General features: G+C 43.5%; 1 protein-coding gene across 1 annotated transcript; it reads left to right on the top strand.

Annotated features, from left to right (window-relative positions):
- The first annotated feature begins 30556 nt into the window (after positions 1–30556).
- Positions 30557–66278, top strand: LOC144492309 (immunoglobulin lambda-1 light chain-like). Its single transcript, XM_078210300.1, has 6 exons — positions 30557–30765; positions 30896–31213; positions 32931–33242; positions 49514–49624; positions 50009–50046; positions 65878–66278. The coding sequence occupies exons 1-6, from the start codon at positions 30711–30713 to the stop codon at positions 66049–66051; spliced, it is 1008 nt and encodes a 335-aa protein (XP_078066426.1). The 5' UTR covers positions 30557–30710; the 3' UTR covers positions 66052–66278.
- The last annotated feature ends 5811 nt before the right edge of the window (positions 66279–72089 follow it).

The following is a 72089-nucleotide window of genomic DNA, read 5'->3' as shown; positions in this document are numbered from 1 at the left end:
CCGATTCACAGCTCCAGGTTCCTGGGTTCGATTCCCAAATTGGGTCACTGTCTGTGTGGAGTTTGCACATTCTCCTCGTGTCTGTGTGGGTTTTCTCCGTGTGCTCCGGTTTCCTCCCACAGTCCAAAGATGTGCGGGTTAGGTTGATTGGCTGTGCTAAAATTGCCCCTTAGTGTCCTGAGAAGGTTAGAGGGATTAGCGGTTAAATATGGATGGGATAAGGGCGTAGGGCCTGGGTGGGATTGTGATTGGTGCAGACTCGAAGGGCCAAATTGCCTCTTTCTGCACCGTAGGTTTTCTATGATTCTACGGTTCTAGTAATTGGTCATTTGGATGTTAGATTAAAATTTTGACGCTTCCCAGTGCTGGAAATTTCAGTATGCCCCTGGAGAGAGGCAGGGAGGGAGAGACTGCCTGCCTCCACTAACTCCTATCTAGCAACTAAATTGAAACTAAAGCCTTTGAATTTTTTGTGGAAGAAAACGCTTCGACGCAGGACCTAATATACTAATCATTTTGCAGCGATTCCAAAAGACTCATAAAACCCCAGGACACTGCATTACGCCAGAGTAAAAGTGATCGTGATGTCCATTATGCTATTTCAATATCACTTAGAGGGCATCGGCTACAGACATTATGGCATTAATACAATAGCAGAGCCAATCTGAAAAACGTGAGACAGACATGATGAAAATATATTTCTTGAAGGCACAGTATTGTTGCATGTCGCCGCTGAGGAAAGAAATAAACCACCAATATTCAAAGGTGGCATCATATTTAAACACCTGTTAGTTTCAAACCAGTAGCACTCTACAATAGATTATGCATACATTTTATAAAATCAAAACATGCAAGCATAACAGTAACATAGGCCATTTTAGGTCTTGTCTTCCAACATGGAACACTCCTTCTTCTTCCTTTTCTCAATATGTTGCTGCTTCAAGTGCTTCTTTGTTCCTCTCCAAACATTTTCTTCAGTCCTTAATCATGCTTTGATTCCAAATTCGATCTTAATTTTGTCATTACGATGACAAATTATCTCTAGTAATTTCCTGAGAGAATAAGCATGATCAGAAGTATAACACATTATATGTGTGCAATCAGGGCTATGCGGAAATGTCAACTTATCTCTGCCCCTTTTCTTGTTAATTGGCCTTAGACCCTCCTCTGATAAGTAGTCCAAAGTCTTCGTTTGCTCTCGATTTTCACCATCACTTTCTGCACATTCTTGCAAAGGCACACATCAGATTGTCTTCCTTTGTCTCAGAACCTGTTGCAACCATGGTTTCATAGATCTCTGCGGCAGTTCCGCTGATGTGAGAACAATTATAAGTTGCTTGAACACTAGCCCGTACAGTACTGTTTCACTGGGTTTCCACAACTATTACTCCAGCAGTTCATTTCGAATGATGGTACAGTTTTAGAAAACAGCCTCATTTTACCTTTTTGCCCTTTTTGTTTTGATCGACAGTCGTGAAATACTTCTGCTCCTCGATTGCCATTTTGAGCGCACACATTACTGTTGATTCATCTGCATTTTTCTTCACATAGGTGATGAGCTCTTGTTGACAATCCTGCATTCATGTTCCGGTAATTTCATCAAATCACGAATTTGTTCCAAAACTGTTAAGTTGCCTTTTATCTGTCTCGACACCTGCTCCCTTTCCTTGTTCACAATATTGTCCTGTAACTGGTTCCCTTTCTCCGCTTTCACCAGTTTTATGTGACTTATCGTGACTTACGCCTGTTATTGAGTAAAGATCAGCTTCTCCTTCTCAACCTGTGCCAACTTGAGAAGATAATATCTGCAGGGATATTGCTCAACTGGAACAATATTTCCTAAAATTACCTCATTGATAGCAGCTTTACTACTTCCTCGTTTATTAGCTCACATCTTTCAATGTGATTTTACTACCTCGTTCAGGTCTGTTTGATTTTCCTCTGCGAGGTAACTCAATACTTCGCTCTATTTGCTGATCACTTCCTCATTATCTAATGTCAAATTAAGAACCATTTGGATTTGGTTCTTCACTCCGAGTTGCAACCAGCAACACATCTGCTTTTGCTTTCCTCCCCTATCAAAATAGAATTTGAGCATATACACATGACATACTCTGTGAATTTTCCTTCTATCTGGCGTTATTATCCAGCAATTCCCCTCACTTAATTTCCTTCCAATTTGATAAGGCCTACTAAACCTTGGTTTTAAAGGTTCACATACCACTGATAGTGGTACTAAGAATTTATCCACACGAGCGAAACCACGACTTTTTGGGTTCTTATCCATTTCGTGCTTCGTCACATGCTGTGTCACTTCTAAATGCTGTCTTGTTAATTCCCAAGCTCTATTCAATCTTTCCCTAATATTTGATGCATATTCCAATAATGTAGTCTCAAAACGCTGACTCACCAAATTCCCTTTGGATAATTTAATTGGTCCTCTTAACTCATGACCAAATACCAATTCAAATGCAATGAACTTAGATATTCGTTTGGTTCATCAATAATTGAAAAATGTACACGTGGAACTGCTGTATCTCAATCCTCCGGATAATCTTGACAATAAACCCTCAACATAGTCTTTACAGTGTGATGCCATCACTTCAACGCTCCCTGTGATTCTGGATGGTACAGAGTTGATTTACATAGTTTTGCTCCGAAGCTATCCATAACCTCCTTGAACAACTTTGATGTACTTTTTTATGCTTGATCTGATTGTATTTTTATGGATAGACAATGTCGAGTAAAAAATATTAAACAACTCCTCTACAACCCTTTTATCTCGAAGCTTGTTTAATGGAATGGCCTCTGGCAATCTAGTGAATGCATCGATTACAGTCAATATATATTGATTCCCACTTTTCTTTCATGGAGTGGTCCTACACAATCATTTTAGACACTTGTGAAACGTTCCACAAATACTGAAATGCGTATTAAGGGTGCTTATTTTATCAACACTTGAGGTTTTCGTATTACCTGACATGTGTGACATGACTGGCAAAATTCAGCCGCATCTTCATGCGTTCCAGGCCAATAAAATGTTTTTGTATTTTAACTTACTCCTAAATGACCTCCTACTGGTACCTCATGGGCTACTTGCAACAGCTCATTTATATATCCTACTGGTAATACCAGTTGATAACGTTTCTGAGGCTGTATAAGGCTCTGGTCAGACCCCATTTGGAGTACTGTGAGCAGTTTTGGGCCCCATATCAAAGGAAGGATGTGCTGGCCTTGGAATGGGTCCAAGGGAGGTTCACAAGAATGATCCCTGGAATGAGGAGCTTGTCGTATGAGGAACAGTCGAGGACTCTGGGTCTGTACTCGTTGGAATTTAGACGGATGAGGAGGGATCTTATTGAAATTTACGGGATACTGCGAGGCCTGGTTAAAGTGGATGTGGAGAGGATGTTTCCACGAGTCAGAAAAACTAGAACCAGAGGGCATAACCTCAGACTAAAGGGACAATCCTTTAAAACAGAGATGCAGAGGAATTTCTTCAGCCAGAGAGTGGTGAATCTGTTGTACTCTTTGCTGCAGAAGACTGTGGAGGCCAGGTCGTTGAGTATCTTTAAGACAGAGATGGATAGGTTCTTGATTAATAAGGGGATCTCAGGGGTTATGGAGAAAAGGCAGGAGAATGAGGATGAGGAAAATATCAGTCATGATTGAATGGCGGAGCAGACTCGATGGGCCGAGTGGCCTAATTCTCCTCCTATGTCTTATACTCTTATGGTCTAACTTCTGCCCATGTTGTATTCGCCTGTATATGTAAAGGTGCCAATTTCCTTATCAAGACGTAATTTTTAACCTTCTGGTATAAATGCAGATTCATCTTCCATGCATGATTTTTGATACAACAGTTTTATATCTGTCTCATTTTGTTGCACCTCTGCCAACTTTCCTGAAGCAAAATTATCTACTTCATCCTCCACCTGTCCTTGTTCTTTTCAAGCTACCTGATCAACAATCGTTTCTGAAAACTGCACTTCTACTTCTCTATCATTGCTCCTTGATTTTTCTTATTGTCTTAACCTGTGGCATTGTGATCTTTTTTCTACATAATCAGTAAAATTCCAGGATATGCATCCTTTAACAATTCAGTCGTTTGACTTTCCACTGGCCTTTCAACCACAATAGGCATCACTCCCACTTGTGATCCCCCGATATCTTTACCCAAGATAAGCTGTATTCCTGGACAAGATCATTTCTTTATTATTCTTATTACCCCTTCAACATTCTTCACTGGACTCTCCAACCTCACCATATATAATGGAACACTGCTCTTCTGCCTCTAATCTCTATAGATTGCCACCTTCTCTGGCACTAGTCCTTCCAAACGGCATAACTCCCCATCTTTCACCATCAAAGATTGACTTGCTGTCGTATCTCTGAAATGTTTAACTTATTTACCTACACTTCCTGTTGCACATGAGTAAACGTTACTCACATAAATATTTTTTTAAGTGATCTGACACTTTCTTATCAAGCAACACCTGACCAGGCTGTACATTATTTTGCACCTCTTTAGCTTCCACTGTTTCTGTTACCACTTTGACAAACGCCATTGGTTTATCGTATGTTAGCACGTTTGTCTTCCCAGTGCTTTTCTTAAACCACAAACTTGCGACTTTATGTGCCCTACGTTATTGCAGTGAAAATATCTGAGGTATTTCATTTAACATCCATCCTCATGCGTTTCCTCTTTAACCTGAGGTACACCATCTTTATTTTTCTAACAAAATACCCTTTACCTTTACCAATTGAGATATCTCTATTCCTAGAATCCAATGCCCCACAGGCTGAAACTTGCGTCAGAAACCAAACTTTGATTTATGAACTAATTCATAACCATCTGCCATTGCTGCTGCTAAATTCGCAGTTTAAACCCCCTGCTCTTCCTCGTGAGATCTCACGTGACCTTGCACAGGAACTTCATACATCTGGTCTATTTTCAAAAACTTTATCTTAGGTGGCATGGTTGCACAATGGTTAGCATTGCTGCTTCATAGCGATTCCTGGCTTGGGTCACTGTCTGTGTGGAGTTTGCATGTTCTCACCGTGTCTGCTTGGGTTTCTTCTGCTGTTCTGGTTTCCTCCCAAATTCTGAAAGACATGCTGGTTTGGTGCATTGACCTGAACAGGTGTCGAATTGTGGCGACCAGGGAAATTTCACAGTAACGTCATGCAGTCTTAATGTGAGCCTTACTTGTGACCAATAAATTAACTTTATCAAAATTACTTTGTATGATGCTTTCAAATTTTATGCACCTTTGACCAGCTTCTTTCTATCGATTTTTAAAAGTATTGTCTGCAGGCTTCTGGCATCAGTACATATGCACTTAAGATTTTCTTTGTCAGTTCCTCATATTCCCTAGATATCTCCTCTGATAGTGACAGAAAAACAACTCACTTGCTCGTAGCGTCTGCATGGTCTCCCCAATGTACCATGCCTCGGGAGGATACGCTGCAGGAAAGGGTGTCCCGAGGCATGGTGCATTGGGGAGACCATGCAGACGCTACTACAACGGATGAATGAACACTGCTCGACAATCACCAGGCAAGGGTGTTCTCTTCCTGTTGGGGAACACTTCAGCGTTCACGGGCATTCGGACTCTGATCTTCGGGTAAGCGTTCTCCAAGGCGGCCTTCACGACACAGGATAACGCAGAGTCGCTGAGCAGAGACAGATAGCCAAGTTCTGTAAACATGAGGACGGCCACAACCGGGATCTTGGGTTTATGTCACACTATTTGTAACCCCCACGACTTGTCTGGGCTTGCAAAATCTCACCAACTGTCCTGGCTGGAGACAATACATATCTCTTTAACCTGTGCTTAACCCTCTCTCCGCTCACATTGTCTATGCCTTTAAGACTTGATTACCTGTAAAGACTCGCATTCCAACCATTATTTTGTAAATTGAGTTTGTGTCTATATATGCCCTGTTTGTGAACAGAACTCCCACTTACCTGATGAAGGAGCAGCGCTCCGAAAGCTAGTGGCTTGTGCTACCAAATAAACCTGTTGGACTTTAACCTGGTGTTGTGAGACTTCTTACTGTGTTTACCCCAGTCCAACGCCGGAAACTCCACGACAAGATATATCACAGCAATTTCCACCTTACCGGGCATATGCCACTGTAAGACCGGTAATGAAACCGTTTGGAGAATGACAATATCTGGGACATAATCTTAAATTGCTGAAGTTTAATCAGCGTCCATTGTTCTTGCCTTATCCAGTGCCTTCTTGATATCACATACAATCAATCGAAATTACTGACGTCTTGCAGCAAATAATGCTGCCGATCTCAGGAACACTTTGACAAACTTCAGACAAAGAATTCCACAATTACTTCAATATTATCTTCTGCATTGATGCGTTGTGTTCCACAAAAAGTCAAAATGGGGAGTTTCTTTGTTCCTGCTCCTCCAGTCACCTACTTATTTGCCCACCAACATTCGGCACTCGATGTGACAGACAGACAGAGTGCAGATCAGACCCGTTGGTTGTGCAATGTTCTCAGATCTCTCTCTCTCACTTGTGCTAACCGAATAATAGCATCTTACCTCCCGAAAATGCTAAGTTTATCGCCCGCCCTCCCCCACTCCCCGTCCCGAACTCCTACTGTCTTCTTTCTATTAAGACATTCTCAATCCATGCAAATACCTTAACAGCAATTTTGTTTATTAATCTTCAGTGGTGAACCATACTGAAGGTCTTTTGAAAATGTGCATATTACACATGCACCTTTACTGTGCTACAATATCCTGAAAGGCATCTAAGAAGTTTCTCAATCATGATTTCCCTCTCATAAACTTATGTTCACTCTGTCCAAGCATATTATTACATTATGCATCCAGTTATCACATCCGTTCCAATTATTTATAACAATTTACTTACGAATGACGTCAAACAAATTGGTCTATCTTTGTTTATTTGTTTCTCTCACAACCTCCCATATTAAATAGTAGAGCTATTATTGATGCTTTCAGCTCTCTAGGGACGTTACTCAGAATCTATTGACTCTTGAAAGATGACAAGTTGTGCACCTATGGCGAGAGGCACCTCATTGAAGAGTCTGATCTGTACCTCATTTGGCAGAAGGGAATTTTCGAACATCAGTCCAATTAATTGTATATCACTATTTATTGATAATACTGCATCTCAATTCCTCAGTTAGACAAGACCCATGGTTCAGTATTGGTACGAAGAGATTTTCTGTATATTCCTCCGTGAAGACAGAGACAAAATGATTGCTTACTTCGATTTTAATCCCATGTTCTCCATTGCAAATTTCCCCATTTCCAGCTGTAATTGATTCATATTCGTCTTTGCTATTTTATCCTTCCTCATACCCAAATAGGTTTTACGGTGCACCTGTACTTTTCTCATCAGCTTGATCCACTGAGTCAAGAAATCTTTCCTCATCTCCGTCGAAAATAGAAGGCCCCACAAGTGGAAACTTCTCATATTTAATAACCTCTCAAGCAAGTATTTACTGCACCACACTTGGAATCATATATGCTTCAATATATTGACCTTGCGTTACCTTAAGCACGAGTGGGTATAGGACCATCGGATGAATCTTCCCTCAGAACACAACACCTCCCTCATAGGAATCAGCCGGGTGAACTTTCTCTGATCTACTTCCCATGAAATGATATAAGAACATAAGAACATAAGCACATAAGAACTAAGAGTAGGCCATTTCACCCCTCGAGCCTGCTCCGCCATTCAATAAGATCATGGTTGATTTTTTTATGGACTCAGCTCCACTTACCCGCCCGCTCACCATAACCCTTAATTAGAATAGAAGAGAATACCTTCTCAAGTAAGGTATCAATCATTATGTAAAAGGATGATTTTTTTGGTGAAACACATTGAGGTCTCACCCTTTTTTTGGTACATTCTAGCAATACATATCTACATTTAGGTCCGAATCCTCTTCCAATACCGGTCAGCATTGCATTTGCTTTCTTAATATGCTGCGCTATGTGAAAATACAATCACCAAGAAGAAAGGCCGAGGAACAGCTTTGAATCATTCAATCGTTGATTCACAAGCACACCGGAAAAGAATATCTCGGTCAGTCCGAGGTAGCACTCTGATATTACGCTCAGAGCAGCAAATTATATAGAAGCGAGATCACACAAAGCTTTTAGGCAATGTACAGTTTGTCGTATCGCGTTATGATGGCACAGTTCAGTTCCCCTGTATCCTTACGATTGTAAGAGTTTACTCTTACTGTGTTTACCCCAGTCCAACACCGGCATCTCCACATTATTCTTACGATTGACCAGTTCTATTCTCAATGGTTCAACACAGCACAATTAACTGATGTATTTGGGCTACGTTCCTCAACAACAGTTTCACATTTAACAGGCCACATCGCAAAGATTGTGCAGTCTCGATTCTTTATTTCAAAACCTCGGAATGATAGTTGGGGCTCATTTGCCTTGACAATTCGTCATCCTGCTATATGTCACTGCTGAATTGCTATCAAATGTTTATTACGTTCTCGCATTCAGTCGCCACTTTTGGCCCTTGGCCTAACCAAAGATGGTCAGTGATCCTCAAAGTAATGCATCCAATTTATTTTGCAGTCGGCTATTCATGAGAGTATCCTGGAATTAAGCTTAACATTGCAAGTGCCATTGCCTGCACTGTCTGTGTGGACCAATCCTTGAGTCGGCATTAGAATCTCATAGATAGTCAGCTTTGCCACATATTTCCCCAGAAGCCACTCAGGAATATCTTTTGAAAGTCTTATTGAAGCGTACTTGGGAAGACACTACCTCGGAAGGTCTGAGGTGTCATTCTGATTTTACATTCAAAAGTGCAAACTCATATATATTCAACATCACACAATGCAGTTATACAATATGAAATTCGTCATTCATAGTTATGATTTCGCATTCCAGCTTGTCCTGGAGGCTTATGATTGCACAATTCGAATATCAGTTCACGCTGAAAAACTTAACATTTGCCTTCGGCCACTGTTCCTTATAGAATCATAGCATCATAGACCTTTACAGCTTGGAAGCAGGCCCACAGGCCCAACGTGTCCATGCCGTCCAGTTTTTACCACTAAGGTAGTCCCAATTGCCTGCGTTTGGCCCACATCCACCTATACCAATCTTACCCATGTAACTGTCTAAATGCATTATAAAAGACAAAATTTTGCCCGTCTCCACTTCTACCTAGGGTAGCTCGTTCCAGACGCTCACCACCCTCTGAAAAAAATGCCCCTCTGGATCTTTTTGTATCTCTCTCCTCTCACCTTAAACCTATGATTTTACCATCCGGTTTTACATTTCCTGGAACCCATCCTGCCTATTGTATAGCCTGGGATATTTGTCTCAGCACTCACCAATAGTCTTTGTGGCTTGAATTTCTTGACCACTTTTTATCCGTTTGCATGTCACTGCTGTGCTGTATTCATTATTTATTAACCCTTCACTTGTTTGTACTTTGTTGCTCTCATTATTGTGATTCGTGGACACGAGTGTACAGGTCATCTGCATTGATGCATTATGCAATCAGAATCAATTTAAATAACATTCTGCTATGCCCAATTTTCCCAATAGAAATAGACATCCTTTTTTTCATTCTATGCTCTATTTGGTGATTACTTCCTCTGTTCCCTCAATTGGGGAATCAATGCTGCTTCAAATTCAGCTGGAGGAAGCATTCGAGTAGTAAGTGTGGCAAAAGTATTTTCTCTGAAAATCAATCATAAATCCTGGTTCAGGAGCACCTCTTCAAATCGGGCCAAGCAATTAATGATGGGTGTACCAGTCAATGTTCAGAGGGCAGGTTCGGAGAGAAGAAGAAAGGCTTCAGCAGGAGATCCAAAGAAGTATATACTCGCTCAACAGTCCAAGTGATTCCGTACTCAACAATTATCTTTTTCAGTTTCATTTGTCCATTACAAAAATATTGTGAAATACAGCTGAACAGTCTTCATGGATGTGGAGCTGAGAAGATTATTCATCATTTTATGTGTGTTAAAATCGTGTTAAATAGATTTGATCTGAAATCGGTGTAGCAGGTTCAGACTGTACATCCATGCCGACCTGTGAGGCATTAGATATAGAAGTGTCTTCATCGTTAACCTGAAAACTCATCGTTCAGCAATTCTGTCATTGTACCATAACCAGCAACACCATTCCATTGCGGACATGACCAATAATGCCAGGAGCACTGAAAAACACATCTGAAAATGTGGTACAAGCAAAACGAAGCTAACACACAAGACTTCAAGAAGACATTGTAATTTACCGCCAAAGGCATGACCAGTACAAAGGGCTATAGCAAAGTTTTGTACTACAGCCAAAGGCAATCGTGAATGGTGATGAGCTTTATGAAAAGTCTGGCAGGAATATAGGAGAATCGACGACCATTCCCAAACTGACAATGGTGGAAGCACCACATGTGTCCTGGTATTGGGGAATGAGCCGGCCAGGTGGTCAACATTTCAGTAGGGAAGCAGTTCGGAAACAGTGACTACACTTCAGTAAGCTTTAAGGTATTGATGGATAAAGATAAGTGTCGTCCTCAATTGAAGGTGCTAAACTGGGGAAAGGCTAATTACAACAGCATTGGGCAGGAACTGAAGAATGCAGATTTGGGTAGATGTCTGATGACAAGTCAGCACCTGGCTTGTGGGGGGCTTTCAAGTGTAAGCTGATAGGAATTCAGGATCAGCACACTCCTGGAAGGATGAAGGATAAGTACGGCAGGTGTTGGGAACCATGGATAACAAGAGGTATTGTGAGCCGAGTTAAAGAGAAAAAGGAAGCATGTGCTAAGGTTTGGAGGCTGGGAACACGCGAGGCAAGTGTGGAATACAAGGATAGTAGAAAGAAACTTAAGCAAGGAGTAAGGAGGGCAAAAAGGGGTCACAAAAAGTCATTGGCCAGCATGATTAAACAAAATCCCAAGACTTTTTATACATATATAAAGAGCAAGAGGATAGCCAGGGAGAGAGTTGGCCCACTCAAGGACGTGTAGGGAATCTATGCATGGAACGAGAGGAAATGGGTGAGGTATTAAATTAGTACTTTGCATCAGTATTTACCAAAGAGAAGAACTTGATGAATGATGAGTGTGGGGAAGGGTATATAGATAGTTTGAGTGATGTTGAGATCAAACAGGAGGAGGTATTGGGGGTCTTGAGAAACTTTAAGGTAGACAACTCCCCAGTGCCTGATGGGATATAACCCAAAATACTGAGAGAGACAAGGAAGGACATTGCGGAGGCCTTGAGGGAAATCTTTATATCCTCACTGGCTACAGTGGAGATCAGTAAGAAGTCTCACAACACCAGGTTAAAGTCCAACAGGTTTATTTGGTAGCAAATACCATAAGCTTTCGGAGCAATGCTCCTTCGTCAGATGGAGTGGTCTCTGTTCTCAAACAGGGCACAGACACAGAAATCAAATTACAGAATACTGATTAGAATGCAAATCTCTACAGCCAGCCAGGTCTTAAATGCACAGACAATGTGGGTGGCGGGAGCATTCAACACAGGTTAAAGAGATGTGTATTGTCTCCAGACAGTACAGCCTGTGAAATTGTGCAAGTCCAGGAGTCAAGCTGTGGGGGTTACTGATAATGTGACATAAATCCAACATCCCGGTTTAGACCGTCCTCATGTGTGCGAAACTTGGCTATCAGTTTCTGCTCAGTGACTCTGCGCTGTCGTGTGTCGTGAAGGCCGCCTTGGAGAACGCTTACCTGAAGATCCAAGGCTGAATGCCCGTGACTGCTGAAGTGCTCCCCCACAGGAAGAGAACAGTCTTGCCTGGTGTTTCATCCGTTGTCGTAGCGTCTGCATGGTTTCCGCAATGTTCCATGCCTCGGGACATCCTTTCTTGCAGCGTATCAGGTAGACAACGTTGGCCGAGTTGCAAGAGTAGGTACCATGTACCTGGTAGATGGTGTTCTCACGTGAGATGATGGCATCCGTGTTGATGATCCGGCACGTCTTGCAGAGGTTGCTGTGGCAGGGTTGTGTGGTGTCGTGGTCACTGTTCTCCTGAAGGCTGGGTAGTTTGCTGCGGAAAATGGTCTGTTTGAGGTTGCGTGGTTGTTTGAAGGCAAGAAGTGGGGGTGTGGGGATGGCCTTGGCGAGATGTTCGTCTTCATCAATGACATGTTGAAGGCTCCGGAGGAGATGCCGTAGCTTCTCCCCTCCGGGGAAGTACTGGACGACGAAGGGTACTCTGTCCACCGTGTCCCGTGTTTGTCATCTGAGGAGGTCGGTGCGGTTTTTCGCTGTGGCACGTCGGAACTGTTGCTCGATGAGTCGAGCGCCATATCTTGTTCTTATGAGGGCATCTTTCAGCGTCTGGAGGTGTCTGTTGCGATCCTCCTCATCCGAGCAGATCCTGTGTATTCGAATGGCTTGTCCGTAGGGGATGGCTTCTTTTACGTGTTTAGGGTGGAAGCTGGAGAAGTGGAGCATCATGAGGTTATCCGTGGGCTTGCGGTACATGTCATGGCTTTACGAGTCATGGTGAGCAATCACTGAAACAATTATATGCTGACATCAACAAGTTCCACCCCACCATCAGACTCACCATGGACTACTCTCCGGAATCGGTTGCATTCTTGGACACACACATCTCCATTAAGGACGGTCACCTCAGCACCTCACTGTACCGCAAGCCCACGGATAACCTCATGATGCTCCACTTCTGCAGCTTCCACCCTAAACACGTAAAAGAAGCCATCCCCTACGGACAAGCCCTCCGAATACACAGGATCTGCTCGGATGAGGAGGATCGCAACAGACACCTCCAGACGCTGAAAGATGCCCTCATAAGAACAGGATATGGCGCTCGACTCATCGATCAACAGTTCCGACGTGCCACAGCGAAAAACCGCACCGACCTCCTCAGAAGACAAACACGGGACACGGTGGACAGAGTACCCTTCGTCGTCCAGTACTTCCCCGGAGGGGAGAAGCTACGGCATCTCCTCCGGAGCCTTCAACATGTCATTGATGAAGACGAAGATCTCGTCAAGGCCATCCCCACACCCCCACTTCTTGCCTTCAAACAACCACGCAACCTCAAATAGACCATTGTCCGCAGCAAACTACCCAGCCTTCAGGAGAACAGTGACCACGACACCACACAACCCTGCCACAGCAGCCTCTGCAAGACGTGCCGGATCATCAACACGGATGCCATCATCTCACGTGAGAACACCATCTACCAGGTACATGGTACCTACTCTTGCAACTCGGCCAACGTTGTCTACCTGATACGCTGCAAGAAAGGATGTCCCGAGACATGGTACATTGGGGAAACCATGCAGACGCTACGACAACGGATGAATGAACAACGCTCGACAATCACCAGGCAAGACTGTTCTCTTCCTGTGGGGGAGCACTTCAGCAGTCACGGGCATTCAGCCTCTGATCTTCAGGTAAGCGTTCTCCAAGGCGGCCTTCACGACACACGACAGCGCAGAGTCACTGAGCAGAAACTGATAGCCAAGTTTCGCACACATGAGGACGGTCTAAACCGGGATGTTGGATTTATGTCACATTATCAGTAACCCCCACAGCTTGACTCCTGGACTTGCACAATTTCACAAGCTGTACTGTCTGGAGACAATACACATCTCTTTAACCTGTGTTGAATGCTCCCGCCACCCACATTGTCTGTGCATTTAAGACCTGGCTGGCTGTAGAGATTTGCATTCTAATCAGTATTCTGTAATTTGATTTCCGTGTCTGTGCCCTGTTTGAGAACAGAGACCACTCCATCTGACGAAGGAGCATTGCTCCGAAAGCTTATGGTATTTGCTACCAAATAAACCTGTTGGACTTTAACCTGGTGTTGTGAGACTTCTTACTGTGCTTACCCCAGTCCAACGCCGGCATCTCCACATCATGACTACAGTGGAGATCCCAGAGGACTGGAGAATGCCAAGAGGACTGGAGAAGGCCAAGACTGACAGAGTGGTTATCTCTGGACTCTTGCCTGTACCACGGGATAGTTTAGAGAGGAATAGGGAGAGGGAAGGTTTGAATTCATGGCTGAGGGGATGGTGCAGGAGGGAGGGGTTCAGGTACTTAAGCAATTGGGGCTCGTACTGGGGAAGGTGTGACCTCTATGAGAAGGATGGTCTACACCTAAATCAGAAGGGGACCAATATCCTGGGGGGTAAATTTGCTAAGACCATGCAGGGAGGTTTAAACTGATTCGGGGGGGGGGGAGGGATCCTGAGTAGTGGGGCTGAAAGTGAGGGATGCATGGATGGGGACTGCAATGCACGGCATTGCAGAGGTGGGGTGGAGCAGGGTTTGAAATGTGTATACTTCAATGCCAGGAGTATTCGCAATAAAGTGGGTGAACTTGCAGCGTGGATCAGTACCTGGGACTTCGATGTTGTGGCTATTTCAGAGACATGGATAGAGCAGGGGCAGGAATGGATGCTGCAGGTCCCGGGGTTCAAATGTTTTAGTCGAAGTAGGGAAGGAGGTAGAAGAGGGGGAGGGGTAGCATTATTGGTCAGAGATTGTATCACAGTGTCAGAGAGGAGGTTTGATGAGGACTTATCTGTTGAGGTAGTATGGGCGGAGATTAGAAATAGGAGAGGAGAGGTCACCCTGTTGGGAGTCTTTTATAGACCTCCTAAAAGTTCTAGAGAGGTTGAGGAAAGGATTGCGGAGTCAATCCTGCTTAGGAGTGAAAGTAATAGGGCAATTGTTATGGGGGATTTTAACTTGACTAATATTGACTGGAATTGTTATAGCTCTAGCTCGTTAGAGGGGTCAGTTTTTGTTCAAAGCGTGCAGGAAGGTTTTTTGACTCAGTATGTAGACAGGCCAACTAGAGGTGAGGCTATATTGGATCTGGTGCTGGGAAATGAGCCAGACCAGGTGCTAGACTTGGAAGTTGGTGTGCATTTTGGTGATAGTGACCACAATTCGGTTACGTTCACCTTAGTAATGGAAAGGGATAGGCATGAACCTCGGGCCAGTGGTTTTAGCTGGGGGAAGGGTAATTATGAGGCTATTAGGAGAGAATTAGGAAACATAGGTTGGACTAGGAGATTACAGGGACTGGGAACGTCCGACATGTGGAGTTTTTTCAAGGAGCAGCTACTGCGAGTCTGTGATAGGTATGTCCCTGTCAGGCAAGGAGGAATTGGTAGGGCTAGGGAACCGTGGTGCACCAAAAAAGTTTCTTTGTTGGTTAAAAAGAAAAAGGAGGCTTATGTTCGGATGAGACGTGAGCACTCGGGTAGTGCACTAGAAAGCTTTAGATTGGCTAAGAGGGAGTTGAAGAGCGAGCTTAGAAGGGCTAAAAGGGGACATGAGAAGACTTTGGCGGATAGGGTTAAAGAGAATCCTAAGGCGTTCTATAGGTATGTCAAGAACAGAAGGTTGGTTAGGGCAAGTTTAGGGCCAGTTATAGATGGCAGAGGGAAGTTATGTGTGGAACCGGAGGAGATTGGTGAAGCATTGAACCAATATTTCTCTTCGGTGTTCACGCAAGGGGACATGAATATAGCTGAGGAGGACACTGGGTTGCAAGGGAGTAGAATAGACAGTATTACAGTTGATAAGGAGGATGTGCAGGATATTCTGGAGGGTCTGAAAATAGATAAATCCCCTGGTCCGGATGGGATTTATCCAAGGATTCTCTGGGAGGCAAGAGAAGTGATTGCAGAGCCTCTGGCTCTGATCTTCAGGTCGTCGTTGGCCTCTGGTATAGTACCAGAAGATTGGAGGTTAGCGAATGTTGTCCCATTGTTTAAGAAGGGGAACAGAGACTTCCCCGGGAATTATAGACCGGTGAGTCTCACTTCTGTTGTCGGCAAGATGTTGGAAAAAATTATAAGGGATAGGATTTATAGTTATTTGGAGAGTAATGAATTGATAGGTGATAGTCAGCATGGTTTTGTGGCAGGTAGGTCGTGCCTTACTAACCTTATTGAGTTTTTTGAGAGAGTGACCAAGGAGGTGGATGGGGGCAAGGCAGTGGACGTGGTATATATGGATTTTAGTAAGGCGTTTGATAAGGTTCACCATGGTAGGCTTCTGCAGAAAATGCAGATGTATGGGATTGGGGGTGATCTAGGAAATTGGATCAGGAATTGGCTAGCGGATAGGAAACAGAGGGTGGTGGTTGATAGTAAATATTCATCATGGAGTGCGGTTACAAGTGGTGTACCTCAGGGATCTGTTTTGGGGCCACTGCTGTTTGTAATATTTATTAATGATCTGGATGAGGGTATAGTTGGGTGGATTAGCAAATTTGCTGATGACACCAAAGTCGGTGGTGTGGTAGACAGTGAGGAAGGGTGTCGTAGTTTGCAGGAAGACTTAGACAGGTTGCAAAGTTGGGCCGAGAGGTGGCGGATGGAGTTTAATGCGGAGAAGTGTGAGGTAATTCACTTTGGTAGGAATAACAGATGTGTTGAGTATAGGGCTAACGGGAGGACTTTGAATAGTGTGGAGGAGCAGAGGGATCTAGGTGTATGTGTGCATAGATCCCTGAAAGTTGGGAATCAAGTAGATAAGGTTGTTAAGAAGGCATATGGTGTCTTGGCGTTTATTGGTAGGGGGATTGAATTTAGGAGTCGTAGCGTTATGTTGCAACTGTACACAACTCTGGTGCGGCCGCACTTGGAGTACTGTGTGCAGTTCTGGTCCCCACATTACAGGAAGGATGTGGAGGCTTTGGAGAGGGTGCAGAGGAGGTTTACCAGGATGTTGCCTGGTATGGAGGGGAGATCCTATGAGGAGAGGCTGAGGGATTTGGGATTGTTTTCGCTGGAAAGGCGGCGGCTAAGAGGGGATCTTATTGAAACATATAAGATGATTAGAGGTTTAGATAGGGTGGATAGTGATAGCCTTTTTCCTCTGATGGAGAAATCCAGCACGAGGGGGCATGGCTTTAAATTGAGGGGGGGTAGTTATAGAACCGATGTCAGGGGTAGGTTCTTTACCCAGAGGGTGGTGAGGGATTGGAATGCCCTGCCAGCATCAGTAGTAAATGCGCCTAGTTTGGGGGCGTTTAAGAGATCCGTAGATAGGTTCATGGACGAAAAGAAATTGGTTTAGGTTGGAGGGTCACAGTTTTTTTTTTAACTGGTCGGTGCAACATCGTGGGCCGAAGGGCCTGTTCTGCGCTGTAATGTTCTATGTTCTATGTTCTATGTTCTAATATCCAATGTTATTCTTTTGTTTAAGAAGGGTAGTGATGATAATCCAGGTAATTACAGGCTGGTGAGCCTTACGTCAGTGGTAGGGGAATTATGGGAGAAGATTCTTTGGGACAGGATTTACTCACACTTGGAACTAAGTAGACGTGTTAGCAATAAGCAACATGATTTTGCGAAGGGATGGTCGTGTCCCATTAACTTGATAGAGTTTTTCGAGGTAGTGACGAAGAGGATTGATGAGGGTAGGTCAGTAGATGTTGTCTACATGGATTCAGTAAGGCCGTTAACAAGGCCCCTCATGGCAGACTGGTACAGAAGGTGAAGTCGCACGGGATCAGAGGTGAGCTGGCAAGATGGATACAGAACTGGCTCGTTCATAGAAAGAGTTTTAACAACACCAGGTTAAAGTCCAACAGGTTTATTTGGTAGAAAACACCATTAGCTTTCGGAGCGTTGCTCCTTCATCAGATGGAGTGGAAACCTGCTCTCAAACAGAGCACAGACACCCAAAATCAAGTTACAGAATACTGATTAGAATGCGAATCCCTACAGCCAACCAGTCCTTAAAGATACAGACAATGTGGGTGGAGGGATCATGAAGCACAGGTTAAAGAGATGTGTATTGTCTCCAGACTGGACAGCCTGCAAGTCCAGGAGGCAAGCTGTGGGGGTTGCTGATAATGTGACATAAATCCAACATCCCAGTTTCGGTCATTCTCATGTGTGCGGAACTTGGCTGTTAGTTTCTGCTCAGCGACTCTGCGCTGTCGTGTGTCGTGAAGGACGCCTTGGAGAATGCTTACCTGAAGATCAGAGGCTGAATGCCTGTGACTGCTGAAGTGCTCCCCCACAGGAAGAGAACAGTCTTGCCTGGGGATTGTCGAATGGTGTTCATTCATCCGTTGTCGTAGCGTCTGCATGGTTTCCCCAATGTACCATGCCTCAGGACATCCTTTCCTGCAGCGTATCAGGTAGACAACGTTGGCCGAGTTGCAAGAGTAGGTACCGTGTACCTGGTAGATGGTGTTCTCACGTGAGATGATGGCATCCGTGTCGATGATCTGGCACGTCTTGCAGAGGTTGCTGTGGCAGGGTTGTGTGGTGTCGTGGTCACTGTTCTCCTGAAGGCTGGGTAGTTTGCAGCGGACAATGGTCTGTTAGAGGTTGTGCGGTTGTTTGAAGGCAAGATGTGGGCGTGTGGAGATGGCCTTGGCGAGATGTTTGTCTTCATCAATGACATGTTGAAGGCTCCGGGGAAGTACTGGACGACGAAGGGTACTCAGTCCACCGTGTCCCGTGTTTGTCTTCTGAGGAGGTCGGTGCGGTTTTTCGCTGTGGTGCGTCGGAACTGTTGATTGATCAACAGTTGCGACGCGCCACAGTGAAAAATAAATAAATAAATAATCATTTATATTTAAATAATTTGGAGCGGAGAAGCCATAGCATCTACTCCGGAGCCTTCAACATGTCATTGATGAAGACGAACATCTCGCCAAGGCCATCCCCACACCCCCACTTCTTGCCTTCAGACAACCGCGCAAATTCAAACAGACCATTGTCCGCAGCAAACTACCCAGCCTTCAGGAGAACAGTGACCACGACACCACACAACCCTGCCACAGCAACCACTGCAAGACATGCCGGATCATCGGCACGGATGCCATCATCTCACGTGAGAACACCATCTACCAGGTACACGGTACCTACTCTTGCAACTCGGCCAACGTTGTCTACCTGATACGCTGCAGGAAAGGATGCCCCGAGGCATGGTACATTGGGGAAACCATGCAGACGCTACGACAACGGATGAATGAACACTGCTCCACAATCCCCAGGCAAGACTGTCCTCTTCCTGTGGGGGAGCACTTCAGCAGTCACGGGCATTCAGCCTCTGATCTTCAGGTAAGCGTTCTCCAAGGCGGCCATCACGACACACGACAGCGCAGAGTCGCTGAGCAGAAACTGATCGCCAAGTTCCGCACACATGATGACAGCCTAAACCGGGATGTTGGATTTATGTCACATTATCAGTAACCCCCACAGCTTGCCTCCTGGACTTGCGGGCTGTCCTGTCTGGAGACAATACACATCTCTTTAACCTGTGCTTAATGCTCCCTCCACCCACATTGTCTGTATCTTTAAGATCTGGTTGGATGTAGGGATTCGTATTCTAATCAGTATTCTGTAACTTGATTTTGTGTCTCTGTGCCCTGTTTGAGAGCAGAGTTCCACTCCATCTGACGAAGGAGCAGCGCTCCGAAAGCTAATGGTATTTGCTACCAAATGACCCTGTTGGAATTTAACCTGGTGTTGTTAAAACTCTTACTGTGTCCACCCCAGTCCAACGCCGGCATCTCCACATCATGTCGGTCATAGAAGACAGAGGATAACAGTGGAAGGTGCGTTTCTGAATGGAGGGCTGTGACAAGTGGCGTTCCTCAGGGATCGGTTTTGGGACCTTTGCTGTTTTCATTTACATAAATAATTTGGAGGAAAATGTAACTGGTTTGATCAGTAAGTTTGTGGATGACAGAAAGGTTGGTGGATTTGTGGATAGTGTTGAGGACCATCAGAGAATACAGCAGGATATACATCGGTTGGATATTTGGGCAGAGAGATGGCAGATGGAGTTTAATCCGGACAAATGTGAGGTAATGCATTTTGGAAGGTGTAATACAGATGGGAAATCTACAGTAAATTGCAGAACCCTTAAGAATATTGAAACGCAGATGGATCTGGGTGTACAGGTATACAGATCACTGATAATGGCAATGCAGATGAAGAAGGTAGTCAAGAACACATAGGGTATTCTTGTCTTCATCGGCTGGGGCATTGAGTTTAAAAATTGGCAAGTTATGTTGCAGTTTATAGAACTTTAGTGAGGCCGCACTTGGAATATAGTGTTCAATTTTGGTCACCACACAACCAGGAGTATATGGAGGCTTTGGGGAGGATACATAAAAGATTTACCAGTTCTTTGCCTGGTATGGGGAGCATTAGCTGTGAGAAGAGGTTGGAGAAACTTTGTTTGTTTAATTGGAACGAAGGAGATTGAGGGGCGAGCTGATAGAAGTCTACAAGATTATGAGGGGCATGGACAGAGTGGGTAGTCAGAAGCTTTTCTCCAGGGTGGAAGAGTCAATCACTTGGGGGCATAAGTTTAAGCTGTGAGCAGCAAGGTCTAAAGGAGACGCACGAGGCAATTTTTTTGCACAGTGGGTGGTGGGTGCCTGGAACCCGCTGCCGGGGATGTAGTGCAGGCAGGTACGATGATGACTTTTAAGGAGCGTCTGGATATATACATGAATAGGATAGGAATAGAGGGATATGAACCGCGGACGGGTAGGAGGTTTTAGTTCAGTCGGGCAATATGCTCGGGGCAGGCTTGGAGTGCCGAAGGGCCTGTTCCTGAGCTGTAATCTTCATTGTTCTTTGTTGTGGTCGGTGCAGACTCGATGGGCCGAATGGCCTCCTTCTGCACTGTAGGGTTTCTATGTTTCTATGCTTCTATGTTTCTTTGTAAATTGTTTGCAAAAATCGTCAACCAGATGAGCGAAAAATGAATGCACCACGGCCTTAGATTTGGGCGACAACAGCAATATCTTGGCGTTTACCATTGACGAGAAACTGAACTCGACCTGTCGTGTATGTATTGTGACTACCAGCACAGAACAAAGGCTAGGAATCCTGCAGCGAATTACTTAGCTCCTGACACCCCAAACCTGTCCACCATATACAAGCCACTAAACAAGACAGTAGTGGAATACTCTTCACTTGCCTGGATGAGTACTACTTCAATAAAACTCAAGATACCTGACGCGAGCCAGGAGAAAGCAAGCAGCTTGATTGCTAACCCTTACACAAACGGTCAATCCACTCGCAACTGACGAACAGTGGCAGCAGTGTGTACGATCTTCAAGATGCTCTGCAGGACGTGAACACGGCTCCTTCGGCGGCACATTCCAAACTATCGACCTTTACCACCAAGCGCAACAAGAGCAGTATGGTTCCGCTCCCAAGTCACTCACCATTCTGACTTCAAAGTCGTTCACCTTTCCTTCACTGTTGCTGGTGAAAATCCTGGAATTCCCTCACTGACAGCACTGTGATGCACATAGACCTCAGGGACTACAATGGTTCAAGAAGGCAACTCACCGCCACCATCCGAATGTCAACGAGGGATGGACCGAGCCACCGACACACATTCCCTATAAAATGATTAAGAAAAATCGAGCAATTCTATTTTTCAGCCACGTTGATTCTCTCACTATGATTGCAAACTGAAAGGAGTAAAATCTAATGCCCCCCAAAATATTCCGGCAAATTTGCCGAAAACGTTTATTCCTAAATAAACATTCCTCTGGTCCATATTTTTCACTGATGCAAGAATTCGGCTTTCCATATAAGCATCTTACAGATTGCTAATGTACTTGCTGCAGCAATAAATAGGGGGCGGGGGAGGGAGGGGGAATCAATGAAAACAATAACAATCAAATTGAATAGTCCCATTCACGAAGAACGCAATGGAAGGCTGGTTGAGAGTATTGACAAGTGACATTTACACAACAATTTCCAGCTCACGAATCCTTATCTATGCTTGAACCTCCCAGTTTCAGACTTCATTGCAACTTTATTTCCAGCATGGATGGCTTCCACCAGTCAAATAAGTGACTCAGTCGTTGACATCAAAACAAAATGTTGACATCAAAACAAAAAGTGTGTCGTCAATAAGCCAAATAAAATGGAAAGAAAATAAACAGATTGTGCATAAACTGTTATTCCCCTCTGACTGTAAGCATAATTGATGAAAAGTGAAAACATGCAAAGAACAACAAAGAACAATGAACAAAGAACAATACAGCACAGGAATAGGCCGTTCGGCCCTCCAAGCCCGCGCCGCTCCCTGGTCCAAACTAGACCATTCTTTTGTATCCCTCCATTCCCACTCCGTTCATATGGCTGTCTAGATAAGGCTTAAACCTTCTCAGTGTGTCCGCCTCCACCACCTTGCCTGGCAGCGCATTCCAGGCCCCCACCACCCTCTGTGTAAAATATGTCCTTCTGATATCTCTGTTAAAACTCCCCCTCCCCGCCTTCACCTTGAACCCCTCGTGAACGTCATCAGCGACCTGGGGGAAAGCTTCCCACCGTTCACCCTATCTATGCCTTTCATAATATTATACACCTCTATTAAGTCTCCCCTCATCCTCCATTTTTCCAGGGAGAACAACCCCAGTTTACCCAATCTCTCCTCATAACTAAGCCCCTCCATACCAGGCAACATCCTGGTAAACCTCCTCTGTACTCTCTGCAAAGCCTCCACGTCCTTCTGGTAGTGTGGCGACCAGAACTGGACGCAGTATTCCAAATGCGGCCGAACCAACGTTCCATACATTTGCAACATCAAATCCCAACTTTTATACTCTATGCCCCGTCCTATAAAGGCAAGCATGCCATATGCCTTCATCACCACCTTCTCCACCTGTGATGTCACCTTCAAGGATCTGTGGACTTGCACACCCATGTCCCTCTGCATATCTACACCCTTTATGGTTCTGCCATTTATTGTATAGCTCCTCCCTACATTATTTCTACCAAAATGCATCACTTCGCATTCATCAGGATTGAACTCCATCTGCCATTTCTTTGCCAAATTTCCAGCCTATCTATATCCTTCTGTAGCTTCTGACAATGCTCCTCACTATCTGCAAGTCCTGCAAATTTTGTGTCGTCCTCAAACTTACTGATCACCCCAGTTACACCTTCCAGATCATTTATATAAATCACAAACAGCAGAGGTCCCAATACAGAGCCCTGCGGAACACCACTAGTCACAGGCCTCCAGCCGGAAAAAGACCCTTCCACTACCACCCTCTGTCTTCTGTGACCAAGCCAGTTCTCCACACATCTAGCCACCTCCCCCTTTATCCCATGAGATCCAACCTTTTTCACCAGCCTACCATGAGGGACTTTGTCAAACGCTTTACTAAAGTCCATATAGACAACATCCACGGCCCTTCCCTTGTCAACCATTCTGGTCACTTCTTCAAAAAACTCCACCAGGTTAGTGAGGCATGACCTCTCGCTCACAACACTATGCTGACTATCGTTAATGAGTTTATTCCTTTCTAAATGCGCATACATCCTATCTCTAAGAATCTTCTCCAACAACTTCCCCACCACGGACGTCAAGCTCACCGGCCTATAATTACCCGGATTATCCTTCCTACCCTTCTTAAATAACGGGACCACATTAGCTATCCTCCAATCCTCTGGGACCTCACCTGCGTCCAGTGACGAGACAAAGATTTGCGTCAGAGGCCCAGCGATTTCATCTCTCGTCTCCCTGAGCAGCCTTGGATAGATTCCATCAGGCCCTGGGGATTTGTCAGTCTTTATATTATCTAACAAACCTAACACTTCCTCCTTTGTAATGGAGATTTTCTCCAACGGTTCAACACTCCCCTCCGAGACACTCCCAGTCAACACATCCCTCTCCTTTGTGAATACAGATGCAAAGTATTCATTTAGGATCTCCCCTACTTCTTTGGGCTCCAAGCATAATTCCCCACTTTTGTCCCTGAGAGGTCCGATTTTTCCCTGACAACCCTTTTGTTCCTAACGTATGAATAAAATGCCTTGGGATTCTCCTTAATCCTGTCTGCCAAGAACATTCCGTGACCCCTTTTGCTCTTCTAATTCCCCGTTTGAGTTCTTTCCTACTTTCTTTGTACTCCTCCAGAGCTCCCTCCATTTTTAGCTGCCTGGACCTAACATACGCCTCTTTTTTCTTTTTGACCAGTCCCTCAATTTCCCTGGTTATCCACGGTTCTCGAATCCTACCCTTCCTATCCTTCTTTTTTACAGGCACATGCCTGTCCTGTAGCCCTAACAACTGTTCCTTAAAAGACTCCCACATGCCAGATGTGGATTTACCCTCAAACAGCCTCTCCCAATCAAGAGCTGCCAATTTCTGCCTAATCCCACTAAAGTTAGCCTTCCCCCAATCCAACACCTTACCCTTGGGACACCACTCATCCTTTTCCATCACTATCCTAAAGCTAACAGAATTCTGGACACTATTTGCCACATGTTCCCCTACCGAAACTTTGAAGACCTGACCGGGCTCATTCCCCAGTACCTGGTCCAGTATAGCCCCCTCTCTAGTCGGGCTATCTACATATTGTTCCAAAGAACCCTCCTGTACGCATTTTACAAATTCCTCCCCATTCAGAGTCCCAGCTCTCAGCGATTTCCAGTCTATACCAGGGAAATTGAAGTCTCCCACTACAACAACCCCATTTTTCCTGCACCTATCCAGTATCTCCTGACATATCCGTTCTTCCACTTCCCTTGGGCTGTTGGGGGGCCTGTAGTACACCCCCAGCCTAGTGACTGCGCTCTTCCTGTTTCTAAGCTCCACCCAGTGTGACTCGTTACACGACCCCTCTGAATTGTCCTCCCTCTGCACCGCTGTAATATGCTCTCCAACTAATACTGCTACTCCCCCACCTCTTTTGGCCCCTCCTCTGTCTCGCCTAAAACACTTGTACCCCGGAATATTCAGCAGCCAGTCCTGTCCCTCTTTCAACCAAGTCTCTGTCACCGCAACCACATTCGTTATTGGGTGTCAATATACTGAACTTGTGGGACGATCAACAGAAGTTCCTCAGCGAGAGAGTGCTGTAGGCAAACGGTTCAATTGTATCATCAATGACCATCCTCCCATGATTAGACATCAAGTGTAATTTGTTCACCACAGTGTTTTCACTTTTGAAGAACATTGAGCATCGGCATAGTTTGGAAAGTAGGCGTTTTTTTCCTGGCAGAGAAAATAGGCTGAGAGGGGTTATGATATGTGTATTCAAAATCATGATTATTTGGACAGAATGCCTTGGGAGAAATTGTTCCTGGTCATTAAATGGCCGAGTAGGAGACTGGCAACCTTAAAGCAATTGGTAAGAAAAGCAGGAATGACATGAGGAACAAAATAATCCATGTAACGAATGGTTAAGGTCAGGAGTGTACAGCCTGAAGGTTTGCCGGAGTCAGGGTCAGTTTAGGCATTCACGGAGGTATGAATCTCTTAACTGGAAATAAAGGTTGTGCAGACCTACGAGGAAAGGTCAATTGCGTTAGCTGAATTGTTCACTCGGTGACAAAGTACAGCCATTAAGGTGCAACTGTTACCGTCATAGCATACCACAAGCTTCAATTACGTTTGCCAAATAAAACGATAAGAAAGATCAGGGACATGAGATCCTAATGTGATTAAATATCCACTTGAATCCCCATCGACTGTATATCATTTGCAAATCATGTGGAATGGATGGCTCCACATTTAGCTGAACGACTGTTGTTGCAGAAATACTGAAGCTGGAAGGTGCCAACCAAAGAAAAATATGCTATTTGATTAGAGCATCATCCCTTCATGGTAAAATTGCATTTGCCGTATCACTGCTGCGCAGCAGTGTGCACTTTCTACAATTTGCAACATCGCTACCCACGAAGTCGCTTTTAAAAGCGTCATACCCGTGACGTCTGCCACGTGGGAGGAAAACGAACTGTTGGCTCATCCCCAAAGCAGAGCCAACATATTCCGCTCCAATTCAAGCAACTCCCTAATAGCTCTGTCGGTATGCCTAAACTACAAGATAGCAGATATTGTGAAATGATGCTCACGGCCATGTTCAAAAAAATGTCGAAAAGCAATGAATGCCATCGACTCTGATTCGCACGAATGTATAAAAATATAGTGAAAGGTAATATGCTTCACGTTTAATTCTTCTCCTCTGAGCTCCCTCCGATTTCCAACTTCTCTTGTTCTTCTACTTTTCTTGTCTCTATTTGTCTTTTTCTTTCTTTGTTAATAAATCCTAGTCGTGCTCCAACAGCAATGTTTACGAAGTATTGCCCTGACGCATCCCAACGATAACAGTGACCCAGATGTCGTTTCAGGCTTAGATGCCTACCTTGTACTTCTTCACAATGCCACAAAGTTCGAATAGTATGAGGAAATTAATTCCTCATCATTTATCGAGCATTACCTGATTCCATATCATCCTGCATTTGTAATATTCCGTTCCACGTGAAAGCAGAACAAGGCCAGACTTAAGGATGATGTAGTAAACAAGGCAATACCTCTCACAGCGTGTACTTCCTTGTAAACATGCAAACAACAAAAGCTACTCAATTATCCAGAATATGAATCACAGCTTTGTTTTGCAGGAGACTAGTTGGCCGCTGTATTCTAATTCAGAACTAGCTATAAAATTTAAAAAATATATGAATTCATGCCTTCCAGATAATTTATCCACACATGACCGTATGTGTTGCACATTTGAGTGCAGCACAGCAGGAGTAATATGTAAAATGCAATATTCCATGCCCTGCATTTTACTCGGTATCAACATTCAAAACATTCAATTGTATGAAAATTTACTGAGACCCGGCAGAGGAAAGACGAGGTGAGGGATTCCCGTAATACGATTCATGCTGTTGCGGGCTTTGATGTTAGCATTTTAATTGATGGCAATTTTACCCTACACGTAACCAGACCAAAACACGGAGTTCTCTTAAACAGCTTTTTAAATTGAGCTATATAGCGAGGTTCTCCGAAAATCACAGTCACAGTCTGTAACTAGCCAGAGTCCCGAATTCAGGAACGCACAACCAGTGATAGTTTCAAATTTGATTGCAAGTAATTAGCGTATGCAATCACTGTGTAGGAGTTAACTCTAACTACTCAGAGTTATTGCTTGAGGTGATATCACTCAGATGATAAAATGAATCACATTCACCTTACACTTGCTTAACTGTATTATCCATTCGGCGTGAGCTTTTTGATTGCATCAATTGTGCATTGCCTCAACTTTCCATAAACATCCCAGCTGTGTCTTAATGGCAGAACCCAAATCAACCAAACGTCTGTCATGATGGCCTTTCCCCGGGCAAATATTTCTTTATCTTTCTTTTTCCCCTCTGATCTCAAAGGATAACATAAACACAAATCATCAAAATGTTTGCCTTAATGGCCTTTCACCCTTCTTATCTGAACGGACTGTATTTGTGAAAAAGCTTGTTGGTAAACTGCGTAAAGGATACATATAAACATATATTTGTGTTTAACCATTTCACTGGCCATAGTTACGTAACGTGTTATGGCCATTATTCTGTTGCATAATTATTAGTATGGGTATTATTTCCCGTCAAACGGCCGGAAATATGCTTAGCTCCTCCATTTTATTTGGCTCCGAATCGACGGTTTCTGGAATTGATTATTGTTTCCTTATAGTTCATATACCATTTCATTGACTACGCCGTCGGCCTATCATGTTTCCACTGAATGGAAAATGGTCATTATTCACCTTTTAACGACCATGTGACAGCAGGGTGGCACAGTGGTCAGCGCTGCCAGAGACCCGGGTACAACTGGTGTTGTGCGGTGCTTTCTCCGTGTTTCAGTAGATTTCCTCCAGTGCTCCTCTTTCCTGCCACAGTCCAATAATATGCACGTTGGGTTGATTAGCCATTTGGAATTGCTCCATCGTCTCCCACGATGTGTCGGTTGGTCGATATATTCGAGTAAATGCATTTGCTTACTGGGTTGGTGCCTCGGAGGGATATTCTATTGGGGAATCGGTGCAGACCAGATGAGCCGAATGGCCTCCCTCTGCACTGAAGGTATTCTATGGTTCTATGTTCAGTCTTTGGAGAACGATAAGAAACTCTCAATGTATTCTTCAGAATATTGCTTCCAGTTTTTCGTAACTGTGATACTTCTTTGAACTCTGGTGCCAGCCATTGAAAATAAACCATCCGTCTACGATATAAATGGAAGCATAGAGCAGAGGAGCAGAAGTAAGCCATTCTCCTCCTCCAGTCTCACCCGCCAAGCATTATGATCATGGCCGATATCCAATTCAACATGTTCCCGCTTTGCCCCATTTCGCTTGACCCCTTTAGCCCCAAGAGATCTTAAAATCATCGAATAATTGGCCTCATCTGCTGCCTGTGTGGCGGTCAAGATATGCGGGAATTCTCTATTACACAAGAATCAGACATAGAACACAGAACATAGAACATTACAGCGCAGTACACGCCCTTCGGCCCTCGATGTTGCGCCGACCAGTGGTACCAATCTAAAGCCCCTCTAATCTACACTATTCCAATATCATCCATATGTTTATCCAATAACCACTTGAACGCTCTCAACGTTGACGAGTCCACCACTGCTGCAGGCAGGGCATTCCACGCCCTTACTACTCTCTGAGTAAAGAACCTACCTCTAACATCTGTCCTATATCTCTCACCCCTCAATTTAAAGCTATGTCCCCTCGTGCTAGCCAACACCATCTGAGGAAAAAGGCTCTCACTATCCACCCTCTCTAATCCTCTGATCATCTTGTATGCCTCTATTAAGTCACCTCTTAACCTTCTTCTCTCTAACGAAAACAACCTCAAGCCCCTCAGCCTTTCCTCATACGATTTTCCCACCATACCAGGCAACATCCTGGTCAATCTCCTCTGCACCCTTTCCAACACTTCCACATCTTTCCTATAATACGGCGACCAGAACTGTACGCAATACTCCAAATGCGGCCGCACCAGAGTTTTGTACAGTTGCAGCATGACCTCCTGGCTCCGAAACTCAATCCCTTCATGACAAGCGTCAGAGATCAACCATTATATATGTACCAGTTTTCCGTTGAAACCTAAATAAAATGAAATATAACTTTTTGGCCTATCGGTTAAAACTGAATGTTGAGTCAATTCCACCATGAAACTGATTTTTCTCTTCCACTGAACACCTATTTCAATTTTGCGTTTTCTCGGTTCAGCGTTTTTAAAGTTCAGTGAAATAGCTGGAGTGAAATGTATTTGGAAAATGATTTTTCTTTTCACCTTTTCACTGCTCGAAGCTTTTGCGATTAATATGACGCAATGGAAGCACAAAGATACCACAGAACCGGAAACCAAAATTCAGTTAGCATTTTAACGGGCAAGGCACAAATGCTGTAATACACTCGGAAGGATGTAGTTGCAGCACATTTAGAAAACCACAATTTGATCAAGCAGAGTAAACGTGATTTCAAAAGTTGGAAGTAGTAATTTAAATAATTCCTACAGATTTTTGAGGCCTGGCATGCTGGAGCCAAATTTGCTAAACATAGAGATGAATAGGCAGGAGATCATGTTGTGAAGTGGCTCACAAAATTTGGAAAAGGATATGGATCGTTTCAGTGAGTAAGTAGGCAGGTATTTGGAAGATGGAGTATTGTGTCGGAACATTTGAGGCTGCCCACTTCGGAGAGAAAAATACAATATCAGAATACGATAACATTGAAGAGTTATTGCAGAGTGCCGTGGGAAATAGGAATTTTGCTGCTCTCGCAAATGGGTCACAAAACGTTGATTTGGTTAAACAGCAAACGAATACAATTTATTGCAAGGGACTATATAATGTGGAAACATAGGTCATTTATGCTACAACTGTACAGGCCAGTATTGAGACCGGACCTTGATACTGCCTGCAGTGTCGGTCACCCTAAACGATAAGGTATATAGTTGCATTAGGGGCCGAGGGTTCTCTAACTACGAACGGGATGTATTATCATAAAAGATTGAGCATTGCGAGCTTTAACGTGGCTGGAGTTTAGAACATCATCAATTGATCTTACTGAAATAACGTAAGATTCCAAAGTCGCTTCATAGGGTGACTGCTGCCAGAATGTTTCCTTTACTAAAAGAATCTCAACCAGGAAAACCGGTTTGAAAAGTTGATTAAAGACAGAGGTGATGGGCGATTTCTTCTCTCAGAGGATCGTTTTTCTTTCGAATTATGTACATTGGAGAGCAGAGAAGGACTGGTCATTGAAATTATTTAATGCTAAATTTGATTTTTGATTTCAAATGAAGTCAAGGGCTCCCGGGTGGTGAGGATTGTGGGTCGCTGTGCAGTTAAGAAAGTGGAATGAAGTCCACCGTCAGATTACCGACTGATCTCATTCTATAGCGCAGCAGGCTGCAATATCCAAATTGCCTATCAATGATAAGATGAATTAACTGAATGCGTTCTTAAGTTCTATTCTACGGGCAAAATACGAAATGAATTAAGTGGAGCAAACAGATCTCAAACGCAGTAAAATTGAATTACTCCAAAATGTCTGGTAATTACTGCAACGCCAGCCAACTCGCATAATCGTTGTCGTTCTGGCAGCTCCTGCAAAGGGAAAACAAAACATCTACCGACGCAGCTAGGTGTCATATTTCTGCAATTTACACTATTTTCTCTTATTTTAATTGCGGTAATTGGCATCACCTCCTTCTGAAAGATTTTTTGTTGTTGTTTTGAACAGTCAATGTTCGTCCAAGAAAAACCTCAAGATATTTATTTGTCGAGCCGTGCAGCATCACACGTCGTCATTTCCTATTTTACAACTGGTCAACTGCGGCGTTGAAGCAATAAATTCTCCAGATACTTTTTTATTCGCAGAAGACCGTTATTGTTTGTCCAATATGAATGTTCTCGCTGTTCTTCAGAGCAGGCTGACCCTGATGATGACCGTGACAGGTATCCGCTGCATTATATTTTTATTTTTAAAACAGTCTTTGTATGTATTGCAACTCAACTATGAAACACTGCAATTTAGATCTGAAATGTTGAATTGATTGATAATATGTGTTTTCCCTCTCTTTGGAAGTTATTTCCGATACCCAGTCCCAGGTGTCGCAAAGCCCCGGACACATGATTGTTAAGATCGGTGAAAATATTACCATTGCTTGTGCGTTCACTCCTCCGTCAGATAATTCCGAAGTGAATATTTTCTGGTGGAGACTTGGCGAAAGTGTATTTATGCAACCCAGCTCAGACAGGCGGAAACATTTTTTTAAGAGAAAAGGGCAAGGCTCCTTCCTGCTCCTTAATGTCCGTTTCCAAGACGCCGGGGTTTATTGCTGCGGCGTCCAAAAAGGAAGAGCGAGAATGACGAACGGAACTGGATCAACAATTGTTGTCCACGGTAAGTGTCATTGCGGCGGAAGGAATTTTTGGAATCCTCTCACAAACATGTTTATATACACACCTTTGAAATGGAAAATAAAGTAGCACGATGGCATGATTTGTGCCTTATTGAAGCAATTTTTGATCATTCGCCCTTTGTCACCTCAATTACGTATTTCTGAATTATCACTACATACAAAACCGGCAGCTAATATTTTCAAAGCACGAAATGTAATTATGACAAGGGATATATACATGTACATATATAATTATATAGATATATATATATGCCTTGTATGTATATAGAATATAATATATTACATATATGTAATTTAACAATATATCCAGTTAAATTACTTTCTTCGCTGAAAAGCCGGCAAATTATGTAGACTGCTGCATGTTTTATGGTGTAATAAGGCTCGACTCCAGTTGTGCCGATATAATTTGAATAGCCCCAAATATTTCTTTTGCATGTACGTTATCCAGAATATTATCATACTTGATACATTTTGGCAATCCTAAAACTTAATGCTTAGGAGATCGAATGAAGACACACATCTGCCAACACTTCCAAACTGTATTTTCGGATGCTCCCACTCTTGAAAAGTACGATTACTATCAACGTATCAAATTTCTTAGATAGTGACCTCATGATAAAAAGAGCATAAATATTTTAAGGTTCAATCTTAATTAGTTGGAAGGAACTTTCTGACTAAAACTTAATTGGGAGGAGCTATATTGCCCAGGCCTGCCTCTCTCGTTTATCGTAAATCGCTATTTAATCACTCACAATATCCAGTGAACGCCTTCATAAAACAATAATCTTGTATGTCATTGTGTTATTTCACGGAACTCGAGGTACTTTTTCTAAATCATTATGGGGATAATTTTGGGATGATTCTTCGTAAAGCTACAAATGTGAGAACGCCCAAGTGAAATGACGTGAACGGCCGTTCTTGTCCGATCTTTCTATTTGCCATGAACTACCCATCGTGCTTCAACACAATCAATTCGGTTGCGTGATTCCAGAAATATTCCAGGATTAAACAATTGACCTCACTGGAATGATGGTTCAACGCATAAGGATTACTGTTCTATTAGATCTCAGCATGAGAGGTCAGGGTGTAGTCAATTCAAGTTGGCTTTTTTGCGCCAGAACTGCTACTGCCTTTAACGTGACAGAGCAGTTCGAAATGTTGGCGATAGTGTAACGTAGATAATGTTAAAGGCCGTACCTCAATGCATCTCGGGCTTTCACTAAGCTTACAATGTTCCAAAAGATAAATTGTCTCCCTTAAATTCACCTGCAAATTAAAGTCACACTGCCAAACAATCAGCACCCTTTTCTGAGCGGCAAAGTTGTTGTAATTGAAGCGTAGTTCGCCAAATATTTTGAACAGCATTGCTAACATAATCCTCAGAAGTATAAACAGACGAACACTTAATTTATGACATTGTTATGCAATGATACTTTTCAGGCCGTAATGTTTAAACAAGTCGAAATGCATTTGAAGTTGATTCACTGAATGAGAACATCTATGTTGGTTCTCATGGTTGTGACATTTTTAAAAAGTCGAATAAATATGGCTGTTCTTAGGTAATTCAAAAAGTGCAGAGATTCCATCATATAAAAATTTCTCCAAAATAATTAAAGAATACGCATGCGATTAGGTTATAAATTGTTATAATCCTCTAAATATTCAACACTGAGAAATTCTCCCTGAACTCCAATATAGCTTCTCCTCATGAACCAACGATACAGTGGAAAATGTCTGACGGAAATTCAAACACCTATCTTCATCTTGAGTGCGAAACAGTTGACTTTTACCCGGCGGCTATTACCTTTCACTGGTACAAAAATGGGAGCAGGATTACAACCGGGATAAAAACAACAAAGCGCTTGAACGAATCAGGTCTCTATGAAGCCACCAGCATTCTGCAGGTGTCACAGCCAATCCAGATAGGAACGCCTTACATTTGTTTGGTGTCTCATGGGACGCTCCAAGCACCGAAATTATCTGTTCACCTGGTATCTAGTTCTAACTCAGGTAAGATGCCGATGGATGCATTTTCTAATGATCACTCAAAATGTTATTTGATTTTGCATAGAAATAATGTTCTGCCTAAGAACAACGTTTACGTTAAACAGGATTAAAATGTCCATGGATATGAATTCTGGAAGGGTAAGGTCGTACTTCATGCAGCTATTTGCTCCTCAAAACGCTGCAGGATAACGGTATCTCAATTTTTGCACTTGTCTTAAAATTATGGTATTCCCTTGCCGGATGCATGCGATAGATATAAGAATGTCTGTTGGTCAATGAAGCTTATTGAATACAATGAATGCTGGAAATTGCCGATACAAAGGGTACATCGTATGCGAAATGTAAAGTAATCTCGATAACGAATTGTTCCTTTGTAACGTTTAGTGATTACTGATAAGCCAGACATAACCATTTACGATGTAATGTTTCTTCAAATAAGTATGTCATAAGAATTGAACCCTTATTTTTTACTTTATTTTAGAGATGCGAATAACACGAATACAACTACGTAATCCATCATAATTAATATTTTGTAATTTGATGAACATCAGAATTAACACCGATTGATCTGAAGTGATCCACAAATTCATAACAAACCTCTCGATAAACAACAATTTAATAACTTTGTTAAGGAACGGCTGCACATGCAGTTTACCTGTACTATAGTATTTATTAACTTATCGGTCATAGTGTCATAGAGTCAGAGAGGTTTCTAGCATGGAAACAGGCCCTTCGGTCCAACTTGTCCATGCCACTCACTTATTTTTAAGCCCTAAGCTAGTCCCAATTGCCTGCATTTGGCCCATATCCCTCTATACCCATCTTACCCATGTGACTGTCCAAATGCTTTTTAAAAGACAAAATTGTACCTGCCTCTACTACTACATCTGGCTGCTTGTTCCAGACCCTCACCAGCCTCCATGTGTGTCCCTCTGGACCTTTTTGTATCTCTCCCCTCTTACCTTAAACCTATGCCCTCTAGTTTTAGACTCCCCTAACTTTGGGAAAAGATATTGACTATTTCACTGATCTATGCCCCTCATTATTTCATAGACCTCTATAATACCACCCCTCAGCATTCCACGCTCCAGAGAAAACAATCCCAGTCTATCCAGCCTCTCCTTATAACTCAAACCATCAAATCCCGGTAGCACCCAAGTAAATCCTTTCTGCATTCTTTCTAGTTTAATAATATCTTTTCTATAATAGGGTGACCAGAACTGTACACAGTATTCCAAATGTGGCCTTACCAATGTCTTGTACAACTTCAACAAGATGTCCCAATTCCTATATTCAATGTTCTGAGCAATGCAACCAAGCATGCTGAATGCCTTCTTCACCACTCTGTCCACCTGTGACTCCACTTTCAGGGAGCTATGAACCTGTACCCCTAGATCTCTTTGCTCTGTAACTCTCCCCAACGCCCTACCATTAACTGAGTAAGTCCTGCCCTGTTTCAGCCTTCCAAAATGCATCATCTTCATTTATCTAAATTAAACTCCATCTGTCATTCATCATTTGATCAAGATCCCGTTGCAGTATGACATAACCTTCTTCCCTGTCCACCATGCCAGCAATCTTGGTGTCATCTACAAAAATACTAACCATGTTTCCTATATTCTCATCCAAACCATTAATATAAATGACAATTAACAGTGGACTCAGTACTGAACCCCGAGGCACACTGTTGGTCACAGGCCTCCAATTTGAAAAACAACCCTCGACAACCACCCTCTGGCTTCTGCCGTCAAGCCAATTTTTTATCAATTTAGCTACCTCACCCTGGATCCCGTGAGATTTAACCTTATGCAACAACATACCATGTGGTACCTTCTCAAAGGCCTTGCCAAAGTCCATGTAAGCAACATCAACTGCACTGCCCTCATCTACCATCTTGGTTACCCCTTCAAAAAACTCAATCAAATTTGTGAGACATGATTTTCCACGCACAAAGCCATGCTGATGTTCCTAATCAGTCCTTGCATCTCTAAATGTCTGTAGATCCTGACCTCAAAATACCTTCCAACAACTTTACCCACCACAATTGTGAGGCTCTTTCGCCTATGGTTCCCAGGCTTTTCCCTGCAGCCTTTTTTAAAGAAAGTCACAACATTTGCCACCCTCCAATCTTCAGGCACCTCTCCTGTGGCTATCGATTATTCAAATATCTTTGCTAGGGGACCCGCAATTTCCTCCCTGGCCTTCCGCAATGTCCTGGGATACACTCCACCAGGTCCTGGGGATTTATCGAACTTGCTGCGCTTTAAGATGTCCAGCATCTCTTTCTCTCTAATATGTGCACTCCTCAAGACATCACTATTTATTTCCCCAAGTTCCCTAACATCCATGTTTCTCTCAACAGCAAATACTGATGACAAATATTAACTTAGGATCACCTGTCCGAGTGGATCCGCACATAAATGACCTTGTTGATCCTTAAGAGGCCCTAATCTCTCCCATGTTACTCTTTTGCCCTTTATATATTTGTAGAAGCTCTTTGGATTGTCCTTTGCCTTATCTGTCAAAACAATCTCCTGTCCCATTTTTCTCCTCTTGATTTATCTCTTAACTCTACTCCTGCACCCTCTTCAAGAGATTCACTTGATCCCAGCTGCCTATGCATGTCATGTGCCTCCTCGCTCTTATTGACCAGGGCTTCAATATCCCCAGTCATCCAGGGTTCCTTACTTCTGCTAGCCTTGCCCTTCACTCTCAGAGGAGTGTGCTTACCCTGATCCCTGGCTAACACACTTTTGAAAGGCCATCAAAGCAATTGCAAAACCCAGAGTTCCAAGAGTTCTTGATAGGCACACAGAATGCATGTGAACGGCCCTGATCAGAACCGCATGCCATATTTAAAGAACTGTGCCTAGTTACTTTCTGCATGTTATAAACAACACATAGGAACACTTGTAAAAATGAAACTAGTTTTAGAGGGATTGCAACTATTGAGTCAGAGAAGATAGTTATTTTTATTCTTTTGAATGATAAACAAAATTAGAACCACGTGATGATTTATAGATATGAAATTCTTGAATATACTGGTGGGGTACTTATTTCCTGTTGAGTGAAAATTCAAATGTGGCGGCCATATATATTGAGTTGGTAATATATTCACACATTACGTAAAGAGAAACTAATTACTTGTCAGCTGATTGGAATGTGGATTAACTAACACAAAAAGTAAATAGAGTATGTTCTAAAAACAAAAAGGGCATGGGTATAAGAGCAATATGATACGATCATATACTGAGAAGTGGAGATGGGGTGGCAGGATGTAAAGTAGTGTTTGTTTCAGAACTGCAGAATTACCTGATTGAAATAAAGGTACCACATGCAGATCCAGTCTAAGACCGTGTAATGCGTGTTGAGAATAATTTAATACCAAACAAAAATTTATTTGGCGCCAGAATTTTGAAATTGCAACGAGCAGGAACTTCGAACTTAGCAAACTGTGGGATCTGTTCCATTAGTTTTAACTGTCCAAAAATCCCTGGATTCGGAGAATACATTTGAAGTTTATCTCTTAGTCACAAATAGGCTTGCATTAACGCTGCAATGAAGTTACTGTGAAAATGGCCCAGTCGTTATACTCCGGTGCCTGTTCGGCTGCACTGAAGGAGAATATAACATGGCCAATGAAGCTAACCATCACGTCTTTTGAACTGTGGGAGGAAACCAGAGCACCCGGAGCTAACCCACACAGACACGAGTAGAATGTGCAGCCTCCGCGCAGAGAGTGACCCAAGCTGGGAATCAAACCCAGGGCCCTGGCGCGGTGAGGGAGCAGTCCTTCACACTGTGCCACCAGGCTGCCCTCATGGTTCCATTAGAATAGAAAATTCCACAAAGCACCTTGTATTGAAGAGGGGAGGACGACAGAAAGCAGGAAACGTCATGCCAGTTATCTTAATATCTGCCTTAGGGATAGGTTAAAAGGGATTAATAAAGATGCCATGGCAAGGAGCTTGGGAAAAAAGTCAAGCAGGCAAAGCCAACACGATCCGAGGGGAGGAAAATCGTGTTTAATCAACGGGTTGGAGCACTTTGAACGAATAACGTGTGCTGTGGGTGAAGGACATCATGTGAAAGTAGTTTATTTGATTTCCACAAGAATCGTGCCAAGTTGTCATACCACATTTCATTGTGGATAACTAAATTTACGATGTTGTGGACAAAGGAGTAGTTTGATAACAGGAAAGTTTGAATGAGAATATAATGGTCATTTTGTGATTGGTATGATGCAACCAGTGGCGTACCACAGGGATAAGTGCAGGGGACTCAACTTCATAGAATCATAAAATACCTAAAGCAGAGGAGGAGGCTGTGTGATCCATTGAACCTGCACTAGCTCCCGACAGAGCATCTTTCCCATGTCCTATACCCATAATCTATTGTATTTACCCGATTAACGCCCCCCCCCGCCCCCCCCCCCCCCCCACCGCCCGCCCCAAATAACACATCATTGGATACTAAGGGCGAATTTAGCATGACGAGTCCACCTAAATTGCACAACGTTGTACTGTGTGAGGAAACTAGAGCAGCCGGAGGAAACACACGAATGTATATGAATGACTTACATGAAGGGATCAAAGACATTTTTGCTAAACTGGATGATGTCACAAAGATATATTGGGAAGTAAATGGTGAAAAAAGAAGAAGCTGCAAAAAGTTGGGCATTTCAGTGTTCGGAGAGTCAGATTGATCTGTCGGCCCTCATTTATCAATCGCAAGGCATAATATGCTGTTGAAGCAAGTGATTGCGGAACCTAACAAGAAGTTATAGTTTATTGCCAGGGGAATTGAATATACAATTGAATATTCTTCGGTTGTACAGGGACACTGGTGAGACAACCTTTTCAGCACGGTGTGCAGTATTCGTCTCCATTCTTAGCACAAGATCAAAATACGCTGGACGCAGTTCAGAGGAGGTTAACCAGAATTAAACCTGGGATGGGTGGGTTGTCATATGATGAATGTTGGGGGAGGCTAGAATTGCATGCAATGGAGATTAGAAGAGCAGGAGGAGATTTCACCGAAATGCATAAGATCCGGTGGGGCATCGACATGATGGATGTGGAGAGGATGTTTCCCCTCGTGGGAGAATCAAGAAAAAGCATTACTGTTGAAAGGCAATGGGGAGTCCACTTAAGATGGTCAAGAAAGCAAATGCTTATCTCAGAATGTTCTGAGCCTTTGGAACATTCTTCCTCTAAAGGCAGTAGAAACAACTTATCCAAGTATACTTGAGCACAGGTAGATAGGTCCTTGATAATAAAATGGGTGAATTGATATGTTGGATATGTTACAATGAGAACAGCCAAGGTCTTATTGAATGGCCAAATAGACTTGAATGACCGCAATGACTCAGACCACTCCTATGATCTTCAACTGAGCTATTACAAGCGTATTTTGTTCCTTCAGATTTCATTTCGTATTCCTTAAAAAAAGATTATTTTTTGCGAACCTTTTCCCCTTGCACTCATTCGGAAAGCTGCACGAAAGCCAAATTTTAATGGAATTCATAATTGAAGCAGCCAGAGAAAAGGGCGCTGATTGTTTGGCAGTTCGACTTTAATTGACAGGTGCAGTTAATTTCTCTTTTGGTAACACTGTAAGCTTAGTGAAACCAGAGATGCATTGAGGCCACAATGTTTAAAATTATCCACGTTACACTGTCACCATCTTTTCAGTCTTCTTTGTCAAGTCAAAGGCAATAGCTGTTCTGCCGCAGCTCCGAGAAGAGCACATGGACGTTTCACCTTCCAACAATTCTGAAACGGTAAAATCCGAAGGCCGTCAGATAATACGGTATATATCAAGGGAAATGTAGGTGTGAAAAGCTTCTTGCCTCCAATTGTTTTGCAAGTCTCTGTTTCCTTTTCAGGTCAGATCTTGGAAGCAAATTCAAAATGAGTTCAGACAGTAATTTGTTCTTCTGATGCAATTAAAATTGTGTCACGGTGAACTAACAATAACTACCCAAATGATTTCCAAGCACCTTAAAATAGTATGCAGATCTCATTTCCAATTGCATTATTTTGCAACTTAGAAATATAAAAATATTCACAGTACTTGCATATCAAAGTGCCAACAAATAATGCCCAATTGAAAAAAATCAATATTACATCTCAATAATGGCAGGAAATTTTGTTTTGAGTACGCAGCGCCTTTGCGGTTCCACCCCTCCCCCCTCCCTTCCCCCCAAGCCCACTATACTCCGTTTGATTCATCTCGTTCTGTGGACATATCTGTAGTTATTGTTCCTTATCTTATGTCCACCTATCCAATTGAGTTCACTTGTGATTTTCATCTTTACCGGCTCACTTGGCATTGAATATCACGTCCTCAATATTTTTATATGATCTTTTCGAAAAAAGCTATCAGTTCCTAATGATCGCACAGCCAAAGGATTCGCAAACCCTGCGTTTGGAACCTCTACAATACATCTCACGTGTCACCGCAGTTCATAATTTCAAATACTTCCAGTTGTACGCTTCACAGTCTTAATCGATTCTAAAGGAAGAACGAACTCTTAACAACATCCCACCCTCAACACCTCAACCCCTTTCTACTGCCGCCCCGCCCTTCAGATATTTATAACTTCCCTGTTGGGAATGATCTTCTAAATATTTTCTTGCACGGCCTCATTAACTCTGATAATTCGATTTTAACCAATTCATGTGATGCTGGACATGGTAGCATTCATCGACCATCCACAATTGTGCTGCACAACGTGGTAATGTGTTGCTTTCTTGAACTAGAGCAATCTATGAGTCGCAAGGTGCACCCAACGTGCTGGCAGCGTCTGTCTGCAAGGGTTTTGACCCAGGATTAGTGAAATAATGCTGATATACTTGCAGCACGGGTATTGAGTGGTTTTTAGGGGAACCACCATGTGGGCGTGTTCCCCTGTATCTGCTGTCCTGTACTTTTCGTTGGAAGCAGTCAGGTTTCGAATGCGCTGACATAGGAGGTGTGCTGAGTTCCTGTAGTACACCCTTCAAAGGGTACGCATGCCTGCCACAGTACTTCAGTGGTTGCGGGAGTAAATTCACGTGACGCAAACTGGCTGTTTCGTCCCGGATCCTGTCCACCTTCCTGAACGTGGTGATAGCTGCACTCACCCAGGCAAGTGGAAATTATTCCGCCGAATTTATGCCGAATTGTGGTGGACAGTGTTTGGGGAGGCATGGGGCCAGTCATTTGCTGCTGTATTCCGAAGTTCAGGCCTGCTTTTCCAGCTAAGGTATTTATGTGACATATCCAGTTCAGGTTATGGTCAATTATTTCCTCCAGGGTGTGGGTAGTGGGGCAGTCTTCAATGATAATGCCTTTGAATGTCGAGGCACGACAGTTAGTTGGTTCCTTGCTCGCAATCGTCATTGCTTAGCACCTGTGTGGCGTGAATACTTAATATTTGGGCGTGATCTCTTCAGTGTCGGAGGATTCAACACGGCCACCAAAAATTGCACAATTAGAGTAAATCCTTACTTCTCACATAACATGAGAATGAATGACGCTGCTGAAGAAACTAAAATTAACAATTCCTAGGAACTATGCTGAGGGACTCTTGTGGTAATGTCCTGGAACTGAATTGATTGACCACCAACTAGCAGTGCCATTGACGTTTGTGCAAGATATGATTTCAACAAAAGGGAATTTAATTCCATTGGTGTCCTATGATTCCTCTTTTGCTGGGACTCCTTCATAGTACACTCAATCAAATGCTAACAGGGAGTGACTGCTACCTCCTCCGTTGAGTACGCCCTTTGGTCCGTGTTTGAACCAACATTATGCCGTCAGCAGCTGAGTGCCAATGGAGAAACGCAAACAACCCATCAGTGATCAGGATATTGTGAAGATCGTGACGCTTAGTTGATCACCCATCTCATCATTTCAGACGGAGATTAGACGGACGGGGAGCAAATATGCAGGATGGATTCCTCCTTCATTGTACGTATAGGAAACCTGGGCAATTTTGCACATTTGAGTGGATTCCCTTGCTGAAGCTGTACTAAAACAGGGTTGTCTATGGCGTAACCACGTTTTGGAGTACATATTTTCAGTAGTATTGCTGGAATATTCTCAGACACCGAGCATTCGCAGCATCCATTGTCCTCAGTCTGTGTTGATATTATCTGAAGGGACTTTTTCTTAATTTTAAACTGAAAACCGGAAGTGGGCTGCGAAGGAGTCTGGGAAGGGTTTTTTAACTTTAAAAGTCAATTACCTGAGAGGATCACCCTCATTGTTCTACTGGAGCAAGCAGAGATGGAGTGATTTGTGGCAGGAGTGCTGGTGAGAGATTTATTTATTTCGTCAGTTAGTGTGGTTTTTTTGCCTTTATTTTTGTAGTAGTATTTTTCTTAATTTTAAACTGAAAACCGGAAGTGGGCTGCGAAGGAGTCTGGGAAGGTTTTTTTTAAACTTTAAAAGTCAGTGAACCGGGAGGATCACCCTCATTGTTCCACTGGAGGAAGCAGAGAGGGAGTGATTTGTGGCAGGAGTGCTGGTGAGAGATTTATTGATTTATTTAGTCAGTTAGTGTTGTTTTTTTGCCTTTATTTTTGCAGTAGTATTTTTCTTATTTTTTAAACTGAAAACCGGAAGTGAGCTGCTAAGGAGTCTGGGAAGGGTTTTTTTAAGCGCGCGAAGTAGAAAAGGTCGGCTGTAGTAAACAGTGGGCAGCGTCGGGAGCGGGCAGGGGAGTGAGTGGGAAGCAGAGTGTGAGCTATAAGGGCTTTGGCTCACAGGGCTTCGTGGGACAGGGCGAGCAGGGGTGAGTTCTTTCATTCTTATTTACTTTTCTCTGTGTACCTTGGTATAAAGGGGCAAATATGAGTGTAAGGCCAGTGTTTTGTTATCAGTGTAGGATGTGGGAGGACCTGGAGGCACCTGGCCTCCCGGACATCCACAGCTGTGAGGGGTGTGTTGAGCTGCGGTTCATGAGGGGCCGTGTTAAGGAGCTGGAACTGCAGCTCGAGGTTCTTAGGCTGTTAAGAGAGAATGAGGAGATGATAGACAGGAGCTATCATCAGGAGGTCACACCAGGGCCACGGGTGGAGGCCAAGTGGGTGATGGCCAGGAAGGGTAAAGCTCGGGTGATTGAGAGCACCCCGGTGGATGTGCCCCTACACAACAAGTACTCCTGCCTGAGTACTGCTGGGGGGACAGCCCACCTGGGGGAAGCAGCAGTGGCCGTGTCTCCGGAGTGGAGTCCGGCCCTGGAACTCAGAGGGCTAAGGAAAAGAGGAGGAAGGCAGTGTTAATCAGGGACTCGACAGTAAGGGTGTCGGACACGCGTTTTTGCGGAGGCAGGCGGGAGTCTCGGATGGTGGTCTGCCTCCCTGGGGCCGGGATCCAGGATGTCGCTGGTTGACTCCCGGAAATCCTGAGTGGGGAGGGAGAGGAGACAGAGGTAGCGGTACATATTGGTACCGCTGATGTGGGAAGGAAGGGGGAAGGGGTCATGAAAAGAGAGTATAGGGAATTAGGGAGACAGCTGAGAAGGAGGAAAGCAAAGGTAGTAATCTCAGGATTGCTGCCTGTGCCACGGGAGGGTGAGGGCAGTAATGGAGTGAGGTGGAGGATGAATGTGTGGCTGAGTGACTGGTGCAGGGGGCAGGGGTTCAGGTTCCTGGATCATTGGGACCTCTTTAGGGGCAGGTGTGACCTGTACACAAAAATGGGTGGCACTTGAATCCCAGGGGGACCAATATCCTGGCGGGAATGTTGGCTAAGGCGACTGTGGAGAGTTTAAACGAGATAAGTTGGGGAGACGGGATCGAGATAAGGTGACTGGGAGTGAGGAAGTTTGCTCGCAAACAGAGAAGGGTTATAGACGGTGCAAGAGGGAGATGGACGGGCTTAGAGAAGGGGAGAGCTCAGACCAAAGGATTGAGATGTGTTTACATTAATGCCAGGAGTATAGTTAATAAAAGGGATGAGCTCAGAGCGTGGATCGATGCCTGGAAGTGTGATGTGGTGGCCATTACAGAGACTTGGATGTCTCAGGGACAGGACTGGATACTACAGTTGCCGGGATTCAGATGTTTCAGGAAGGACAGGGAGGGAGGCAAGAGAGTGGGTGGAGTGGCACTGCTGATCAGGAATAGTGTCACAGCTGTATAGAAGGTGTATGCTGTGGAGGGATTGTCTACAGAGTCTCTTTGGGTGGAAGTTTGGAGTGGGAAGGGGTCGATCACTTTGCTGGGAGTTTTCTATAGGCCGCCCAATAGTGACAGGAAGGTGGAGGAGCAGATAGGGAAACAGATCCTGGAGAGGTGCAATAATAGCAGAGTTGTTGTGATGGGAGACTTTAATTTCCCAAACATAGATTGGAATATCCCTAGGGTAAGGGGATTGGATGGGGAGGAGTTCGTTAGGTGTGTTCAGGAGGGTTTCCTGACACAGCATGTGGACAAGCCTCCAAGAGGAGAGGCTGTACTTGATCTGATACTGAGCAATGAACCTGGACAAGTGTCATATCTCTCATTGGGAGAGCATCTTGGGGATAGCGATCATAACTCTATCTCCTTTATGATTGCATTGGAAGAAGAGAGGATCAAGCAAGCTAGGAAAGTGTTTGTATGGAGTAAGGGGAAATATGAAGACATAAGGCAACAAATTAGAGGAGTAAATTGGAAGGAGGTATTCTCGGGGAAATCTAATGAAGAGAGGTGGCAGTTATTCAAGAAATGTCTTTCGAGGGTTCTACAGGACAATGTTCTGAGCAGACAGGGAGGAGTTGGGAGGTTAAAGGAACCGTGGTGCACGAAAGGTGTGCGGGACTTAGTCGAGAAGAAAAGGAAAGAGTACAAAAGGTTCAGAGAGCTTGGCGAAGATAGGAATCTAGATGAGTATACGACTTGTAGGAAGGGACTGAAGAAGGAAATTAGGAGAACCAGAAGTGGTCACGAGAAGGCCTTGCCAAGTAGAATAAAGGAAAACCCTAAGGCGTTCTATAAATATGTGAAAAGTAAAAGGATGAGACGTGAGGGAATAGGGCCTATAAAAGGTGAAGGCGGGAAAATCTGTACAGAACCAGTAGAAATGGCAGAGGTGCTCAATGAGTTTTTTGCCTCGGTTTTCACAGAGGAGAAGGACATGGGTGGATGTACTGTGGACTTGCGGTGGACCGAAAAGATTGAGTATGTGGACTTTAACAAAGAGGTCGTGCTGGAATCTTTGAATGGCATCAGGGTAGATAAGTCGCAGGGTACGGATCGGATGTACCCCAGGTTACTGTGGGAGACGAGGGAAGAGATTGCAGAACCTCTCGCGATGATCTTTGCGTCGTCGATGGAGACGGGAGAGGTGCCGGAGGATTGGAGGATTGACGATGTGGTTCCTATTTTCAAGAAGGGGAATAGGGATAGCCCAGGAAATTACTGACCGCTGAGTCTAAACTCAGTGGTTGGTAAGCTGATGGAGAAGATCCTGAGGGAAACGATTTATGAGCATTTAGAGAGGTTTAGTATGCTCAACAATACTCAGTATGGCTTTGTCAAAGGCAGATCGTGCCTTACGAGCCTGGTGGAGTTCTTCGAAAATGTGACTAAACACAATGACGAAGGGAAAGCGGTAGATGTGGTTTATATGGATTTTAGCAATGCGTTCGATAAGGTTCCACATGCAAAGCTTCTAGAAAAAGTGAGAGGGCATGGGATCCAAATGGCTGCTGCCCTGTGGATCCAGAACTGGCTTGCCCAGAGGAGGCAGAGAGTGGGTACAGATGGGTCTTTTTCTAAATGGAGGTCAGTCACCAGTGGTGTGCCCCAGGGATCAGTTCTGGGACACTTGCTGTTTGTCATTTTCATAAATAACCTGGATGAGGAAGTGGAGGGATGGGTTGGTAAGTTTGCCGATGACACCAAGGTTGGTGGGGTTGTGGATAGTCTGGAGGGATGTCAGAAGTTACAGAGGGACATAGATAGGATGCAAGACTGGGCGGAGAAGTGGCAGATGGACTTCAACCCAGATAAATGCATAGTGGTCCATTTTGGCAGGTCAAGTGGGATGAAGGAGTACAATATTAAGGGAAAGACTCATAGTACGGTAGAGGATCAGAAGGACCTTGGGGTCCGGCTCCATAGGGCTCTAAAATCGGCCCCGCAGGTGGAGGAGGTGGTTAAGAAGGCGTATGATGTGCTGGCCTTTATCAATCGAGGGATTGAGTTTAGGAGTCCGGGGATAATGATGCAGCTATATAAGACCCCCGTCAGACCCCACTTGGAGTCCTGTGCTCAATTCTGGCCGCCTCATTACAGGAAGGATGTGGAAAAGATTCAAAGGGTGCAGAGGAGTTTACAAGGATGTTGCCTGGATTGCGTGGCATGCCTTATGAAGATAGGCTGAGGGACGTCGGTCTTTTCTCCTTGGAGAGACGTAGGATGAGAGGAGACCTAATAGAGGTATAGAGGATGTTGAGAGTCATAAATCGGGTGGGCTCTGAGAGGCATTTTCCCAGGGTGGAAATGGCTGCTACGAGAGGACACAGGTTTAAGTTGCTGGGGGGTAGGTACAGGGGAAATGTTAGGGGGAAGCTTTTCACACAGAGGGTGGTGGGCGAATGGAATCGGTTGCCATCAGTGGTGGTGGAGGCAAACTCAATAGGGTCTTTTAAGAGACTCCTGGATGAGTACATGGGACTTAATAGGATGGAGGGTTATTGATAGGCCTAACACGTAGGGATATTTTCGGCACAACTTGTGGGGCCGAAGGGCCTGTTTTGTAGTTTTCTATGTTTCTATGAATCGAATGCGTAATCCATGGCGACGTCAGGAGCAGGGCGAAATGGATACTCCACTCGACAACTTTTCAATTAAGATGATTGTAATAGCTTCAGGTTTACTTTTTGCACGGATGTATTGGGACAGATTTTATTTTCCTAAAGAACGCTCTGTTGGTACGACACTCAACAATAGTTTCTCAGTGGGCATTACACTTTTATATGAAGATTGCAAATGATTGAATTAAACTTGCACTATTTACTGTGGTAGGTTTTGAAGCTTGTCTCCAGAGCTTTACCCGGGTTACGAGTCGAGTGACCATACGATTACGCCACAATCTCCCGATGCTGGTGTTCAGTATTGAGCCACGGTTCTCAGTAACACTGGTCGGTTTTTCCCAGTGTATTCTTTGAGCTTCGTCTCCACAAAGTGCAAGCGGTGAACACCGTTTCTTCTTCAAGCACACCAATCCCCCTTTTAAAAGTAAAATTTTGAAATCTATTTCAAATTACTGTAATATTTCAGTGACCTGTTATCTGATTGTCTTCCGTCCTGTTGCCCTATCCGTACAGCGTTCTATGTTTCTCAGATATCCTGTGTTTCTCTTTGACTCTAAATCGCTTAAGTCGGCAGCAGTTTTGAAATGTTCCCACTTGCATTAATTACAGCCCCTCTGGTTTCTGCAAGGTCTGTACCCTAAGATGTGCTTTCGTATTCTATTGCTTCCAGTACATATCAATAACCCTGAACCGCGCCACTATTGCTATTAAGAATGTGCGCTCTTGGGTCCTGTGCCGCAATGCGCCCGCTACCCTCGAACTCAGGTAAATCTACTCGGGTCACTTCTCATAAATGCATAGTGAATAGATATCTCCGATTGGTTTGCAAGACTAATTTTGAGCTGCCTACTATGTGGCTTCAGAGTTGCGGCCAATCAAATCCATGTCAGACTAAGTTTGTGTTCGGTGGCTGATATACAAAAGTGATGTTCAACTTTATGGCTGAAAGCAAATCACACAGATCGAACACAAGTCAACCAACAACACAGATAGAAAGCCAAGATTAACATCTTTAAAATATATTGTGTTGTACTTTTGATCACATGCGAGATTCTAAGTGCCTAAGTTAAATTATCATCACAACGATTCAAAACTCTCCCTGGCCCTATACTCAACCCTAGAACACCTAGAAAACAAAGACATCTATGTCAGACTCTTATTCATAGACGGCAGCTCAGCCTTTAACACGATTGTTCCTCCGAGGTTCATCTCTAAACTTCATGGCCTAGGGCTCGGCTCCATTCTCTGCGACTGGATCCTTGACTTCCTAAACCACCGACCGTAATCAGTAAGGATAGGCAATAACACCTCCTCCGTGATCATCCTCAACATCGGTGCTCCCGCAAGGCTATGGCATCAGCCCCTTACTATATTCCTTATTCACCTTTGACTGTATGGACAAATTCCCATCCAACTCGGTTTTCAAGTTTGCTGATGACACCACGGTTGTGGGCTGGATCTCATTAATGACGAGACATTGTGCAGGAAAGAGATAGATAATCTGGTGAACTGGGTGACCACAATAATCTCTTACTCAATGTCAACAAAACGAAAGAGAAAGTCATCAGCTTCAGAAAGCGTAGTGGAGGGCATGCCCCTGTCTGCATCAATGGAGACAAAGTAGAAATAGTGGAGAGCCTCACGTTTTTAGGTGTCCAGATCATCAACAAACTATCCTGGTTCCTCCAAGCGGACGCTATAGATAGGAAAGCCCAACAACGCCTCGACTTTCTCAGCAGAAAAAGAAAATTGGTCATGTCTGCAACAACTCTCACCAACATCTGCAGATGCACCTTAGAAAACATTCTTTCTGATTGTATCGCAACTTGCTATGGCTCCTGCTCTGCCCAAGACCGCAAGAAACTACAAAGGGATGTGAATGAAGCCCAGTCCACCAATCAAACCTGCCTCCCATCCATGGGCACTGTCTACACTTTCTGCTGCCTCGGAGAAGCAGTTAGCATAATCAATGATCCCACGGACCCCCGACATACTCTCTTTCACCTTCTTCTGTCGGGAAACAGATACCAAAGTCCGATTTAACGTGCCAACCGCCTCAAGAACAGTTTTTCCCCTGCTACCATCAGACTTTTGAATGGACCTACCTCGCATTACGTTGATCTTTCTCTGCACCGTAGCTATGACTGTAACATTACATTCTGCATTCTCTCCTTTCCTTCGAAACATAGAAGCATAGAAAAACTACAGCACAAAACCGGCCGTTCGGCCCCACAAGTTGTGCCGAAAATATCCCTACCTTCTAGGCCTACCTATAACCCTCCATCCTATTAAGTCCCATGTACTCATCCAGGAGTCTCTTAAAAGAACCTATTGAGTTTGCCTCCACCACCACTGACCGCAGCCAATTTCATCCGCCCGCCACCCTCTGTGTAAAAAACGTCCCCCCAAACATTTCCCCTGTACCTACCCCCCCAGCAACTTAAACCTGTCGTAGCAGCCATTTCCACCTTGGGAAAAAGCCTCTGAGAGTCCACCCGACCTATGCCTCTCAACATCTTATATACCTCTATTAGGTCTCCTCTCATCCTATGTCTCTCCAAGGGGAAATGACCGAGCTCCCTCAGCCTATCCTCATAACGCATGCCACTCAATCCAGGCAACATCCTTGTAAATCTCCTCTGCACCATTTCAATCTTTTCCACATCCTTCCTGTAATGAGGCGGCCAGAACTGAGCACAGTACTCTAAGTGGGGTCTGACGGGGGTCTTATATAGCTGCATCATTATCCCCGGACTCCTAAACTCAATCCCTCGATTGATAAAGGCCAGCACACCATACGCCTTCCTAACCACCTCCTCCACCTGCGGGGCCAATTTTAGAGTCCTATGGAGCCGGACCCCAAGGTCCTTCTGATCCTCTACCGTACTAAGAGTCTGTCCCTTAATATTGTACTCCTTCATCCCATTTGACCTGCCAAAATGGACCACTACGCATTTATCTGGGTTGAAGTCCATCTGCCACTTCTCCGCCCAGTCTTGCATCCTATCTATCCCTCTGTAACTTCTGACATGTCGTGGGCAAACTTACCAACCCATCCCTCCACTTCCTCATCCAGGTCATTTATGAAAATGACAAACAGCAAGGGTCCCAGAACTGATCCCTGGGGCATACCACTCGTGACCGACCTCCATTTAGAAAAATACCCATCTATACCCACTCTCTGCCTCCTTTGGGCCAGCTAGTTCTGGATCCACAGGGCAGCAGCCCCTTGGATTCCATGCCCTCTCACTTTTCCTTCTCAATGAACGGTATTCATTGCCTGTATAGCGCGCAAGAAACAATACTTTTCACTGTATACTAATATATGTGACAACAATATATCGAATCAAATCACAGTTGCACTGAAAGGAGGAAGCTAATAAAATATTTTTTGTGCAGTTATTTTGTCATCCTTTTGGAGTTATTTTTTTCCCTATTCCTATATGAAGATTCCTCTCAGTAACATTCATTAATCTTGCAGATACCGGCATTAAATTTGTACTGTTGACAGCTGGGTGCGTCGTCAGTGGGCTCGTCTGTCTTGTGCTTGTGACCATCATCGGGAAGCAATGCGCGTTACGGACTTGCAAAGGTAAGAACAGATTTAGCAATTTACGTTTAAAATGTTAAAATGCATGTCGAAATTTGACGCGAGTTGAGTATTTGAATAGTGCGTGCACAATTATATTTATGTACATTTATAATGTCAGATCTCCGGCTGCGCTCGCCTAAAAACCGGAGATTCCTTCCCGGCTTCAATGGACGTTAACATCGTCCAGCACTCCCCACTCTCCCCCCCCCCCCCCCCCCCACCCCGCCCCCCACTACCCCCACCGCCCGCTGAAATTCCAGTGGCGAGCGCTATGGGAGAATTCGGAACCGTATGTTACTTCAAAGATGCAAACTGTATTCTCACCTGCTCTGTAAAACAAACAACCTGACAATTTCGTTTCGATTTTTTATTTCCAATGCATAGTGACAGCTGGAGATGTATCGCCTCCTTCTGCAGAAACGGTATGTTTATATGTTTTAAACGCAGTGAATTCGTTTTGTTACGTTCAAAAAAATGTTCGTTTTCTGTTTCTTTATTTACGTGCTCAAAATCTTAGATTATGTTTATCTGCTAATTCTGGCATACCGCTTTAGAAATGACGAACAGAACTTCCAGTTTAGTTTTCATTATCAGTTTGTACGTTGGAAAATGGAATGAAAACGGCTCCGATTCTGTTTTCAAAGTTGAAGTCGTTGAGGTTGCAGAGCCTGTACGACCAACGTTAAGGCACTTAGGTGTTAAACTGTATGGCTGTTTTTCAAATGTCAACATCCGTATTTTACTGTGCAACAGAAATTTAACGAGCAGGTTGACCAATCCGCACGCAGACCTATAATTTAATTTGGAGCTGTAATTCAACGTGAACGTCTGCACCTAAAAAAAAGAAATATGAAACCTAAAATTGAACAAGGGAGAGGTGCGGAAAAAGAGAGAGAATTAAAGATATTAAAGAGATGAGATTATGACGGGAAAAATATGTTTTCAAGATTTCCAAAGTAACCTCAATTTTGTAGGAAAACCCTTCGTTGCTAACCTCAGGGACAACTGACAGGAAATATTTCATATTAGTATTCGCTAATATGCCATATTTTCCATTTTAGAGATATTTATCGTGAATTTGTGCTTCTCTGAATATGTCAATCAATAGCACGGCACAACCACTCCCTAATTGGCAGATTCAGGCAGACTCCAAATCAGGAACTCGAATGCAGGTCATCTAAATATACTTTAAATAAATTAAGTACCAAATAATATGAGGAAAACCATAGGGTCAATTAGAGGCCATATAGGAAATCTGTAGGATGACCCGGAAGTTGTGGATACAGTCCTCAATAACATTGCAACGATCTTCACAATGGAAAAAGAGGACGCAGTAGTAGGCATCAGAGTGGAAGACTATGAAATTTTAAAGAAAATTAACATAAAGCAAGAAGGTACTAGCATGCTTAACGGCCTTAAAAGTGAGCACAACTGCAGGCATGGATGATATGCATCACAGGTTGTTGAGGGAGGCAGGTGAGGAGATATGTGGGGCATCGACAGTAATTTTCAAATCCTCCTTGGCGACAGCTGGAAGACAAGGAATATTCCCCCGCAGCTCCAGGGACCCGGCTTCAATTCCCGCTTTGGGTGACTCTCTGGAGTTTGCACAATCCCCCCCTCCACACCGTCTCCCCAACCCCTTACCCCTTCCCCCCACCCCGCGCCGCCCCCCCCCCCCCCGCCCCCTGTCTGCATGCCTTCCTCCACGTGCTCGTGTTTCTTCCCACTGTCAAAATATGTGCAGGTTAGATGAATTGGCCCAACATTTTCAAAATCAATTTTCCCGCCTTTCCTGGAAAGTAAAGTAAAGTTTATTTATTAGTCACAAGTAAGGCTTACATTAACACTGCAATGAAGTTATTGTGGAATTCCCCGTGTCGCCACATTCCAGCGCTGTTCGGGTCAATGCACCTAACCAGCACGTCTGTCAGAGTGTGGGAGGAAACCGGAGCACCCGGAGGAAACGAACGAAGACCGTGCAAACGCAACACAGACAGTGGCCCAAGCCGGGAATTGAACCCGGTCCCTGGCGCTGTGAGGCAGCAGTGCTAACCACTGTGCCATCGTGGCATAATCCAGCAAACATTAACACAAATCAGTCACTAATCATCCGTATCACCAACTCCAGTCAATAACAATTGACACACTGAACTCAAGGGATCTCATTTGTCCTTAATTTCGAATGTGACCTCGCTCAGTTACCCTGGGTAGTGAAATAGAGAATGAGTCCCACAGACTCTAACCCACGTGGCACTCTTCTGACCCTGAGAAAATCCTTATGTCTGCCTTGCACCTATGTTACCAGTTTTGAGCTGAATAGTTTCTGTTCATAAAGCGGGCATTTGTAGCCATTTTGTTCCTAACAACTGCTGATAAAGTCGCCACATTCAGCAAAACTATTGTCCTACAGAATGCAAGCACTGTCTTGCTGCCTCATCCCACCAAGCACTGCTGTATCTTGCTGTTGATGAAGTTTCACAAAATGTATACTAAAAGCAAATTGCATCCACTTTATAAATTAAAAAATACATGTTTTAAATGGGAGATATTTGTCATTCAGTTGGGTCTCTCTTTAATTGACAGTCTCTTGTCAGCGCTTTCTCTCGTCTAAGATCATTCACTCTTAAGTCAGTATGGTGTTAGTGTTCTCAAACCATGTGTTTTTTTTAAATTAGCCTAATTGAGCCCACTTACATCAGTCCCCCCTCTTGGCTGTTGGTCAAAGACCAAGTAAGGCCACTACACAAGATGATCTTAGTAACTAGCCTTGGTCCTTAAAGAACAAGTTGGTTACTGGGGTCTACTCTTGCTTATTCTGACTGCCATCACTGCTGTTGTGCTTTCTATGGACTTAGACAGTCCTGATCAAATATGCAATTACTGCTGACACTTGTTTCACAATAAAAAATAATATAATCCCTTACAGGATCGATGTACCCAAATAACCTATCCAGCTTGAGAGCCAACCACCAAAGATGAATTGTTCAGGGTCTTTGAGTTTCTTCACCTCCTTCTTGATGTGTACAACCAGACTAGTTATGTTTTCTGTCTGATATATAAATGCAACATTCCAATCTAATTACTGCCCATGTCCCTCCCCTTGCTGCCACGGCGTAACCCAATGCCATTCTGTACGCATGGCAACCATCTCAGAAATTCATCTTCACAAGGGCAGTTGCTGTATCATTTGGCAACTTGTTCAAACTGGAGCACACAATTATAATCTCTTGCATTGTTCTAGCCACTCCATATTGGGGAAACACTGTGCCAAAAATGTTCTCCCTCTGTAGTAGCACGCAGATGTCTTGGCAAGCAAGGGAGTTTAAGAGTATGAGATGTGCACGGAAGATTCTCTAAGGTAATAAGAACCCTTCATCCAACAGGAAACCAATACGATTTGCCGCCAATATGACCTGTTGTATTACTTCTTGGACTATTCTTCGATATTCGATTCTCCATGCACCATATTGACCACTCTTTCCTCCACGTTTTTCCCATTTATCTTTCTCTTCCTCTGATGCTTGTTCCTGTATTTATTTCACATCAATGTCTGCGACTTCCCTGGCTTGTGCGGCTGCCAGACCCGCTGTTTGAATTCCGTCTGGGCTGTACCAACAGCTCTCTCATATTCTCATCAGCCTTATCGTTTGCCCTCTGAGTCTGCATTTTAAGTATTTGTTCAATCGAACAAATGTGCTACTTGTGCTGAATTACTCCCTGGGATTTGTTCTCCTGCAATTCCTGTTCCTTCGCCATTCACCACCGTCCATGCCATGTGGCGTTCACCATTGACATACTTTCTGGCTCTATCTACATACAGATTAATCACTCCTTCCCCTGCGAGTGGTTCCTCTGCTAACCTTTCGCTTGCTGTTTCTGTCACTTTCACGACACATTCATGCTCTGTCCCTTGCACTGTTAACTCTCCTGCAGCATTCTCTCTGCTGTTGTCTCCTGGAAATATAGGAGTAGCACCTCACTGGTCTTATTCTGTCTCCATGTTATTGGGCTTCTGTCACAGCTTGCATTCCATCGTTCTCTTGACAGCTGTCAGTCCCAAGGCAGGGACCTTTACACGGCCTGTTTTAAACTGAAAAAGCCTGCTTCTCTGTATTTCCCCATATTACTTTCTCACCTCTAGGTTTTCCTCCCTTAATCAGGTAATGTCAAGGTTCGGCAGGTACAGCATAATGTTCTACAAAATTCCTGTAGTAATTTAAAAACTCCAATATTTGTCTTACCCCTTTCCGGGGAGACATCTTTGAACATAAAGCATAACCTTCTTCCGGTCCTCTGGAATTTCCACTATTTTACAGAATTCTATGACATAATGGCATTTTTGAAACAGAAATCAAAGTTTTCAATTTGATTCCAGACAGTAATTTATTTCTATTGCTCGTGGTTTATCTTAAATGGCATAATGTTATTAAGGTAGCTTGCTTTCAGCGCATTTTCTTAATGTCAGAATTGTCCCAAATGCAGAAAAACAGAGTTATGGGCTTTCAACTGTTCATAAGTGTCTATTTAATCTCTTGATTTTTAAAAGCTTCTTCATCCACAACAATCACTTAAACTGCGTTTTACTTTCTAGAATCTCGTTAAATGTATATTCCTTATGACCATTGCTGTTCTGTGTATCCATCAAAGGAATCCCAGCTTTAATTCCGTCCTACTCTATTTACCTGTTCTATAATGTCTCTTTGATGACCCTGATCACTTCCCACATCCCATACCTATTCCTTTCCTTTAACGTTAGTTTATTCCACTGGGTTATTTCCCTCATTTCTGATTATACTAATCTGTGAATCATTAAACACTCACTCCCATACTTCCATGTGTAACTCTTCACTAAATTCTCTCCCCATACTAGATTTTGATTCACGATAATACATTTACTGTATTTAACATAGACAAATGAATTCTGGAATGCCTTAAAGCTGCTGCAAAACCTTAAAACAAAAAAATTCATTCTGTCTGGGACAGAATGGGGTCAAATCTCTATTTATTTCAAAAAAGGGCAGAGTACATTTTCTTCAATGGACATCATCAGGTCAAAATTCCGTACTTTCAGAAACTAATTCTAAGCTTTATCTCATTATTCGTTTTTGTTAAGATCAATCGAAAACAAGATTATCAGAATCGCTTTTAAATATTCCAATTCCCAACTATAACTGCTAAATTAAGACTATCATATTTATTGACTTGGAGGAGGGGGCTGAAGGGTGGGTCAGTAAATTTGCTGATGACACCAAGATTGGTGGAGTAGTGGATGAGGTGGAGGGCTTTTGTAGGCTGCAAAGAGACATTGATAGGATGCAGGGCTGGGCCGAAATATGGCAGATGGAGTTTAAACCTGATAAGTGCGAGGTGATTCATTTTGGTAGGACAAATTTGAAAGAGGATTACAGGGTCAACGGCAGGGTTCTGAGAAATGTGGAGGAACAGAGAGATCTTGGGGTTCATATCCACAGATCTCTGAAGGTTGCCACTCAAGTGGATAGAGCCGTGAAGCAGGCCTATAGTGTGTTAGCGTTTATTAACGGGGGTTTGAGTTTATGAGCGTGCGGTTATGTTGCAACTGTACAGGACCTTGGTGAGATCACATTTGGAATATTGTGTGCAGTTCTGGTCACCTCACCATAGGAAGGATGTGGAAGCATTGGAGAGAATGCAGAGGAGATTTACCAGGATGCTGCCTGGTTTGGAGGGTAGGTCTTATGAGGAAAGGTTGAGGGATCCAGGGCTTTTCTCGTTAGAGCGGAAGAGGATGAGAGGCGACTTCATAGAGGTTTATAAGATGATGAGGGGGATAGATAGAGTGGACCTTCAGAGACTATTTCCTCGGGTGGATGGAGCTGTTACAAGGGGGCATAACTATAGGGTTCATGTTGAGAGATATAGGAGGGATGTCCGAGATAGGTTCTTTCCTCAGAGAGTGCTTGGGCTGTGGAATGGACTGCCTGCTGTGATAGTGGAGTCGGACACTTTCGGAAATTTCAAGCGGTTATTGGATAGGCACAGGGAGCACACCGGAATGATAAGGAGTGGGATAGCTTGATCTTGGTTTCGGACAAAGCTCGGCACAGCATCGAGGGCCGAAGAGCCTGTACTGTGCTGTAATGTTCTATATTCTATCTTCTTTCACTCTTTAACTCTCCTTACAATTTCCGAAACACAACGCCCCACCACCTACCGAGAGCACACACATCACCTCTCCAAAAATTGCAGAGTTCAAATCACTGTGGAATTCGTATCCTTTTTTTTTCAGAATTCCCTTGGTCTTCGTCCGTTCTCAAAATTAAGCAATTTCAAGACCCTATTTGATTTTAACGTGTCTGCATTAATTCCACTAAAAACACTAACTCCTGGTATTTGGAAACGGTTTAACAATTGACCTGCAATTTACAAGCATTCACACGAGGGCGTTCCGACCCTTCTGATCGGCCCTCTCTGTGTGTCACAGGCTGTCTTGGATACTCACAGCCTGTCTGCCGTTCTCTCTCTGTATTTTGTAAACTTCCTGAGTCCCACTGTAAGCCCACCTGGTACTCTCACCACCCTCGCCCCCCACGCCCCCCCCCCCCCCCCGCCCTCCCCCACAACACCCCCTTCCACGGGGACTTCTGACGCTCTCTCTCGAGCGCTTTCACTATTTTTGTCTCCTAATCACCCCTTAGCTGTCGTCCTGTGAGGACCTCTAGCGCCGATAACCTCTGTCACTTCTTGGTGCGGCACTCTCTCTCTCTCTCTCTTCGAGTGGTTCAGTGCCGGATTTAGGCATAAGCTAAACAAGCTACAGCTTGGGGCCTCACAATCCATAGGGGCCTCACACAATTTCAGAAGGTTTACAATGAAGAGAACATTTAAGAGCAGATACCAGAAAAGAAAAAGAAAGCATCAGCTTGAAGAGCAACTCAAAAGCTTACCAAAAGTTGACAGTTAATTTACTCCAGAGACAGATAAGGATCCGCAAACCCAAGGTGATCCTCAAAGTCCAAAACAACCATAGCCTAGTTCATCTGCTACTGAGACAACAGAGGCTGGAATCTCAGCTGAGGAAAACACTGGAAGTGATGCAAATGTGAGCGTTGCAGAGCCGACATCCACGGTTGAAACAACATAATTACGTTTCCAGTTTTTAAACTGTAACTTTTTAACAAGGGGCCTCCAAGCTTTATATAGCTTAGGACCTCACCAAGTCTAAATCCGGCACTGCCTTGGGTGCAGCTCTCTCTGGCCCTGCTGGCTAAGTGATCGAGGTATTTTTCACCGCGGTCCTTCGTATTGAATGCCCTCAAGTCCTCACGTCTGCCCTACCGCATGCCTTTTCAGTCCGCTATGGAGAGCGGTAGCTTTTGTCCATCCACACCCCTCCCCCCCTCCTCTGAGCGCGGTTTACTCTGCAGTAACACTGTGGTCCACACACCCTCACGTCGATTCGCGTGAGTCAGCTTATGGTCCTGACGGCCTGAAAAGGACTCCTCTAACAAATATAAAAATATACTCACCCTCACTTAGGAGTCGAGTCCTGCCAACTTATGCCAATGAAGGCAGCCGGTGGGCAGCGCCAAATAATTGATGAGGTTTTCTTTAGAGGCTGTGCATTGCTACAAATTAAGCCAACATAGAGACTCACGAACTCAATGTACTGATTCTAAGACGTGACTTTATCAACCAACCGATCGAATGGAGAATGATATAAAGAAGCCCAGCACTCCAGGTAGAGAATGCGGGCAGCCCAATATAACTCTGAAGCGCAATGCCTCCGTGAGGGCAATTATACATTTTCAAAATCAGATTTCCCACCTTTCCCGTAAGCATAATCCAGTAAACATTCCAACAAATCAGTCAATAGCCATCCCTGTCTCCGACTCCAGCCAATAACAACTAACAGCCTGACCTCCTGGGATCTTGTTGGTCCTTAATTCTGGAGGTTACCTCCCTCGGTTGCTCAGCAGCACGAGATGCTGGACAGTGAAATGGTAGAATGATTCCCAAAGACTCAAACACACTTGGCACACGTCCGACCCTGAGAAAATCCTTATGTCTTCTTTGCACCTGTGTTTGGAGCTGTATAGTTCTATTCATCAAACTGGTATTGGTAGACGTTTTGTTCCCGACAACTGCGAATAAGGTGGCCGCATGCAGTAACACCATTTTCCTCGTAAATGCAGGATCTGTCTACTGCCTCATCCATCAAGCCCTGTTGTACCTTGCTGTTCGCTGAAGTTTCACAAGATGTTTTCTGAGAACAAACTACATCCACTTTATGTATTCAAAACGCATGTTGTAAATGGGAAATACTTGTTATTCAGTTAGATCTCTCTTCAAGTGACAGCCTCTTGTCAGCGCTTTCTCTTGTCTAAGATCATTCATTCTTAAGTCAGATTTGTGTTAGTGTTCTCAAACCATGATTACGTGTTTTCTATCAGCCTAATCACCCCCCCCCCCCCCCGACCCCCGACCCCATAAACATGTGCACAGATCCCTGAAGGTGACAGGAGAAGGAAAAAGGGTGGTTAAGTATGCATATGTGGTACTTGCGTTTAGTAGCACAGGTATGGAATCAAACGGCAGGGTAGTCATGCAGTAATTACATGAAACTGTTGTTAGGCCACAACTGGAATGATGTGTGCAGTTCTCGTCATCACATTATCGGACGTATTTGATTGGATTCGAAAGCGTGCAGAGGAGATCTACCAACATGCTTCAAGTGCTGGCTGATCTGAGACTTGAGGAACGGTTGGATGGACTGGGGCTGTTTTACTTGGAGAAGCAAAGTTTAAGAGGGGAGCAAATTGAGGTGTTTGAGATTAGAAGGGACGTTGACAGGGTTAAAATGAAGGCAGGTTTGCCATTCAAAGTGGGTCGATAACCCCATTGCTTTATGTCAAGACGCTGAATGCTGACAGGAGCGATGAGGAAGATTTTGTTCAACCACAGGGTGGTGCATCTTTGGAACTCACTGCATGGGTGGTTGAAGAAGAAATGCCGTCATATTTAAGAAGTAGGTAGATAATAGCTTTCACTGCCATACCCTCCAGAGTTTTGGGCAAGTCACTGAAAAATGGGATCGTTGCAATCAGATATTTGTTGGTCCTAATCACCGCTTACTTTCCTGTTAATGCCTAAGAATCTGTGGCAAATTTGCATTTGAATTTTACGAATAACGTGAGATGAATATTTAACAAGTTCACTCGTGTTCTCAGAGAAGTTGTTGCATGTTTTGGACCCAGAGCCAGGGAAGGAAAGGCAAGTTTGTTCCGAGTCAGGATGCTAGATGCTTGAATGGGAATGCATGGCATTGCATGTCTTCTGCGTCTCAGTCGTAGAATATGTGTATTTGGGAAGGTGGTATTGAAGAAAATATGGTGAGTTGCTTCAGTCCGACTTATAGATCCTACACACGCTGCAGGCGCAGTGTGCCTTTGGTGGATGGAGCGAATACCGAAGGTGGTAGATCGCGTGCCATATCGAGTAGCTTGCTTCGGCTTGAACCATATCGAGATCCTTGGCTTTTAAAGCTATACCGCTCCAGGAAAGTGAAGGTTATTCCATTGTACACCTAATTCCTGTCCGGTTAAATCGTGGACATAATTTGAAAGGCAAGTGGTGAGTTCTTCACCGCAGCAAACCAAATATTGACACTCTCTTTTCGCTATTGTATTTACATTGCTCGTCAAGTTGCGATGTTTTTCAATGGTAACATCGAGAATGTTGATAGTGGATGAAATAGCGACAATTACATATTTGGATATGAAGGAGCTAGTTAGATTCTCTCCAGTTGAATAAGATAATTGCCTGTCACTTGCATTGCGTGAATGTTACTTTTCACTTATCAGCTGGAACATCATTGTAGTCCAGGCTTTTTTTGCATATGTATATCGATTGCTTCAATATCTGGTGACGGCGAATGTTGATGAAAATTTTGTAATCGTTGACGAACATTTGTAACACAGATATGATAGAGCTAAATATTGTTCGACCTGGAACACACAACTGTGAAACTCCTGATGCAAGAGCCTGGGAGTGAGATTTTTGGGCATCTACGACTGCAAGCATCATCGTTTTGTTCGGCATAAGAAAAACAAGTTCGGCGATTGACAAAATTATCATTGATAGCAGTTTTAGAAAGTGCCACGATGCTGTGCTGTAATGCTAGCTCGCTGACATCAAGGGATTTATTCGCTTTACCTCTTGAATCCAGCCCAAAATCTCGTTTCCGACACAAGTTTTAAAAAAAAATCTGAACAGAACGAAGCGGCCCTGGTGGAAGCAAACCTGATCGTCGTTCAACATCGCATTGCTCTCTAAGTGTCAAATTGTAGATCTGGTGGTCTCAGCTTCCATCGCTTATCTAATTATCGAGAGAAGACAGATAGGCTGATAATTGGCTGTGTTGGATTTGTCTAACTCTGCATAGTCAGATAAAGAATGGCAGTTTTTCACATCGCCCTTTTGGTGGCAGTGTTGTAGATGTTCTGCAACACTGTCTCGGGGTGCAACTCGTCAAGCGCAGACCTTTACTAATACTGCGCTCACGATGTCACGATCCACAGCCTTTGCCGTATGGCACATGGGTATAATGCTGTTTCAACGGAAAAAATACTTTAAGAATAATAATAACCACTTTTTGAGCCGTGAAACTGGCTCCTTTGATTGAGGCGAATTTCCCTTTTCGCCAGGGAGGCGAACCTGAGAGGACGAGGGATAGATTAACCTCGGGCAGGATTCCGGCTTCAGGGCTACTGCGGCCGGAAAATCCTCGTCATTTCTCCCAATGTAGCATTGAACGAAGCACCAAATAAGTGGAAGCATATCTGTGGAGGATATTCGTAAACTATGCATTCTGTCAGATAGACCACTGCGGGAACATAATATTCTCAATTCCACGAAAGGTGGGCGTAATCTAAACATTGATCAGAGTAAACTACCACAATCGCGTTTGTGTTTTATAAACCAATGTTATGATGAATAGCGAGTGCAATTGTGATTTTCAGCCTTGTAAAGGAAGTCTCGAAGGAAACGGGATGCAGCTGTTATTGAGTATAATTATTGGGAGATTGACGAGTGAGGGAGTAAAATTTGAAATTTGAAGGGTAGTATGACTTGTTTGCAATTTTGCATTTCAACATAAATTTACTTTTGTTAAGTTTTCTTCTGGGCTAGTGCAGCGATGACCAACCTAATTGAAGATCTCTTCTCGAGAGCAGGTGAGATCTGATAAATATCGAACTGGCCTAATATCGTTCTGTAACTGTCAAGTCGTGGAGTCATTTGAATCTCAGTAGTACAAATAATGACGGCTACGTTCAGCTGCATGACGTGCAACTGGAGTAATTACCATAAATTTGCTGAGTAATGGAGAATGGTGAGGAGAGAGTGAATATTCTCTTACCATTCTATATTTTCCATTTTCCTCAGTTTTTAGCAGAGCCAAAGTAGAAAAGCTGCACGAAATACTTGAGTTTGAAAACAATATTGAATAATAACCTGACAGCAGTTACATAAGGGACGGAGTTTTAATAGTTCTGATAGAACAGCCATTGAGCCCTGCCCCATCTCCGGGAGCCTGAGGGCAAGTGAGCTTGCCACTAGGGCAGTGCCAGCCTGGCAGCTTCGCATGGCGAGATGGAAAGCCTCACATTAAAGGGCGGTACAGATTGGTTGGTGAAATAAACAGAAGATGCGCAAATGGAATTCAACCCTGGAATTCGGAGGACTGGAATGGAAAGAATACACAATGAACAGCAGGACGCTAGGAAATACAGAGGTACATATGCATAGGTCCTGACCGCAGCAGCATAGGGAAATAACGTGGTTAAAATGCACAAGGGGTGCTTGACTTTTCCAGGCAAGGCATGGAATATAAGAGGTGGATATGAGAGAGCTGTATGAAAGACTCAGTAGGCCATAGAAGAGAAATGTGTGCCGTCAACGTCGGCAAACATTTGGATGGTTCAAATTCTGCTGGAAAATGTGCAGAGGAGAATCATTTGGAGATTGCGTGGGCTCGACTGTTTTTGCTGGTCGGCTGGATAGGCGTGATTGTTCTTCTTAGAGCAGAGAACTTTGAGGGGGCACCATATGGAGGTGAACAATATAAGAAATTGTGAGAGAAAATCCTTAAGGATGAGTAAACCGATATAATTCTTTGTCATGGTGGATAATGATGTAGTTGAGTCTGAGACCTGGATTCTGAATCCCAATAAAGGTAGTTATGATGGTATGAGATATGAATTGGCTATGAGAGGGTAGGAAGCATGACTGAAAGAAAGGAGAGTGGGCAAGCAATGACAGACAATTGAGGAACGAAGAGCTGAGCTCCAGGAGTTTGCACATTCTCCTCGTGTCTGCGTGGGTTTCGTCCGGGTGCTCCAGTTTCCTCCCACAGTCCAAAGATGTGCGGGTGAGGTTGATTGGCCATGCTAAAATTGCCCCTTAGTGTCCTGGGATGCGTAGATTAGAGGGATTAGCGGGTAAAATATTTCGGGATATGGGGGTAGGGCCTGGGTGGGATTGCGGTCGGTGCAGACTCGATGGGCCGAATGGCCTCTTTCTATACTGTAGGGTTTCTATGATTCCTAGAAGTTGTTTGTTACTGTTTGCTGCAAGAGTGGTAAGGGAGCTGTGGCCAAACCATGGATTGCAAGAGAAATTAGCGGTTTTATTAGATTCAAAGAAGAAACATACAAACTGGCAAGAAACAGTTATAGACCTGAGTATTGGGAGCAGGTTAAAATTCAGCAAATAGGACCAAGGGATTGACTTAGAAGGGGAAAATGGAGAATTAAAGAAAGACACCGGGCAACATAAAAACTGACTGTAATAGTTCCGATGGATATGTAAAGAGAAAAAAATTTACAAAACTAATGTACAGTCAGAAACAGAAAAAAATCATAATGCGGATCAAATAAATGAGTGAGGAACTAAATTCGTACGTTGCTTCTGCCTTCACAAACGAAGACATGAATAATGTACTGGAAGTTTTGAGAAAAACAAGTTCGAGCGAGGAGCTGAAGGTAATCAGTATTAGTAGAGAGATGGTTGAGCGGTCATTAAGGAGATTGAACGTGGATAAAGCTCCAGGGCTAAATAATCTCCATCCCAGAGTGCTTAAGGAAATGGCCCTGGATATTCATATATATATTTATATATATTCGAGAGTGACCATAACGCCAAGAAAGCGCCATACTGCCATTAAAGAAAAGGACAAATCGGAACAGACATAAAAGTGCTAAATTGCAGAGCACACCATTTTCTATGCTAAAAGGTGAGCTTTCGAAACAACATCTCGAAGGGGAAATAGCTTCAACTTAGTGGGCGACCTTCAAAAGCTAGATTCTATGAGCAAAATATAGATAGGACCCCGCAGCAAATATGGTATCACTGCAAAATCTCTGGCAAAAGCAGGAAATTAAAACAAAAGTCAGTCACAAAATTGGATTACTGCAGAAAGCAGCAGAATAATAGTACGGATGTTGCAAAAGATGAAATTAGAAAAACAAAGAAATGTAAAAAAAATTGACACGTGCAAGGCAGGACAATACATAGAGGTTTTGCCATTACATGGAGTGCAAGAGAATTACTGAGGCAAAGATGGCACTTATCAAATATGTACCAGCTAACATGTGTTGATGCAAAGATATGGGCAATGTTGTCAATGAGTAGTTCCTCTTTGTGGTTCGTAAGGGAAGAGATGACAGGCATCATGAGAGCGCAAGTTTTGGAGGGACTGACGTACTTGAAGATGGTAAAATCACCATGGTGGGATGAATTGTACCCAAGCTGTTAAAACACCTAGGGTTGGAAAAGCGGATTGCCGGATCATGTTGAATTTTCATCAAAGCGAGTTACTATATGATTGGAGGTCGGTGAATATTGCACCATTATTTTGGAAAGGTTTGAGGGACTGCTCAAATAATTATAGACCAATCTGAATTTGGCGTTTGCCAAATTATTACACTTAGTTTATGAGAAACAGGATGACATATCATTTATAAAGGCAACTATCGATAAGGGACAGGCAACAGCTTTTATATCTTATCAAATTAATCCATTGATTGAGCTAGGAACAAGGGTTGTTTCTGAGGCAGTGTATATTTGTGCAGTCATTTGATAAGGTGCTACATTTCAGACCAATAAGAAAAGTAACCCTCTTGCATGAGGAGAAAAGTGACCATTTGATTGAAAAATTCGTTCAACAAGAATGAAAAATTGTAATGATGAAACAATATGCCTGCGTCTGGAGCGTAACTTCCAGTGGCATTCCAGAAGGCGCAATATTGGGTCCTGGATGGTTGTTACATGAGTGTTGACGCGGAGACAGGATTGAACATTCCGAAGATTACACGAACATTGACCGTGTAGTTCTTCATGAAGCACGGAGCCATTGTTAGGTGGAGTGGGCAGAAAATAGGTGAATAGAATTCAACCAGTGTAAGAGTGGAGGGCAAATAAAGCATTGGGATACTCAATAAGCGGGAGGATATTGAGAGGGGTAGCGGACGTGGGAGATCTTGGGGTGTATGCTCATAGGTCCCTAAAAGTGGCAGGTCATGTGGATGAATTGGCAAAGAAACCAATGAATATTTTCATTTTTTCAATGAGCTATGGTCGATAAATGTTGGAACAGTTCCAAACAGTGGTTTCGTCGCAGATGGAATTTTGGGTAGAGTTCTAGTCTCCAAAATACACCAAGAGGACGATGGCTCCAGATAGCATGGAAAGGATATTTAAATGAATGTTGCAGGAAATAAACATTGAAGCAATGAGAAAAAAATGTAGATTGGATCTGTTTTCCTTGGAACCAAGGAGAGCAAGCGGTGACTTAATTCAGTCGTATAAAATTACGAGAGGGCAGAATATCATAGACAGGAAAGACTTAGCTGATATATAATTTACTCAGGAACGATTTCAGGTGATGACTATAGAATTGCAGGGGGCATGAAGGAAACTGTTTTTCAGCAAGCTGGTGCTGGCACCTTGGAATTCACTGTGCGAGTTGACTTTTCAGGCTGAAATGGACAATGCTTTAAAAGGTACAAGGATCTGAATCTGCCGTGCTGTAAGGCAACGGAATCGTGCTGGGCAGCTGACTTAAAATAAGCACTTTCCTGCTCTTTTTTTCGCGGTGCAGTAATGATGGACTGAATGTCGTTTCTTTTCTGCAACAGTTTTTCTTTCGTTCTACAGGTTCTAAAAGAGTAATGCTTATTTTAAAAAAAACAAACATGGGAATACCGCATTCCTGGCACATTAGTTGAAATTCAACTAAGCTCATGTCAATGAAGTTAGGACGAAAGAAAAGGCGCAAAAACTCACAACCACAAAATAAATTTGGGAGAAGCTGTTGGAATGTCTTTCGGGATGGAGTGGCAGTATCGTGCAATCATTTAAGTAAAAGTTGAATGTGAGAATAAGGATACCTGAATGCTGCACTGTACCAAGCTATTAGGAAAAATAAAAGTCCAGCCTCATCGTGTGGTCACTCAATTTAAATACGTTTCCATACTATTTCTGCATGTTGGAATGGCCATGCAAATTGAATGCGCGTGATCCAATTGGAGCATAGAAACGGTGCATATTTTTGCAGGAACCTGGAGATCAGAACAATGTCTACGAAATATTTTAAAATATGAGTGAAGAGCGTCAGTATTCTAAGTGGTAAGACAGCCGAATCATGCTTTTAAATAATTTCGAGACGATAAAAATTGTAAAAGATGTCGTTTTCATAAGGATGAGGTGTATCAGGCATGCACGAAATAATACAACAACACGATTTAAACATATGGGGATTGCCTCCTAATACGAATAGTACCTAATTGAAATCGAGAATGAAGATGAAAACTATGCATCAAGGTTGAATGAATAATTCAGATTATGCATCTTTAAATACACCAATAGACACATGGCTATCTGATCTTTCTGTGCTCAACTTGTTTATGTTCATCGAGTATACGCTTGAAATTGAAGGCGGGAAACCAAACGACAATATCTTTCTTGACGCACAACAATTTGACATACATTTATTTACGTACAAAATGTGAAAATAATCATTCATAGGTCCCTGGTTATAGCGTATTGTGTAGGGCGGTGTCAACATGTAAAATAATTCTACTTCAATGTCGTTATCACTCAGGTATCCAAAGTCAGATTTTGTAGTAGAACATCGGGCTGCGCGTCCAAGTATTTTTTAACTATCTATCTGAAAAGGTGTCATTAAATGTTTGATATTTCTATGTCTACAGATCCGGGAGAGAAGCGACAATGGCAATTTGGCGTATGCAGCCCTAAATACGATTGGTACGGCTAAGAGAGGAATGCAGAAGCAGAAGGAAAATTGTACGGAATATGCGGCAGTCAAATTAGAGCCGAATGAAAGAAATTTGGCATTCTTCGGCAGGGACTTAATATACAAATGATTTCGGATCAGAGCACTGAACTTTGCTGGTAGATCCTTAAGCGGATAACGTACTTTCGCCGTGTGGAATGACTCTAGCGTTACTGGGATGAAAATAGTATAGTTCTCGTTCATATATATGATAGTGTCCGATAATACTCAGAGTACTCGTTTTCCGTTATCATGTATTTTTGCTTGAATGCAGAATATGTACATTTCACATTACTGCCTTCAAATAAAGTAAGTTACAATACTGGTCCTTCTAAATATTTACAACACTGAAAGAGTCCTTCGGACCAGTAAGTCATATTGGTAATTATATTCCACAATCTCCAACGACACTTCGTCAGTCCTCTGTGATATCCGTTCTTTTTCTTGTCATTTCGCCCTTACCAAATCGTCTAACTTCCAATTGAATGAGTGAACACCATAAATATCCCTAGTGCTGATTTTAATCACATTATCTTTTTTTTACTTCTCCAAAAGTTCGTTTTAATTTATGCAGCCCATTTTCTGCGAAATGCATTTATTCTTGCATGTCTGTTGATGAGTTTTGGTTCGAGTCCACTCTGTCAAATACTTGAGAACATCTATCAGGCCACTGCTCAGAGATCCAAGCTTTTCCGTATTTCATGAAAGCATGACATCTTAATTCTGGCTCCATGCTAATTAACAAAAAACCTTGCCAGTCGTTCTAATTTTTTTTTAGTCGTGGTCAAAACCGTTCACGCTGTACTCAATGATTTATAATTTATGCAGATGATTCCATTATATCTCCGTAGATCTGAAATCATGTCTAAATAATCTTAGAAACCTACGTCCTTACTTTCAACGTTCTATGTAACTGCACACTTTTTACCTTTTTTCGTCGACAGATACAACATTTTAATCAATGCGCAGCCTTCTGACTCATCACTGTAAAGCTTTTTACAGGCCTAAAACGTGTTACCGGCCTATATTTATGTTGGTTTACCAATAATATGCCGTTTGTAAGTGGTTATTCACGCAACATTCCATGTTTCCGCCATGCTGTTCTGCATTTACTAATCCCAAAACTACACTTCACACACACAAATTGTTCTCCTCCATAAGTTCGAAGTTGCATTTTTCATGCTGGTGTTCCACCATTTATTCGAATATTAAGCAACAGTTGTTTTGGCAAGGATCTCCGTGGAAAATGACTGAGTATCTATTTTTTCAGGCGTGCTTCATCATATTGTATTTCGTAGCTAATTTGTTGCTCCTTCTGCTTTCCCTGGCGATACATCTTCTGAACTTAGTCATTTGTCTGCAAATAACAGTTAATTGAAAGCGTTTTGGAGGGGCCTTATCGACTCTGTTTCAAAGTGTTCAATCATGTTGGATAACCTCGAGCTTACATTAAAGAAAGCGGTGTTATATTTTTTCATGTTTTCAAATAGGACATTATTCCCGAAGTGTTTTTGATTAATGGTCCCACTTTCTATTTGGCAACTGATATTACAATAATTTGTCTAATTGCCGTAAGAGTTCTCCATGTTTGCTTTATCACCGGTTTGAACAGACTTCCTGCCCGCATCCAATTCGTTCTTCCGCTTCCCCACACCCCATCCCCCACCCCCCCCCCCCGACCACCCCCCACGCCACCACCACCCCCCCGCCCCCCACCCGCCCACCACCCCATGTTTAACAATGACTAAGTTATCTCATCTTTTACTTAGTTTAATAAGCTTGGATATAACTAATCCGCAAGAGAACGTTATACTATCTAGATCTTATGAACTTACCGATTTTCTCTGCTGCTTCTAAGAAAGCTGCTTCATGCGAGATCTCCTAATAAAATGACAACTTTAACATGGCAGTTTCCATGGCAATAACCGAAACAAAATAATAATTTACCATTTCGGAAATTGACTGTGAAGTGACTGCATATTTTCCAGCGAGGTTCCTTTATGGGAGTGTTAATAACTTGCAGTTAATTTTTTTATTTATTTTTGTTCATTATTAACATTAAACATTACATTTGTATTGTAATTTACTTTTTTCCACACCATTCTGTATCCCGTATGTTTAGCATTCTTACTGAGCAGGAGGCCAATTGGCCTATGAAGTATGCATCGCTCCTCCAAATAAGCATTTTGACCTTGTCTGTTCGCGGGACACCTACACATTGATTCTATTAAAATAACAATAAAATGCCCTTTTAAATGCCTTGTTTGAAACGACATCAAACACATTTTCAACTAATGCATGCCAGATCCGAACCGGTCGTTGTGTAACAAAAAAATCATTCTTTCACATCACCTTTACTTATTTTGCATCACACTGTAGGCCTGTGCTCCCTCGTCGTTCTGATCTTTTTAAGCATGGTAATAGTTTTTCTACATACTCGGTCCAGCCAATGAGACCTAAATCCCCCCACCCCCTCAATCAGCCCCCCACCCCACCCCACCCCGCACCGCACCGCCGCCTTCTAATAATTTGGATCATTTGTATGTCGAGAGGTTAGTGCCGTAGTGGTCTCGTTGCTGCATCAGTAACCTCCAGCGATCCACCGTAATGTCTTAGGGTCCCAGGTTCGAATCCCACCACGGGATCAAACCATTGCACATTGCCGTAAAAGCCCAACTGGTTCATTAATGTCCTTGAGGGAGAAAAAAACTTCCAACTTTACATGTGGCACCACAGAAATGTGATTGACACTTAGATGGTAACTCAGTTGTAAGCAATCGGTGCGAAGTGTGGTGCTATATTCGCCACTTGTGCTCATGACTGCTTACCCAACACTCAACATGTTCAACAGCTTCCAGACCCCAAAATTGATTGGCACCGTATCCACTAGTAACTTCAAAATTCAATTCCGCTATCAACAATGACCGTCATATGCACCACCTACAAGGTGGACTGCAGGAACAAACCAATATTCCTTCGGCAGCACCTCGTAACCCAATGAGAAGCCGCTCCCGACCTTGGAGACGCACGATGGAAGCAGACGCCACCACCTGGATGTCCCACGCTAAGTCAGTCACCACCCTGACTTGGAAATATATTTCAGCTCCTTCAGTGACTCTGGTTCAAAATCCTGGAACTTCCTCCACATCAACATTGTGGGTGTACCTTCATCACATGTATTTCAGCTGTTCAAGAATGCAGCTCACCACCTTCTCTATCGCAAATAGGAAGGAACAACAAATGCCGGACGAGGCAGCGGCGCCCATATCGTGTAAGTTAATTTAAAAACTTCTCCTTGCGTTTTGATCTTCAAGGAGAAAACTCTTAACCACTTCAATCTATCCTTTCAACTGACAATTCGCATTCCTCGAACCACTTTTGCAATCCTCTTCTACAGTCGCTCCTGTAGTTCGCCATACACAATTGTGTGCAATACTGTAGCTGAGGTATAACTGCTGTCTTGTGTAAATTCAGCATAACGTCCTTACTTTCGTCCCCCATTCCAAGAATACCATGCTTTTTAATTGCTCTCTCCACCTGTACGGCCATCTCTAGTGAACTATGCCGATATTCAGCTCGGTCTCTCTGGCACTACATCCCGTTAATATATTCACGCCTTATTTCATTTTGTTGCTCTATGTTCTTCCTACAAACATACATTATCTCACACGTCACTGCATTGAACGTGATCTGCCACCTGCCTGCCAATGCTGCATCATCTCTCGCCCTCTAAATATTGAGGTGTGTAGTTCGCTTTCATCTCAGTTGTGCCACTTTCTTCGACGATTCTACATGGTTAGTATTCGTTATTGTTTCTTATTCATGCGTCAATTATCAAATATTACCCCGCGTTTTGTTGATAACCACTTCTATTATTTCCACCTGTTCTTCTTTTACGCTGCCTGTAAGTCATTTCTTCGAGTCACTTCACGAGTTTATTTTCATCTCCATTGCACCATTCTTCCTTCCGTCCCCCTCCCCGCTTTTGCCGCAAATTTTGGAGCTTTGTGTTTTCTCTCCAACGTCCCCCCCCCCCCCCCCCCCGCCCCCCGTCCCCCCGCCCCCCGCCACCCCGTCCCTGTACTTTTCAATCATTTTCTCAGACCATATTGCGGCATGATGGTTGTTGACTAAGATTGTCCCTAAACACACCGCCCTGATCTGTTGGATTTCATGGCCTATTTCGAGATCAACTTCACACAGACTGTCACGCGAGGTCGGAATTGAACACAGGTCCCTGGCGCTGTGAAACAACGGTGCTGATCCCTGTGCGAACCTTACATTTTGAAATGAAATTGTAAGTCAAGTAACAGAAACATTATTTGCAGACACCTTCATTGTTTCTGGAGTATCGCATACGAAAACATCTGGATCACGAAACTTGGTGAGAAATGTCTGGAAATTCCCGCAGGGTTCTTTGGATAACTATGGGAAACCGGAATTGCCGCAAAAATAACGTAAACAATCACAACGATCTATATATACTAGATTTTATGTTGTTGACAATCGAAATCCTTTAATATTCCCCATCATTACAATTAGCACGTGGGTGTGGGAGGGTTGGGCGGCGGGGCGGGTGGGGGGGGGGGGACGGGTAAAGAAACTGGTTTCAGCAAATGCTCAATCACAGGGCGGGATTTGGACTGCAAATAGAAAGAACGGATCCACGCATTGCGCAAAACATGGAGAATAACTGTTTCCTGGCTCTTTGTGCATGCCAATGCCTCAGTCAGCGTGGGCTTGCGCACTTGTGATTTTTTGCTCTGTTTGAATTTGTGCATTATTCTGCTTCTCTGGATGATGAATATCATTCGAAACAGCAAGTTTCTTTCTTTCATGAAAACTGAGATTAGCACTTTCAAATCGCGTTGCTGGTACGGAGTGGATCAATATCCTATAAGCATAGAGTAGTTGAACACGTTTTCAATAATATTAGTAGTTTTGAACAGGTTGCAAACATTGTTTTGTAATACCTGCGCATCTGCTTCGGCTGCTTGCAGATTCTGCGCTATTTTGGATCTTCTGTGCAGTTTCGATGCCTTGTTCTAACATGAGTGCAAGGCATGTCTCCTTCCCTTCCAGCTGGAGCTGATGTCTTCAACTTTGAGGGCCAAATGGAATTAATGCGAACTATCATGCAGGATGCAATTTCGTTGATTTGTACCTCCTGGGATGTTGTCAGCCAAAGGCAGTAAATGGGTTAGGATACTCGTCGGGCCGCCATCTCAAGGCCCTAGAAAATGCAAAGAGTACAGGAGATTGCGTGGTTAGCGTCACTCTCAAGCAGACATTGAATGTTAGAATTTGGAGTGACGGTATCTTGAAGCATTACAGCTCAGACCTTGACACCAAATTGGCGAGGGACTACACAGCACGATCCACCCTGTAGAAATTAACTGTTCTCGCAGACGTTTCCACTGTGTCGGAGCAGAAAGGCATGCTGTCAATTATCATTGTGCGCCCCACAAGATGTGTTGCCTCTCGGTGTTAGAACAAAGAATCTCACAGAAAAGCTGCAGCATACACTGCAGAGGAAGAGAGCGAGATTAAAATTTGTGGCATGTTACTGTGAGTAAAACTAGACAACAATTATTAGCGCAGACTTTCAGGATCTTGGGCGGATGCTAACTGGTAGAACCTCGTATTTAGTGGTTTCTACATTCGGCCTAGTGCTGTCTGCCAAGCACTGCAGACATGTGATCATACGAATGATCGGTGAGGTTTGTAAGTATGTCGCAGAAGGATGAGGTACACATTTTTGGGAATTTCGGACCAGTTCTAGGATTGATGGAGTTTATTCATAAAGGGTATGTTGCACCTCAGCACGACTGGGACCAATGTCCTCGCGGGGGTTTCGTAATTGGAAAGCGTTTGAAATAAATTGGCAGGCAGAATTTATCTGGCATATGGAATTAGAAAAAAGAAGGAAAATGTGAATGCAGTGAGTTTGGACACTAGTGGAGAAACAGTTTGCAACATTCGATGTGAGAGGACTTTTTGAAATGGAAAGAAAATGCATGCATATTTATTCATTTCACGGGATGTGGGCATCATTGGCGAGACCAGCATTTTTTATTGCTCATCCCTAGATGGTCGTGAGAAGCTGGTGGTTAGCTGTCTTCTCAAAAC

Source organism: Mustelus asterias, chromosome 4, assembly GCF_964213995.1.
Source record: "Mustelus asterias chromosome 4, sMusAst1.hap1.1, whole genome shotgun sequence".
Taxonomy (NCBI): Eukaryota; Metazoa; Chordata; class Chondrichthyes; order Carcharhiniformes; family Triakidae; genus Mustelus; species Mustelus asterias.
This window is presented reverse-complemented; position numbering and strand designations above follow the sequence as displayed.

Bases quoted from the DNA above. Each gene is read 5' to 3' on its own strand.
- LOC144492309 (XM_078210300.1), top strand. From the start codon at position 30,711: ATGAATGTTCTCGCTGTTCTTCAGAGCAGGCTGACCCTGATGATGACC. The intron at 30,766-30,895 runs GTATCCGCTGCA...TCTCTTTGGAAG, and splicing joins CCTGATGATGACCGTGACAG to TTATTTCCGATACCCAGTCC. The intron at 33,243-49,513 runs GTAAGATGCCGA...TTAATCTTGCAG, and splicing joins GGTATCTAGTTCTAACTCAG to ATACCGGCATTAAATTTGTA.